The sequence below is a fragment of the Puntigrus tetrazona genome, chromosome 5 (genome assembly GCF_018831695.1).
Source record: "Puntigrus tetrazona isolate hp1 chromosome 5, ASM1883169v1, whole genome shotgun sequence".
Classification (NCBI taxonomy): Eukaryota; Metazoa; Chordata; class Actinopteri; order Cypriniformes; family Cyprinidae; genus Puntigrus; species Puntigrus tetrazona.
In genome coordinates this window covers 2233265-2299118 of record NC_056703.1, presented here as the reverse complement: position 1 = coordinate 2299118, position 65854 = coordinate 2233265, and the positions used below count along the sequence as shown (strand labels likewise).

The following is a 65854-nucleotide window of genomic DNA, read 5'->3' as shown; positions in this document are numbered from 1 at the left end:
ATGCGGGCACTGTTGCCATGCTATAAATTCCGCTAGGTATATTGAATGCTCGATTAGCTAATATACTGGGCTCTTCTTTGTGTGACTCGATGGCTTTAAGAGATGTTGTCGTGGTGCTGAAGTGGTAACGATCTGGTCTGAGGGCTTTCCATGCAACGTTTGACTCGCATTATTTGCTCTGTGCTTTTGGTTGTGAATTCGGTTCACGACGACAAGCGGTTTCGCGACGTGAACAGACGACATTTAATGGCTGGAGACACAAAGAATGCGCACTTCCTCCGGCGATCTAGTGATAACGAAAAAACGAAAAACGAGCAAACGCATGAGCTACAAATGGTCGAGAAGCGAAGAGAAAATGAGTGGTCATGCTGCTCTTGCAGGCTTTGTACAGCTTTCGGTGTTATGTAACCTGTATTTAATATAAAATCGAACTGAAGGCGATAATTCACCGCAGTAAATCTAACTTTGGACGTTACAGTGATGGTACCGGTCCTTCGATTCCTGCAGCACCAATAGGCCGTTTTGGTCGATTATATACCAATTTTCTGAAATTACCAGTTTGCAGAGCTGGAGCAAATGTGTTTAAAGGCCAGAATTAGAACCGTATGAAAGAGATAAGAAAACAATGAATGATTTTAGTCACGCGCCCGTGGCCAGGGTGAGTTGAGCAGACCAGTGCACAGCACTGTGGGAAAAAGAATTACAATTTACAGCTGTAATGGCCTCTGATGGTTTAATGACAGAACACGGGGCTGTGTTTACTGGTAAGGATACGAGATAAGTGAAGAAAGAGGAAAGCAAATGAAACTGTTCAATACAAGAGAGTCCAACGCTGTAAAAATAAAAAGCAGGAGTTACTGCCTTATGACTCGAACGTGCATTTGGGTTTGCTTTGTTGAAGTTATAAATAAAAGAAAAAATGCTTTTATTAATATTATTATTTAGTTATATTTTTAACTGGACGATATGAGGGCAGTCAAACCATCCTTAATTTTCCTTAATGTTATTACACTTTTAGTTAGTATACATAGGGCCCATCTTTATTTATATTCAGTATGTACGAATTTGTTTTCATTGAGTTTCTCCACGATTTTAAAGAACAGTTAGAAATGGTAAAAACACCCAAACAATCGTACGCATGCATCAAAACATTCTTCTTATAATGAGGTTTAACTTAATTGGCATTTTCAGAAAAACTGCCTTTTTGGATAAGGTTCTAGAGGGTTTCCATCAGTTCAGCAGTCTGATGAACCCCCTCAAAACGTCTTTCCTGAATAATTTCATACTCAACAGATCAGACTGAGTCAAAAGAATGTGAAGTAATGGCAAAACAATGGCAAAAACACGTTCACTCACACACACACACACACACACACACACTAACATAGAGATCACACGTCACCTTGGCTGCCTCTCCGCAGAGTGACTCGGTCAAACACCATGCTATTGACTTGCATGATCTGGTCTCAGCTCTAGGCCCCTCTCTCTCGACGGATGATCCCGGCTCCACCAAAGACATAGATGCCAACTCCATGCTCTGACCCACCGTATGCTGAATCCCAGGCCATGGCTCTTGCTCCTTTCAGCGTAACCCGGCGAATTTCATCAGGCGCTTCCTGCATCAGCGCTGGCGCTGTCCCCTCAGCCGCGGTGCACGAGCGGGCCACCTGCCGCACGGGTCCGTGACCAGGACCGGCCTGCTCGGACTCGTGCAGAAAGTGCGCGGAGGATGCTCCGGCGTGAGCGTTCATTGGCTTCCGTGATCATCCGAGCACTCGATGTGACACCGGCCATAACGAATCCGTCTTCAGATAAAAAAGCCCTTCCGATGTGTACTGGTCGAACAGCAGCTGGTCGGAGCGGGGGTATGACCGAAGCGAAGCATGGGTAAGGTTGGCGCTTGTTGGGTGTGTTGAGAATGACTTTGAGAGTCTGCACACGAGATCAAAGAGAACATTGCGTTTGGCGTAGTATACGTTGAGACGGTGGATGAACTGCTCCCTTTCAGGAAGTCGTTGAGCAGCACGTTGAGCGCGTTGTGCAACTTCTTGACGTTAACGGAAGCGCGCGACCACTGGAGCCCAGGGAGTTCGCGCCCGACTTGAGAGAAGCGCGCTCCGATTCGTGCTCATTCTCCGAGACACCTCAAAACCCACAGGGGGTTTCATCAGGCATCAGGAACAAGAGCGCGATCACTGCCTCTCGCTTAAAAACAGAAGCGCGGCGCGGTTCGTGCGTGCATTGACCTGTGAGTGAGACCAGCCATGCCGAGTTAAGTCTTCAAAATAACAACGCGGAACCGCTGGCGCGGTTACCAGTTTGGAAGCTTTTGATTAATACTTTGAAATCGGTTAAATAAATCACTTTGAAGAAGAGAGTGGAAAAACTACAGTCTTCTTTCAAAAAGGCAAACAACAAACCCGAGGTAAGTCCCGCGAGATTTGGCGTCCGTTATAGTGACTTTAATCCTTTTGGTAAGACTTGTACTGCGCGTTGAGGAACCGGTGGCAGAGACGCGTCCCACTCCGAAAAAGAAACGAAACACAGCACGAAGGTTTTGAAGTTTGGCTGCTGAGCTCTGAAAGAACAGCGCGTCTGGTCAGTGCGGCTCGCTCGGATTTCTTATTGTCGCTACTACCGAGTCCGTAGTGAGATACCGACACTGCGCTCTGGAGGAAATGACGCACGCGCGGGCACCTCCTGTTGCTTAGGAACAAACAACTGTGAGGAACGCATTTGGACAAACTAAACTTCTTTTTTTGCTGTGCGTGAGCTGTTACTAATTTTCAAGGCCACCGGGCACAATGACGTTGATCAATTGAAAAATAAGTCGTTTCCAAAAGAGCATTGCGCACTTAACGTAAAAGAAGTTCTCAAAAGGAAACACTGGAGAAACCACAGTCACCTGATTTTAACTTAACACGTATGTGCCACTGACAAGATCCTCTAAATGTTATTTATTTATCTTTGGAAAAGCAACAACTCGTTGTTCAGAATGTCAGCTAACATTTTGTCAAGGTTCTCTAATGTGATCATTCTTGTTGTGCTGTTAATATAATGTTAATTCAGAGTTAACTGGTCTTTAATAAAGTTCTTGCTTTAGCCCAAAATTTATATTTCTATTATTTGCATTGTTGACTCAAAGTTTCTCTGAAACATTTTATTTGGACGTTCATGATTTGGATGATTAAGAGAACATTCAACATAAGCATTTCAATAATTTCTGTAAAAGTCCCATAACGCTCCCACTTAAGCAAGATAAACTGAAAATGTTTTGAAAAAAATTCAGAGAACATTTCATAATTTTTCAGGTATGTTAGCAAGACATTTTAGAACAAAATTTGTTTTAGCTTCAGAAGACAAATGCTGGTACATCATATGATTTAATATTGAGATCTTAAATTATCAAATCTCCCAAGAAACATAAAAAATTGTACCAGTATGGCAATGTTGGAACATCAATTTAAAGATCAAAAATATTTGACCTAACAAAGCCACAGCTGACCAATCAAAATGAAGTGTTTCGAGGAGCCATCAAATGCAGAAAAACTTTCAGAATAGTAGTGACCTAAATACATTTTTCAGTAATGACCAATGAAAAGCCAAATCCGATTATGATTGACATCTCCCTTTGGAACATTTTAAAAAGAAATGTCTCAGTGCAGATGAAAAAGGCCCTTACATTTCAATCTTACAGCTGATTTCTCTTTTTAAAGATTAAGGCGGGTCAGTGAAAGCTGTTTTGATCAGATTTACAAAACGAGGGCAGTGTTTGGGCGCATTTATGTGTGTGTGCTTTATTTGAGAGTGCTCCATTTATACCTGAAGCTCTAATCCCTGTGTGTCTGCCTGGGCAAAGACAGTAATATTACATCTAAAACGCAGCTCTGCTCAAATCAGGCTGGTGTTGTGAGAACCCAACTCTCACAGAGGCTGTGTATAATACTGCATCTGCAGGAAGAAAGAGCTGCATAATCCATTCGTGCACATTCATGGCAGCCACGTGAATTGTTTTAAACAATAATAATTATCAGCATTATGTAGGCGTGTCTGATGTGCTTAAAGACAAGCCTGCAAAGGTTTTTAGTCCAGTCTGTGCATTTCAGCTGCTGGGAAGCTCAGTTGGCGGCTTAGCGGCGGCATGCGTGTCATCCTCTAAGCTCATAAGAGGAATTAGAAAGGCCTGTCAGCGAACATCCACAACCTACGGCACATCAATAGTCTCCCTGAGGTTAATAGTAAACTCACATAGACAGACTGTTGCTTTCTTAAGGAGCTGTATTTAACCTGCATTTGTTTTTTGCCAGGAGAGTGCATCGGTGCTAAATAAAATGATAAAATACGAATGAAATAAACCAGAGTGCAGTATAATACAATAAATGTGAGCATGTAATTAACATTAAAGTAAGCAACAACAGCCTCAGTTGTTAAATGCTTGATTTAAAATGATAACAGAACCTCTCAACTTGAACTTTCTTCATTCTTTGAATTGTCACATACCTTCTAAGATGGTGACATTGCAGCAAAAGAGTCAAATTCATTGCTAATTTGCAATTACCATCTCTTGGCATAGGCGCACGGTGGCATAAATTAATGAACAATTAATGGGCCTAAATGAGACAATAGAGATGCCCATTGATCTTTATGCACTGTAGAAGTGAATACACTTCAGCTGTAAGAATCACGTATCCACTATGAGCTCTCACTCACCAAAAAAAAAAAAGCACACACACGCACACACTCAAAACTGCTCCAAAATGTACGACAGAAATTCAATTAAGTGCTAAAATACCTAATATCTTCCCTTGTCCTTTCCTATCTCCCCTATATGTGTGTTTGTAAGAGTGATTTAATGAAGCCGCGTGTTTGGGTTGGTTTAACCTAATTTGAGTAATTCCTGTTCTCTTGGCTTAAATTGAGACTCCAGATTTCCCCTGCACCATCATAGTGGGCTGTTTTCTGCTTTCTTGATAAAAAGTCCCAAGTCCTCTTTTGAGTACAGAGCAAGTGATGTAAAGAATAAACATCTAACTTTTATGGCGGGTTGCGCAGTCAAGACCATTAAATCGCAGCCGTTGGCTGTACTTTACCTAAAGACAAATACAGTTCAGTTACGACTGACAGAAGCTTGTTTGACGCGAAACATGTTAAATTGTCTAACTCCCGACACTTATACAACACCGTTTACAGCAGCTCATAAACACGACGCTAAATTTTACTGTTTGAAAAAAAAAAAATCCCGGGACGGAAGGTAGGAAGGGAAGAACTGATCAGTAAGCGTTGGGTCAGAATGCAGTGCGGCTTTGATTAATAGCAGAATGTTTAATGGGAATTGAGGAAATGTGCGTCACGCTGGGCTCTGCCAACCCTATAATTACGGCAATATAAAGAGCAGAGGATCGTATGCTGCAGTGCCATGCCCCAGTGCCCAGTCTGACAGAGCACACCACGCCATTAAACACTGCATTACGGATACCTCACTGAGGTGTATTCAGCTCTCACTACAGGACAGGGGTGATTTAAAAGCCATTTATGACATCTGACCAAGTCGGAAATAAAATCTGCCAGGGTGTGTATTGTATGGGCGTGATGCGAGGTAAATCATCTCTTTTTGCTGCACTGCTGTGCACTTTGTAAATGATAGATACCATGTCAGCTGCAGGTTAAGAAGAGGTGGGTGGCAATGATGTAAACTAAAGCTGGCATCCCATTGAGCACTATTTAAAACCTTGCATTTGGCCTCTAGCCGCTTGATTCGTGACTTCAAAAAGTACCTGAAATTCTCCGTTTTCTATTAATATTAAATGAACCCACTCTGTAAAGCAGGCCAGGATTTTCCAGTCGGCATCTAATTTAAACAGAATTTAAAAGTTCAGATACCATTCGTAATATAATTTATGACATCTTAAATTCCAGAATGATACTATTTTCCAGTTAGAAAGCACTTAAAGACTGCTGCTAAGTAAATTGAAAGATAAATAAAGGAAAATGTTATTATGGACAATTCACCTTTGAAAAGGAAAAAGTATGAGAGCAGTAATTATTCTGATTTCATGTTTTTCAAGTGTATGCTAAAAACTTAGTAAATACTGAGATTTTTAACAGATGGACCCCTCAAGACTGTCGCTGCACATGAAAGTTCTTATTCACTGAAGGCTAATACAGCCACTGTTGATGTTTAGAGGCTGTGTCAATCTGTTGAATTCCCACAGTGCTGTCTGTATCCTGATGAGCAAAACTTTGAGGGAAGATGCCAATATTTCCAGCGGCGTGTCCTTCTAACCACTCATCGTTCACTGGAAAGCGGAAAAAACACGATAACACTTTAAAACAGGAACACTCGTTCACTATTAACTACAGCTTTTACCTCAGTAAATTATTAATTTGTTGCTAATAATTAGGAAGGTAGTTGTTAAGTTTGAGTATCGGGTAGGATTGAGTAAGGTCATGTAGAATAAGGCATTAATATGTGTAATTACTAATAATAAATAGCTTATATTTTAGTAATATGCATGCTAAAAAGCAGCCAGTTAAGAGACCTAAAATAAGGTGTTAACAAAAATACTCACATGTGTGTAACGTTAATAATAAAATCAATAACAAAAAGATAGCCCACTGTTTATGTACCTTTACTGAGAATGTCAATTGTGTCTTAGCCTTCACTGAATTCCAAATCCTCCGGGCCTTGTGCATTGTAGTCGTACAGTGCCACCATCTGATAGAGAATAGTCCTGTTGGCCAGAGGGTCCTCGTTCTTTGGACAAGATGGAAAAAAACAGGAATATATTAAAATATTAAAAATTGCTCAAAATATTTTTATGAAAGAACAAAATTCATGGAGATCGTTTGCCTTTTTTTGTCCCTCATAATTAAAAGAATTGGTTAAGTATTTACAGGTTGATTTCCTCAAACGGTGTAAACACGGTGAGTGAGTGCTGCTATCAAAACAAGCAGCACTGGCAGACATTTACAGCAAGATAAGCTAACCAAACTAGAATTTTGCAATTCTGTTTGGTATCGATAGTGGTACAATTTATTAAAGATGTAGTAGATCATTTACTCACCCTTGTTTCGTTTCCAAACCTGTATGAGGTTCGATGTTGCATAAAAAGGTATTTTAAAGAATGCTGGTGATCAAACAGTCAGCGGTCCTCATTGACTTCCATACTATTTTGTTACCATACCATCAAATCAATGGGACCAACAACTGTTAGGTTCTTTAGAATATCTTCTTTTGTGTTCAACATAAGAAATGAACTTATACAGGTTTGGAATGAGTAAATGATGACAATTTTCTTTTTTTTGAGCGAACTCTATCTTTAAGTCACTGATAGCTGTCAATCAAAATTAGCAATTAGTTTACCTGACACCAAATTTGGGCACGACCGCATTCAGCCCACACCCTCCAGGCTATCCAGCCTATCATCACCATTCAGTGGTGTTAGGGCTCTGGTGCCATTCGTTCTGTGTCTGTGAGAGGAAGCAGTAGTAAGTGTTAGAAATGTTGTGGGGGTTTGTACAACGGAAAAATGTGACCAGAGTTCTAACATACTTTAAAGCTGGGAATTTATGGTAACTAAAAGCGGGTCAAGCAGACTGCAGGTCTGTGATATTACCTGAGGCGAACGTTCATTGCTGGCTGTCCCTAATTTCTCAGCGATTTTGTCTTGCAGATCCCGGAAAGAAGTTTCTGAAGGACTCTCAGAGCCATGGTGTATGTATAGCGCACCTTCACTATGACTGATCCAGACTCCTGAGGTGAAGTTTGGGCCTGAGAAATTGGCGTCGGGGAGCACATCTGAGGTTCTGACTGAGATAACTGAAACCTACATATGACCAGTTCACTGGGATTTACATAACAATAACTTGATTTTTTTTTAAATATTTACCCCAAATACCTCTTTTGACCATTGCAAAGTTTGCACAAGGTATTTGCATATTCATATATAAGTTTTGTCACAAGGTAATCAGGTTTCTCTGCCAGAGAGTGGCCTCAAATAGTCCCCTTTTCAAAATTTTAGCAGTTTTCCTTTGCTCCCTTGGGTGTATTTCTGACTGAATCAGGCCAAATCAAAGGCCTGCTGCTTCAACACTCCACTTCATGTCTGAGTCACAAAACTCATTCAAAAGATCTCATCTCACACAAAGATCAACCATGGCGGCCACTGCATTAATCATGCTCTGCTTCTATTTCCATCTACAGTATATGATATTGTCAGCAATGCTGTCTTTCAGGCTTGACAAATTGGACAGGAAGATAAAACATACACATATGTGTGTGTGTGTGTGTATATATATATGTATGTATGTATATATATATATATATATATATATATATATATATATATATATATATATATATATATATATATATATATATATATATATATACACATACATATATACACACACATATATATATATACATATATATACACACATTTTATGTATTTATTTATTTTTATAAATAATGTACTTTACACAATTATTAAACTGAACTGAATCAAAACTGAAGCTAAATAATGCTGTTTTACCTTACGTCACTAATTCCTTATTCTGTTACTTCCCGTTTAATACTGTGCAGCTGCTTTGAAACAATCTTAACTGCATTAAGGGCTGTGTAAATAAAAGTAAACTGACTTAAACCTTTTAATTAATGGTGAAAAATCCCTAACGGTAAAGAAACCACTGCTTTTGTCCTGCCACAAGGTCAGGAGTCTTTCATCATATCCAAGTGTGTTTGGTTACTCACCTGCTGTGTGGGGGCGCGGGTGGAGCTGCCGGTTGTAGGAGGAGTTGTGTGGGTAGCATCGGCACAGGAGGGCTGCAGCTCTGCAGGAGAGAAAAACCTACTTTCTTCAGAATACCGGTACAGTCATTTTTGCTTTTATTTTTAGGACAGTTAAAGGAGAGACAGGAAGTGATAACTGCAACATCTATTATATATATAGAGTTTAGAGATTAAATTTCCTTTTATTTTTTTCATAATAATATGTATTAATGAAAATAAAACACATACCACTTTAACAAATTTAGTCAACCGTTTCAGTTTGAATGCTCTGTTTTATCTAAAATTCATTTCTGTACCTAATGAACGTTGAGATGGAGCTTGGGGGTCGGTTTGGAGGTTTTAGGGCTGGTGGATGCGGGATGCCATTGGCGAGTTCCTTCAAAAAAATGTAGAAAATTACTAAATATGCTACTTTAGTTCAGACACTGAATGCTTATACACTATGCCAAGCGAGAAATGTAGATCTTCTTTTGCTCAATTAATCATCACATATCTGGCAGAAGTGGTAACAAGAGGCTATAAACTTCTTAAACCTTTTTTTATTTTTTTATGACTGCTTTTCTCTTCCCTTACAATGAGGCTAAAAGTAACGGTGTGCTGAGGCGGCGTGGTCTTTGCCAAATTTCTGTAGTTTTGCAAAGTGTGTAAGCACATTTTAGACTAAATTAAAAAGCTTTTAAAGCTGTCTGCATTCATAAAGCTCGACGTACTGTATCTAAGAGAAAAGCTGGCTAAGACTTGGCAAATTACAAGACATTTAAAACATTAAATAACACTCTGTTGGAAATGAAAAGAAGTCATACAGGAAGTTAACAAATGAATAAAGGGACACTTACGATTAAGCTTGTTTTTCCCTTGTTTTTGATGCCCATCAGTTCAAGAAGAAATTGGGGACCAGACCTCTCTATTTTTAAAGTAGGAAAAGAGAAGTTTTATAATCGTTATTCTATAATCTGTCATTCTGTTTAATATCATATTAATGATGGCATTTCAGCGGCTTTGCTTGACGTCAGAAAGCGTAGGTTATAAAGGCGAAAAACAATTAATGTGCCTCAAATCTAAACAAAGCCTCTGTAGTCCATCAAATTCTAGAAATGGTGAGTATCCCACCTTCCCATCATAAATAATGACCGCCAGTCCGTCTTTGTCATCATCACTGTACAAAAAACACTTCTGCTCCTCTGCACGGGCACCGTGAGCTCCCCTGCCCCCTTTGCCACATATGCACTCTTCATTTTCATGTAGCTTGAGATTCCCTATGCCGGAATAACATATTTATCTTAATTAGAAGTGCTTTTTGTGCTTAAGTTGACACAAAACTAGTACAATATATTATTATATCTACGTATTAGGCTGGTCTTGATATTTGAAGTGAATACTGAATACATACTGGCCATCTTCTACCTTGGCTCATAGTAGCCTGGTTTCTGCAGAGAGATATACATAGTCAGTAAAGTCTAGTTAGAAACCAAAAGTTTGTAAAAAAATAAATAAATAATAAAAAATTAACAGGTGCAGTATAACAGGTTGTAATTGTACCTGTGGCCTGAGAGGATCAAAACCTCTAAAGTCATCATTGGGAATCAAAGAAGTGATGACCTGAAAGAAAAGAGTTTAATTTCAGCATAAATATTTCTCAAGTAATAGTGTGCATGTACTTAAAATATGCTTTTGTCCAGTTCTTTTGTGTTTAAATATCATACAATTTACATTTATTGAAGTTTGCATCTTATAGTTAGTTTCCAAACAGCTTTCAAAGGCGCTGTACTGTGTGAAGATACAAGTTACCTTAGCTTCGCCCAGAAGAAGTCCCTTGGTTTAACCTGGTCTACATCCCGTTTCCTGGGATGGAACACTTCACCTCAGGAACCAACAGAGGCTCCAAAACCTCTCTCCTCTGGGAATAAAATAGGCATTTCATGATTACAATGTTTAGTGGAGTGTTGTCAGCTTAACAGACTGCTGGAAATCATCACAACCTATACTGCACTCGATAATGCTTTACCACTAAAAGATCAATCATAATGTAGAGAGGATCTCTTGCAACTATGAGGAAAAAACTTTTTCAGTTTCCTCTTAGCATTTTCTTGATAAAATGTCACATAGGTCTTACAGAAATAGCCTCTAGAGCTATGTCTATCAAGTTGCTTCAGCCCGCTCCTCTCTCCTGTGAGGCGATGTCAAAATTTCTCTGGCTTTGTCCCATTGCTGCAGTCTAGAGTGGACCCGGCTGCTGCATTATAAAGGACCTATGAGTGAAAAAGAAATCCTACATAAGTTCATTCTAGATTATACACTGTTGTTGGGGTCAAGTTTAGTTTAATTTGAAATACATTTTACTTTTATTCAGCAAATATGCATACAATTGATCAAAAAGGTAGTAAATACATTTATAAAGTTATTAAAGATTTTTATTTTACTCTGTTCGCTGAGCAATCCTTTAAAATGATCATGTTCTCCAAAATGTTAAGCATCACAGCTGTTTTTAACTGTGAAAATCAGAACATTTCACATTACCGATTTCACTATATATATATACATAAAGTATCATTATATTTTTACTTCACTTAGGAAACTGTAAAGTAATTCATTCCCTTTCTAGCACACAGTGAGTAATGAGGCTGCGTCTTGATTATTCTACCAGGAAATTACATAAACCATGCCCATAGTACACATTCCTGATGACAAACAGTGGATTAGTGGGGCACATTTTTGCTCTTTGTCTCTGAGAAACTTCTAGAAAGCAAACGTTTCTCTTTTTCATCCAACAGGCATTTGAGGAATAGAAATGTTGTTTCGTCAGTTCAGGCTAACCTGAGCTTAACCTGACAACTAAGGAATGCTGGCTATGTCTTATCTTATTTCTTTGTTGGCATTTGACATTGCATAATCGTGGAGCTTTTTCACTCGGCCCTCAAAGAGGCCTTGTGATGGATATCTGAACAGGTGAACTCAACCAATGTTCATGTTTAATGGCGGAGTTGACACAAGGCTAGACAGAAATTGTAAACAGTTTCCCACTTGTCAATAAAACAAATTCAAACAATCATACCGTTATACATGGTTTTGGTTAAACTTTTTTTGAGCATACAAAGAGAAATATGCTTATGTTCCGACCTGCCAGCTGTACATTTTATAGCGAAGGCCCAGCTGTTTGTAGTCAATAACAGGGTTTTCCCTCATATATTTCTGAGCCCATATACAGTCAGCCAATGCCTCCTCCAGCCTGGTGTTAGGAAAAAGACAGACACAGACAGAAGGGAAGAGAATGAAACAGAGAGCGAGCAAAGAGAACAAAGAGGCAGTGTCAGATGATGGCGAATCAGCCGCCCAGAACATCAACTTTAAACAAAAGAGGTCAATGTTTAAGATGTTTTTGTTGCGTCACTCTGTAGCGTAGACTAGTCTGCTTGTTCACAGAGAGCTACAGTATCCTCACCTGTTTGCCATCATATGAACGGCAGACCTCTGGAAAAATCCCACAGCAAGACCACGATCCTTTGCGATTACCTGGTCAGAGAGCCTAAAAACAGCATTTGACATTGTCAGAGACTCTCAAACCACATCTCCTTTTTATCTAGCAATTGCAGTTTGTATTTCCAGATTATATTTTTAACTACCTTAAAATAACAAAATTATGAACTAAGCAAAGGGTTTTCAAATTGGGGGCCACAAGGAAGCACTGGGAACCATGGAAAAAAAAAAAAAAAAAAAAAAATAAAATAATAAAAATAATAAAAATATAAATATATATATATATATATATATATATATATATATATATATATATATATATATATATATATATATATATAACAGAAAAATCTTCTAAAATACATCTAGATATTTATATATTTATATAACTTTATATAACTCCTCAACAACTTTTAACATAAGTATGATTTCTAAATAACTTATAATACATTAATTTGATTCAAATAGAAAAACATTAATTTATATGACAACATTAGAGTTAGAATACTATTGTAAGCAAAAATAAGTAACAAATTAATAATAAAAACTAAATAGTTTCCAAATAATAGTCTATACATTTGTAATAATCATATTAAGTGTAAATAATGACATACAACACACAAACACACAGCTGCCTGTATAGTCATATTTTGTGGCATCTAAAAAACAAAAACCCCTAAAAGTAAAGTATAGACATAGACAATGATAATTGTATTGAATTATTGAAAGAGATATCCTACATTTACCACACTTGTAATTGTACCTTGATGGCGAGTCCATGACCCAGGGCAATGTGTGTCGAAGCAACCACAAACATAGTCACGACAGTTGTGTTCTGTGATCTGGTTGAGTTTAGTGAGAGCACACTGCCAGTCCCGGCCGTCTATCGCTCTCACGGCCTCATCCCACAGCTTGATCAACTCTATATACAGCATGGCCTCTACAACAAAATACAAAATAATCAACTGATATTTCAGAATTACTCTATACTAAGCTGTACTGAGAAAACACAATATTTTTGCATCTAATATCACTAAGAACAAAAGAGTGAGCGTGGCAAATACAGGCGAGACTATGAGCTGTATGCAGGTTCTTAAAAAGAAAATAAAACCATAACCTAATACTAGTACAACTGGGACACTTACCACTGCTTAGAAACTGACAGAGACAAGTCAGGAACCCGAACTGCTTTCTAGAAGCGAAAGATCAAGAATATGAGCGTGGCTCCTGAACAGGTGTAAGTCAGAGTTCTCAGTGAACTCACAGGAAGTGATTTTTGTATTGTGACACACAGCTGTGGTTCCTCCCACCATGCTTTCAGGAAGTACCACATTCCCGGCAGAGACAGACAGAGGCTTGTTGAGGAGCAGGTGGAGCACGTACACAATGGCTCAATTAAACAAAAGCTGATGCATAAGAAACCGAAGACAATGTGCACACCTACACAATAATATATACAGCACACTAAAAAGTAACTATAAAGGTTGTCTGGCCAAGAGTTACACTACCAGGGAGCACTTAGTCATTGCCTGACATTTATTTTAATAGGAAGAGAGTCAAGAAAAAGACTGGAGAGAGGAATCCCGGCATTGCTATATTACCATGTTTATATAGCAAGTTTACAGCTTTAGATTTTTTTGGGGGTTAAAATTATCTTTAATTTTACATGATCTCAAAAAGAAACAGGCAAAAAAAGGATGTGTTTTGACACATTTGTAGCGCATTTGTCCACATGTAGATATGTTAAGATACATGCGAAGAACATATTAAACTATGTGGGATAGAAGTGAAACATCCAGGAGAGCAGACGTACTCTAATTTAACCTTAGATGGCGCTACAGATGTTTGGTAAACAATCCCACAAGGGTTCTATGGTTTGTAATCTAAAACACAATTTAAGACAATTAAAAAAAAAAGTGCAAATTACTTGTACGTCTAAAAAATTTATTGCTTTGTTGATGTACAGTTTTGTTGTATTACTAATATATATATATATATATATATATATATATATATATATATATATATATATATATATATATATATACTACCAAACACAAATACTACAAAAACCTATCATTGTGGTTTATTGGCCATTGACACCTTATATGAGTATGCTGAGTGTTAGATGCTAAACACTTCCAAATTCTTTTTTTAAATACTGACAATCTGAGTGATCCAAAGACTAACTCACAAAAAAGACACACAGCACACAAAAGGCACTAGTCGCCACCATCTGGTAAGTAACGACGTAAAATGCAAACATTTTTAATGCAGAAATAGTCACTGAAGCACAAATCCTAACCCCCATTATTAAAAATTCCCACCATTACAATCAAATTCAGGATTAGATTCTTCACGTTGTTATTGAACTCTATCTTTGGTTTAAATTTAACAGTTTCACGTGCTTGTGTAAATCAAATTAAAATCATGTTTTTGCATCGTGAATAATGCAGCCTTTTTGGAGGGATATAGGGAGTTTGAGACTGTGAAAATAATTTAGGTATTTTCTTGGAACATGTTTTTTGATACTTGAAATATATATATATTTTTTTACATAGGCCTTCCATTTAGAATGAAGTTAAACAAATTATTGAGTATATCGTAGAAATGTATTATTTATTCATTTTAGATTAATGTATTGATTTATTTATATTTATAAACATACACTTACGTACATAATATCATGTCACGTATTTTAAAGCATGAAGACTTTTACTTTGAAATTGTTTTTTGACTTTTATTCTGAAACTGTTGGGGTACTTTTTATGTCATACGCCGAAGCGCAGCTTCAAGTCGAACACACCTATTGAGACGGAGGTCTCTGCACAACAAAAGTAGGCGTTTCTAGATTTCGGGAGTTTTCAAATATATGGGTGTTTCACAATCATGCCGTTAAAATTATCCCTCTGATCTAACCCCACCCCTAAACCGACGCTCACTACGACGTCAGCCAATCAGGTAACACAGTTTAAAAACGCCCTGATGTGGTAACTCCCATTAGCGAGACCTATACTTGAAATTATTATTAACCTGCCAAGCTGCTGTGTTGATTGCTTTAACAACCCTCAAGATAACGGTGTGGATCACATGCCGTACTTTTGACCCAACAGAGATAATCGCTCGTCTGCAACGTTTATAGACGACTTGTAAACATGACACAAATCACATGACAGCTGACATGATCACGCGACAGTCAGTAGCCCTGTGTTGATTTTGGGAACTTTGCTGGGTTCCAGGCTTGTTGTGTGGGGTCTCTGTGAGAATGGCTGCACGTTGGCTTTTCCTTGGATTCGTGCTGCTGATCTTCGGTGGAAAAACTGAGACGCGTTCATCTGTGGCAAGTTTTCATATAATTGTTTGTTGATTCGTGACATTTTATTGCTGACGAAGATCCTCAGTTCTCTCTCCGTTCGTTTTTCAAACGTTTCTTCAGTCCGTTTTTGAATTCTCCTCTTCAGGATTTTCTGTTTTAGAAGGAAAAGCTCAATAAGGAGGTCATCCCATCTCACAGAGACCTTGCTCCTGATTTCAAGGAAAAGTATTTTAAACAAGTTTTAGACCACTTCAATTACAACAGTCTCGGCAATGGCACATACGACCAGCGCTACCTTATTACAGGTAATAATAATCTGCCAAAACTTTTATTAAACTTTTATATTATATCCACACTGAGTGAGTGTATTGTGTGTTTGCTGTAGATCAGTACTGGAAGAAAGGCAGTGGACCTGTTTTCTTTTATGCTGGCAACGAAGGGGACGTATGGGAGTTTGCACGAAATTCAGGGTTTATCACAGAGCTGGCATCTGTGCAGGGAGCCCTGGTGATATTCGCTGAGCATGTAAGATTTTCATGTAACTTGAGTCGTACGATCAGTCTTTATTTGATGTCAGGTTTATGCAGTCATACAGTTTGCAACTGTCTACTAATCTTTAAGTTTTACTTTAAACTCTAGAGGTACTATGGAAAATCTCTTCCATTTGGGAAAGAGTCCTTTAATATCCCCAATGTGGGGCTTTTGATGGTGGAACAGGCCCTGGCTGACTATGCGGTCATGATCACGGCGCTGAAGAAGGAACTGGGAGCTCAGAAATGTCCTGTCATCGTCTTTGGTGGAAGGTGAGGATTCAGTGAGCTCATACCTTCTGACAGACATACTGTGTGTGTGTGTGTCTATGTGTCTATATATATATATATATATATATATATATATATATATATATATATATATATATATATATATATATATATATATATATATATATATATATATATATATATATATACACACACACACACACACACACACACACACACACACACATAACCATTAGTTACATGATATTGATTCATTATTAAGTTAAACATAGAATAACAACAAATACTTTCAGTCCTGTACATTGCCAGTCAAAAGTTTGAAATGAAATGCATTTGTAATGTTTTAGACTTTTTCTCACCAAGGTGAGATATTATTATTATTAATATTATTATTGTGAGATATTGCTACAATTTACTTCTTAATTTTTTTTATTATTATTCCTGTGATGGCAAAGCTAAAATTTCAGCAGCCATTACTCCAGTCTGTCACATCATTGTAATATTTTCATTGGATGCTTAGTTTTTATAGTTCATATTAATAATGTTATTTTATGTATTAATTTAAATTTTTATGGACATCATGATGCATTCATTGATAATTACAAAGTTCAAAAGAACAGCATTTATTGGAAATGAAATCTATTAATTCTTTCTTTGGATCAGTGTAATGCATTTTACAATGTTTCAGTGGTGGCGTACCATGGTTTCTAGAGAAGCAAAAACCTTTAATATTGATAATAAGAAATGTTCCTAGAGCAACATTTCAGCATGTTAGACTGATTTCTGATGGATCACGTGACACTTTTTAAATTATCGTTACTGTATTGTGACCAGTAGTATATGTTATGTCTGTTTTTCAGCTATGGAGGAATGTTAAGTGTTTACATGAGAATAAGGTACCCTAATATTGTGACTGGAGCGTTAGCCGCTAGTGCTCCCATCCTGTCCACCGCAGGTCTTGGAGACTCTAGACAGTTTTTCCGGGACGTTACCGCTGTAAGTTCATATTTAATCACTGTAACTTCCTCCAGCACACACATAGACACTAGCGGTTCTCCCGCTACAGGTTTTTTTCAAGGATTTTCTCCAAAATCCACCGTGAAAACTAAACAAGTATTTACAATAAAATAAAGACATCATATTAACAACCATACTAACATTTTATAGACCAGATAAAACAAGCACTAATAAACTAATCAAACAAAAACTAAATACCTCGTTTGCTGCATGCTATGAGAAAGAGAAACAGTCTTACAGTCTTTGTCTTCTTTGTTCAAGTCCTTTTTGACGAGAGCAAACTTTTAGCAGAGTACACACGATATATATAAACTTGCCGCTAGCAAGTGGAAGGAAAAGTCTCGCACCTGCGTGAGCATTTGCGCATGTGCTAGAAACAAGATGTCAAAATAAAAGTCTCATAACATTACAATAAAAGTACACATAATGAACAGAAAGAATTCTAAATTATGAAAGTGACCAAATATAAACTAATTACCCAAATTATATAAACCATAAAATGACAGCATTTACAATCCCTTTCTTTTGTTTTAAAACACGCTTTTACAATATAATACGTTTTGTACATAAAAGTGTTTAAGATTTTGTATTAGCGTAATGCTAATGTGTTCCGTTTGCTCACTCAGGATTTTGAGAAGTTTAAGCCTGCCTGCAGAGATGCAGTTCAAGGAGCTTTCCAGAAGCTCAACACTTTGGCACAACAGAAAGGTATGGTTAACCTTGTTCAATTTGTGCTTGCTTTTGTTTTCAAAATGGATTTCATTCTTCATGTATACCAATTATACTTACTTACATAGACTACAGACACATCCAGTCTGCCTTCTCCCTGTGTAAAACTCCCTCCACCCCAAAGGACATTCATCAGCTGAACGGACTCTTACGTAACGCCTTCACCATGATGGCCATGCTGGATTATCCTTACAGCACTCATTTCATGGGCAGCATGCCAGCCTTCCCTGTGAAGGTATTGGACCTTTCACTGTCATGAATTTTCAGACAATCCCATCACCAGAAGGGAAGGGGATAGCATAAAAAAACTAAATGCTTGCCACTGAAATACCTCAGTGCATAACGCAATACCTAATGGTGTTAATCAGATGTTTTCCTGATGCATGTAGCAAATGAAACCATTCCAACTTGCTTAGCAGTGCGGTTCCGCTGAACCGCTGTGATTGTGTGTCCTAAAGATAAATCCCAGTGCTTTTTACTTTTACAGGTGGCGTGTGAAACCATGCTGAATGGCACTGATCTTATGTCAGCACTCCGAGATACTGTCGGTAAATGACTGCAGATTTGCACAGATTTCATTTTGTGTTTCTTTTTTAAATCCCTCTGCTACTGGCATGGCTCAAAAGGCCGCCATTAATTTTGTGCCTCCCCACAGGCATCGTGTATAATTCCACTGGCCAGCTCGCATGTTATGACCTCTACAGTCTCTATGTGGAGTGCGCTGACCCCACCGGCTGTGGACTTGGCTTTAACAGTTATGCATGGGATTACCAGGTACCTTGATTAGTTCTCTCTAAACCCTGAATATTGGATTTTAACGCAAATCTCTAGTAAAACAGATTTATATGGACACTACAGAATGCTGTAGAGATGACGTCATTTAGTAGGCCAACCCAGAAGTCTGCATCGCCTTCGTTCCAATAGGATTTTTTCATTGGCTTTTGGATTATTGCGGTGGAAAAAAATCCAACAAAAGTTTGATTCTTACATAACTTGTTCATCAACATTTATGAATTCTGAAGCCTAAACAGGATAAATGTCGTCTGTAAACAATGATTCCAGTTGGAATGGCATGTGACAACGTATTTGTCTGAAAACCTCTTGGCCAATTGTTAGAAACCACCTTTTCCGAAACATGTAAAAGCTTTAATACTGTATTCTACAGTTAACCACATTACCAATGACAATTAACCAAAAGCCCATTCCAAAAAGATCATTGACTTCTGGATGATGGAATCAAAAGTCGTAAATCGTCCAAATACTTTGCTTAAATGTCCTAATTGAACTATAACCTAATCATGGCTAAGCCCTGCCTATTAAACCAGGCCTATAATTTGTAGAAATTGGTTATATAACCTCTGTAAAGTAGTAAGTTTGATCTAATGTATTGGAGTTGTTATAGTATAAATAGGCTTTCATTTCACTTGTAATTGTATATAAATGTTTTATTATTAGGCCTGCACAGAGATCGAGATGTGCTATGAGAGTAACAATGTGACGGATATGTTCCCGCCTATGCCATTCACCGAGCAGCAGAGAGAACAGTATTGCTTAAAGAGATGGGGAGTAGTGCCGCGTCCAGGCTGGCTGAAGACACAGTTCTGGGGCGATGGTAAGCTGAAACTAACAAACAGTGTCTTTCGGATTTACCTCATGATTATACATCAGGTTCTGCTTGCCTTTGGTCCTTTTAATATTCATTGGATGTTTACAATGAAATGGGAGCTCAGTGTTGCATCCATTTGAATTTTCTCCTCTAGATCTCTCCACCGCAAGCAATATCATATTTTCCAACGGTGATCTCGATCCTTGGGCTAATGGAGGGGTAAGAAAGTATAAACTTTCAAACTTTTTAAAAAGGGCTACACTTTTTTTGCCTGTTTTTTTCCGCCCCTCTCTACAAATGATGATCTGAATAATTCAATTTATTAATTGTGTAGACCTCAACAGCGACCAATAACAAAATGTTTTGTTGTGCTTCTCTGTGAAACGATGATGGAATTCTAATCAACTGTAGATCAGGAAGTCACTCAGTCCATCGCTGATTGCAATCAACATACCAGAGGGCTCATCATCTGGATTTAAGGTGCATACTCTTTGAAAATAAGACAATAAAATGCACATTTGACTGTCATCTGATCATTCTTGGGTTTTTCCTTTTCTTCTTAGGGAGTCCAACCCTAATGATCCCGAGTCTGTGATTGTGGCTCGGAAGAAGGAGTCTGAAATCATTGCTCAATGGGTGAAGGCAGCAATGAAGGAGTCATCATGAGTTCATTATGTGCAATTTATTTCAACATTGTAAACTCGTAAGATATTAACTCAATTTATTTTCCACAAAAAATGGACATTAAAAAGATACAATCAAGAAATAATTTTTTTCAATAAAAAGAAGAACATATGTACAAACTCACTCTATTTTGTGCCAAGGAATATGTACAGCTTTATCACATATTGTCATCACTCCTGTTGTACACATTTTTTCTGAAGTTCATGTCATATCTTTGGTGTACGAATGATTCAAAAATATGCTGATTCGTCAATGTGCGTGATGCATCTGATTTTGAGACACTTGCACAAACGAGAGCGAAGCATGAAAAGCCCTTCATTTTTCATAAAGCTCAATTGAGTCTAGCTATCTCTAGTTTCTCACAAAATAAGAGAAAAAAAAAAGTACAGATAGCAAGTTATTTTAACACTTCCACGCTGTATTATAAATAAATCACAAAAGTTGTAGATAGCTTCACAACAGGAATGAGATGTTTAAAATAGGTTGAAATCTTGTAAAAACGTGATTCTCTGGCTTGAAAATAGACAACATTTGTCATTGCTCTGAATATAAAGGCACACGCGGAACAGAACACCTCACCACAGCACAAATAACGAGAAAACGGTAAATGATCAGCCCTTGATGAACATCTCCAATGGTTTTAATGTACATACTAGCTAAAATGGATGTTAATGTAAGATTCTCCACAGTGAAATATACCCCTTGTTTCACAGACAAATCTTATGCCTTGTTTCAGATTTAATGTAAATCTTTTCTATTTCAACGGAAAGAAACTTGCACTGACTGATCTAAAATGCAAGTTAAAATTACTTAAGTGTCCTAAGTGAACTATGACCCAATCCTGTCTATAAAACCAGGCCGTAATTTTCAATCACAATTTTTAAATACAATGCACGTAGTACATCTGTAAACAGTAGGAATATTATATGATGGTCAAAAATATTTTTTCTATTCTATTTAAGCTCAGGACCACAAACTGTTTAGCAACAAGTAGCAAAATGAATAGCAAACATTTCACTGTTCTTCCTGCAAGAAAACATTCGAATTTTAAAGTTGTAAGAAATCCACCCCAAGAAAACAAAATCCAATTTTTCATATTTTACAAAACAATCTACTAATACCATAAAGTTCTTCATACACAAATACTACACAATCACATCTGATCTAGGTCCCCTGAAAGACTGAAAACTGCCATAATATATGCCCTTAAAAACATTGTGCTTGATTAACGCTCTATTCTGACTACAATCACGAGTGGGACCAAATTGGACAAAAAAAAATAATGGTTCACCTGCTAGTGAGTTTCAACATCAAAAGAAGACATATTTAATATATAAAAATAATAATGAAGCCTCTAACTAACACCAAGGTCAAAAAAACCCAAAACTATTTCTCCTATTCACAGGAATGACATTTTAAAAATCCCTCAGCACGTTTGGGGTTTTAGCTCAAAATGATTAAATAATTAATAAAAACAAACATCTCCCCTTGCGTGTGCTTGATCGCAAGATAAAATCATACAGTGCTGCCTGATAACAATGCGAATGTTTCAATGGATATTAGCTCTGGAAAACAACAAACTTATGATTTAAAGAAAATTTCTACAAAGCTAAACAGACCATCAGATGATGGCGAAACACTCCCTAAACAACAGCAATTCTTTCATAATAAGAAAAAAAGCACACACACTAAAACCTCAAAACACACCATAAAGTGCTTGCAGTCCCCATACGGTTTCACAGTATGAACATTTTTGTCCGTGTGCTTGGGCTAAAAGACTGCACATAATGATTCAATAGCTGATCGACAGCATCACGATAGCATAAATAGAGTAAAAAATTCAGAAACTCTATTAATAGAAACATACAGATAACTAGTACAATCAGAAACTACACATCTACAAACAGTTTCTGTCATGGCTATTTTAACTTTTTTTTCACCAGTTAGTTACTTTCGATTACAAAGAGTTCATAGTGTAGAAAAACATGGCAGTTTGGATATCAAATGTGTTCATGGCCCTGAGAGAGGTGTGTTTGGTTATGCACGTGCGCTCGCGGGTGCTTCACTCTGCTTGTGGCCATATTGGCAGAGGATGGGCTTCAGTGTTGAAGATGTACTTGTCTAAGCTGATAAGGTCTGAGTCATTGGAAAACAGCAGGTAGAAGTACTTGAGTGTCTCACCCAGGAAGAAGCTCTCCATCTTGTCTCGAGGATTGGGATTGGCTGGGTCACGAACGTTGTTTATAGACGTATAACCTCCGGTGGGAACCTGTGGGGAGAGGAAGACACTGAAGGGTGTTTGGAAACATTCTTGTAAACTGTTGATATGAACAGAAGACTAAATGTAAGGTTCAGAAAAGCACAGAGAGAAAGTGCAAGTACAGTTGGAAATGGAGCGAGGCAATGTTTGAATAAACCAAGAAATATGAGAAGTCATGTAGCAACATGACGTTTAGATGTGAGCCAATGATATCAAGAGTCTTGTTCTGACAAAGCACCAATATTTGGATTTGGGCCAGAATTTTTTTTACAATATGACAGCATTCAATTTCACATTTTCTGACCAATGGATAAGGATTTTTATTTCATTTTACTTTTAACTAACTTTAGAGACCATTAGAGGTTTTTTTGCGAATTCTCCTTTCCCATGTACTTTTAATATTTTTCATTTTAAAGAATGTTTCATCCCTGAAATAAGAAAAATTGATACAATTTTTCTTATGCTCACCAATGTGCGTTTATTTGGCTACATTTATTTAATCAGTACAGTAAAAACTGTAATATTTTGGCATTTTATTAACATTTAAAATCTGTTCTTTATTTTACTTGTATAATGTAACTTATTCCTGTGATTAAGTGAAGTCATTACTCCAGTAATAAGTGTCACATGATCCTTCAGAAATCACTCTATAATGCCGATTTGTACTTTCATGCTATTATAAATAAAAAAAAGGTTCAAGAGAACAGTATGCATTTAAAATACCTTTTGTAACATATGCATTTACTGTTACTTTTGATTAATTTCATAAATTTTTGCTAAATATAAAGTAAATGTAAATTTAACTAAATGTAAATTTAAAAAAAGGAAAAAAAATACTGATCTTAAAACTTTTAAATAGTCGTAACTATCTCGCATATCATTTAGAATAGAAAACATGTAAATTTGGACGCAGTGCAGAACAACATGTACCTTCCACAGTTTTGCATGTCCTAAAACATTTCAAAGTGACAGTGGATCCGTTTCATCACTCTCTCACATACCCTTGTGTACTTATTGAAGTTCTGAAGGATCTCCCAGCCCCACTGCTGGTACTTCTTATCCTTAGTGAACCTGTACATGTAGAAGAGGCTCTCTACAGTCTCTGGCACTTGAAGGTTGTGTCGGTCTGCAATCTGTAGGACATTATGAGATCACAAAGATGATTACATTTCACATACTCAAAAAACTGTTTCACAGCTGCCAACTAAAAGCTCTTCCTGAGCTCACCTTTACATCTACATCCTGTGTGCTGCTCTCATGCATGTTGAAATGAGCTATCTCCGGGCTCAGACCCGTCTCCATCTGGGCGTACATCTGGTAGCAAGTCTCTATCAGCTGTTTTGCCAGCTCCATGTGATCAGCAGGAAGGCCGTAATGTGCCCCAAGTGCAAGTGTGCCAGGCAGGAAACAAACCAAGTGGTCCTGAAAGAAACAAGAAAGGAGGGGAAAAAGGGGCTACATGAGCCATTTGATTCTAATGGGCCTGATGGCTTGTTTTTCTTTGAGAAGATCACAAAGATGATTACATTTCATATCAAGAACAAGTATACCATTTTGGGACTGAAGTGGCCATGGGACAGTTCTCCTACAAATGTAAGGCCAGAAGGAGTGGACTTTTTCAGGAGGTTTTTCTTCACACCTTCCACAGCCAGGAGGTAGTCATCCAGCAATCTAAAAAAGGGAGCACAAAATCTCTGAACCTGGAGCTGTATATGTGATCCTGGACCACAAATCCAGTCTCAAGTGTCAATTTTTCATTCATCTGGAAGATGAATAAATAAGCTTTCCATTGATTCATGTTAGGATAGGAAAATATGTGGCTGAGATGCAAACCAAAAATCTAAATATTGAGAAAAATCGTGTCCAAAATGATGTTCTTAGCAATGTATATTACTCAAATAATAATCAAATAATACGTTTTGATATATTTACAGTAATAAATTTAGAAAATATCTTAATGGAACATGATCTTTAATTAATATACTAATGATTTTTTGATAATTGTGACCCATACAATGTATTTCTGGCTATTGCTACAAATATAGTGACTTAATACAGGTTTTGACTGAAATCAAGACTCTACCCACTCATTCTCAGTCTCGCCTCCTTGTATCCACTGCTTCAGTAGGTACTCGTAGTAGCTGTCAGCCCTGGCGCCCAATGTGTAAGTGCCCTGATGCGTGAACAGCCCGTTGTTGGTATTGATAAACATCGGCACTAACCCATCTTGCTTTCCATCCAAATTATGCACCTGCTTCATCACCTCCATTACAGCCAGCTACGGAAAGAAACGGAAGTAACCACCTGTTGCTATGAGAACAGAATTGCTTAAATGAGTGTTCAGGTCTTAACTGAGAAAGACTGTCCATTGTCTTGACCTTGTATTTGGGGTCTCCGGTAAGTCGACTGAGCTCTCTGAATTCTAGCTGAATGCTGGTGACCTCAGCTACGGTACTGTCTGAAGTCCACTGCGGTGGATGAGCCGTCCCCTTGCCTATATTCACATCCGAATAGGGGATTTTTGAGGCAGTGGTAAAGGCGGGCATCAGTCTGGAGCCAATATCTTTCTGAAATCACCAGAACACAGTAACAGGATAAAGAAAAACTTTGAAGACTCCAGCCCTTTCATTAGCACGTCTTCTTTACTCACAGCTTTTTCCAGGAACAAGGAGTCTCCGGTGAGATGGTAAGTACTCAGAAGGCCACCCAGTATACGAATGGTGCTCTCAAACAGATTAACATCCACGTTCTTATCGAAGGAGAGCTCTTTGGCCACCCACTCCCTGGCCTCTGCAAACTCTGTCAACAAGATTTATGTAAATCAAGTAAAAGCACATTACACACCATAAAAAGCTCAGTAAACATAAAAAAATTGCATTTTCGTAATATGAAGACTCATTACTATTATTAAGTATTTTGTTGGTTGATTTCCCACAAATGTGTAAAAATGGTGGTTCTGTGCTGCTAGAATTGGTTTGTTTCTTTGAACTTCTTAACCAGCCTGACACAGTAAGGTGGGTTTAACCAAGGCTGTAAGTTTAGGGCTGATCTGTTTTGTCCACCAATGGACAAATATATTAACTATACATATATTACACTTAAAAAAACTAATAAAATTTAGAAGTGTAATAAATAAGTTTTTAATTTCTTGTGACTTGGACTGGAATATTTTCCCAACAAGAGCTTGGGAGACGGACAAAAACCCCAACTTGGGTCTATGTTGGACTCTGTAACGTATTTTTTCTTCTTCTTGCAAACTAAATTACCCTCTTTGAGACCCAAGATCCACATGGTGTCCAGAGCATCAATTAGGGTCAGCCCAAGTCCAAACCACTCTCCATATGATTTAGAGATTGGTTTTAGCTCATCGTGACCCCAAGCAAAGTTCTTGTAACCCTTCCAGGCATGTCTTAAGGCTTCCCTTACAGTCTCCAATCTGCTCTCAGCTGAAAGAAACAGAAACACAGGAAACAGCTGCTTCAGTGCAATCCGTAAAAAGAAACAAATGAATTCGGCAGATCAGCTGCATAAAATGGGTTTATATTTAGAAAGTATTAATAGATCGAGCAACTGGCTCTTTTCCTGTTCTATATCAAAAGGAGTGTAGCTGACAAAATAACAAACCAAGTGCTAATGAAGCTGCGTCGTCTTGGATTTCTGTGTCTTTGGTGTCAGTATCAGATGCCTGTTCTTCTTCTATCACAGCTCCACGCCAACTACACACATGTGAGAAAACAATAAAAAACAATAAACAAAACATACAATTATGAACTCCTTCACACTAGCCAAGCTCATCAATCATGCAAAATGCACATGCTTTTGTAATCATAAGGTTTTTAAGTACAGCTGACATTAAACATCAAACCTAATGATTGGCTTTCCTCCTTCAGATCCTTTATCTGCATTCTTCAGGTCCAGTTCCTGATTTTCTACTCCCAACAGACTCGAAACATTTGTTTTGGTTTGAAAACGGTTCTGAAAGACAGGAGGTCCACGTCTACGGTAGTCCTTTTTCTATTTTTCAGAACCAAACATGTTACTGCCATGAAAAAGCCCAGCCTGTAACCTTGAGTTATCAGGTTACTCATAAAAAGAGGCCATCCAAAAAGAAAGCAAGAAACAAATAGGTCAGGCTAACCTCAGAGGGTGGCTCGTGAAGAATGGACTTGTACTCATTTTTCAGGTTGACGACAAATGGCTGTTTTCCATCATTCTCGTTCTCCGCTACCACACCATCTGAGAAACAAACACAGAGAAAGTTTAATGAGTCTGATGGCATGAGTACGTTTATTTTGACCTTGTAACTTTATTTTTGAGTGAAACTACGTATTTCTCTCTGCTTTAATTTAATAAAAGCTCACATTTAGACCTGCTTCATTTCGATTGGATATGCATACTTCATCTCTACTTTTGGTACAACCCTACTCTAGAAGAGGCATGTTCCAATTTTGCTTGCACTTTATTTTACAGCACACGTATAGTATGTACATAAGGAACAGAAATGTAAAATAAAGCGCTACCGTGACTTTATGTATTACTCTCATTCAAAGTCAATTTGAAAGCTCGTTTTCAATTGCATTACAGCATCTCACCTCTCCAGTGCCCTATAAGAGTGGGAGATGTGGCAATTCCACAAACCAACAACAGCATGAGTGTAAACAGGATCAGGCTGCGCTGCAATCTGGACAGCTGTTTCCATTTCTGGAGACAAAGCCAAGATGATTATGTCACGTTTTGTAATCAAATATTGGGCAAAGCAATCAGATTACCCAACAGATGAGCCTTGAAACTACAATGTTGACAAACAAATGATTGTTGAATATTAACTCACTCTCCAGCACGACTGCCGCCGCCATTGCTTGCTGTTGGTGTAGCTGCCACTTTCGCTGAGAGTCAGAGATACAAAATCCCTTCTTGACGGAGGCAGCATGATTCCCTGTCTCTCTCCAGGCTGCTCATAAACTCAGTGGCCAGGTTTCTGTGTGTACAGAGACAGAGAGAGAGAGAGAGAGAGAGAGAGAGAGAGAGAGAGAGAAACAGAGAGACAGAGACAGAGAGAGAGAGAGAGAGAGAGAGAGAGAGAGAGAGAGACAGAGAGAGAGAGAGAGAGAGAGAGAGAGAGAGAGAGATAGAGAACTTTGTCTAAAAACGTACAGCGCTGCCTACCTGTACAACATTTCTGGGTTGACCATGATATTCAAAAGTGCTGTCTATTAAGGCAGTACACTAGGCGTTAAGACACCGTCAGTCCTGCGTGGGCTGCTGACTGGCACATACAGTACTGACAACACAGATGTAGACAAACCGTTTTTTTATGTTTACGCTTTAAAAACGTCGACGGCATAAAGACATTATCGTGTAAGTTTAATTCACAAAGCAAGTCTAAGTACCAGATGAGGCACTGTTATTAAAAGAGAGAATTCATGCTAAAAAATTCGGAACAAACAGTTTCGAATGTTTTGATTCATTCAAAAGAACCGATTCATACGAGTCGCGCGTTCCCATTTCAGCACGTGAATATTTCGCTCAGAAAACAAAGTCAAGAGTATTTTTGTACGGTGTCCCTCTACAGCGGCAGAGAAAACGAAGATGAAGAAAACAAACTGACTTCGGTATATAGTACAAACTGAATCAAAGAATTGTTTGTAGTCATGAGAACTGGTTCTCGATTGCGAAGCCGTTCGACCAATTTAAGTGTCAACTGTCAGACAACGCTTGCTCGCTAACAAAATAAATACAGAAAATTATTTATTTACATTATCAAAGAACCATCAAACCTATATATTTTTATTTAGTATAAATAAGTTTCTTCATTTAGCACATAATAAAACTCTCACCGGGTTACTTTTCTCTGCCGTTTATGTTCACGCAGGATTAAGCTCAAAGATCGGACATCAATAAGTCATTCACCTCTCTTCCTGGAGTACGCGGAGTATCCAGCTCTGTAAAGCGGAGCTCTGATCGGCTCAGGATCTCACGACGGTCCGAGGCATCACTGAAGGGCCTAGAGCTCGCCAGCGATCACTCACACTCACAAAAATCCCATTCGACTCTTCAACTGTGGCGAACACCATGCGACTTTCCGAGCGGCGCGTCTGAAAATCCTCGAGGGTTAAACGCAGCATATTGCAGCCATTTTGCTCGGAACAGGTTTCAACTGATTTCCTGGAGACGAAGACAAACCAGCTGTAAGGAGGAGTGTTGTACAGTACACTAGCAACTTGTGGCTTTTCCAAATAATCCTCCAGAGGGCGCCAGGCACGCCGCGAACTGGGACCAATCAGGAGGAGAAACCTAAAACACCCTAAAACTCATTGTTTGGTCCATGTGTTCTTCACCATATAAGCCTACAGGTTCTTACTACACAGTCCTGCACCGAAATGGTAATTGGAGTAATTGATTGACAAAAACGCGAATATTAGATTTTTTATTTTTTTGTAAAATAAATGAATACTTTTATACTGCATAGATGGATTAAATTGATCAGTTGATGAAAATTGAGTTTTATATGCTGTAGTTGCATTGTTTATGGCAATAATTCGCAAAACGGTTATCTACGGTTATCTCTAATATCTATAATATTGAGCGGCGCAACATCAACACTGATAATAAATATTTTTCTTGAGCACCAAAAGGCATAGCAAAAATAATTTCTGAAAAATTCTGAAAACTTAAAATTCAGCTTTGCCATCACTGTAAAAAAGTACATCTTAAGTATTTTATGTTAATAAAATGTCATATTTTTAGTACCATTAAGAGACTTCTTTCAAAGCCATTTTAAATAAAAAATTTTACAGATCAAGTTTTGAACAGTAGAGTATATAATTAAACCACATTGTTAGATTTGTCCATTTAGATATTTATCCGTGCTTTATTTTTTATCAGTTTTTCCCTTGACAAAGTCACATTTACAATACTTAACAGCGTTCTGATTCCTGCAGATATTAACTTGCGCTTCCCAAATTAAAAAAAAATCTTTGCAGTTATTAAAATTCACGCTGAAGGCATTTTAATTTCATACAGTAACCTGAAAGAACACAAACCCTTGAGGATTTATTTTGGTTTCCTTTGATTTTTACTTAGGCAACCATAACATACCCAACAATAAAAACACACTCTTTTGAATAAAATCAGTTTGCTATTAAAACAGATTGCAATGAGCTACTTTTACAACGAGCTAAATTGTCATTATTTTTAAATGGGACTCTTTTTGCAATTCGCACAAAAGAACAACAATTGATTATGCGTTATTCAGAAACGGTCATATAATTTGTTACGTAACGTACTGTAAATTCCATTGGTTCCACCGTAAACAATGGCCCAACGGCAACGGTCTGACCAAAATATTCTCATTCGTGTTATTAGTCTTCACAAGCAGTACCTCATACATATTGTATGCTTGAGGTACATTGTTTAAACAATATCAGATTTGAGTGCCACATACACCACATGGCCAAACGTGACAGCAAATCTCTGGAAAGGTTTAAAAGCCTTCCAACAAGAGCAGAAGCCGTTACAGCAGTGCAGAGTGGATGAACTACCTATCAATGCCAAAGGTTTTCAAATTAAACGTGCATGAAGCGCTTATGGTGTTAAAGTGCTCAGACACTTTTGGCCATGTAGTGTATATCACAGTGCTCTTTGTCATAAGGTGCAACAAAACCTGAATCAAAGGGAAATCATTGTGAAATATGACGAGTAACAACATCCCGACGTTACATAAATAATCAGTTATTTGACAGGAAACAAGCGTTGTAAACAATATATTACATCTCCTCGTGAGAAGCTGCGCACCGGATTGCCGTTGCCACTAGACAACAAATCAGTTTAAAATTGTACACTGAAGGTACACTGTAAACCGAAGGTGAAAACTTCATTAGGAACCTCCATTCCCACAGCAGATGGAGAACAGTAGAGTAAAGAAAGTCCTGATATTTGCTTATCGTTCTCGGCTCTGCTTCTCGTCTCGGCAGAGAAGGGCTCTGCACAAGAGTTGAGCGAGTCCTCAAATGTGTTTGCGTTTTAGCTGAAGCAGACTTGTCCCACAGTAAACTGAAACTGTTCCGTCGTGTCACTGTGGCCAAATAAAGCCAGATCTCTGACTGGTAAAAGCTCCAGGTCTTCAGTCTCTAACTGGAACACAGACTCCCGAGGGCCTGGATCCGGTGACCCGACAGGCTAAACGCAGACAGAAAGAGGACATAATCAAATTAAGCCAACGACAATGCAATCCATTATCATTTAGATACAGTTATCTCACTTCGCAATCCAGTAATGTTCCCAAGAAGCTCTGTCTCCTTGAATCTGCGAGGAACTTAATGTCTCTTTCGTTGGAGCCCTGGTGGCTGTTTGGCTGGCATGAAAATGTGATGTTCTGCTTCACAAACTTGCTGTTGAGTCGCAGGAATCTCATTTGCACCACACCCGTTTCCATGTAGTCGAACTATAAAGACACAAAGATTTTCTCAAGTGGGAAATGCACGATGGCAGGAGTTAGTGCTTCTGAGCAAACGGCATACCTGAAAGCCGCCATCTATAGTGCTCAACCATGTAAATGAGTCTGGCATGGCGTCTCTGAGCCAGGATTTCATGGGGATCTGAAGCAGAGATTATCAGGTTATTATTTACTAAACACAAATCTTAAATTTGGAGTCAGTAAGTATTTATTTATTATTATTATTATTATTATTATTATCTTTTTTTATTTTTTTTTTTACAAATTTATGTTTTTAAATCTACAATGATTAAAAAAAATGTGAGTGAACACAGTACAGGTTTTTTATTTTAAATGAACACTTTTCTTCTGAGCTTTTTATTCATCAATAGATTCTTAAAAAAGGAATCATGGTTTCCACAAAAATATTAGGCAGCAAAACATTAATGATTAAAATTCAGCTTTTCCATCACAAAAATACATTTTATATATAGTGCTGTTGAATGATTAATTGTTTTTTTGCATCTAAAAGAAAGGTTTTTGTTTACATAATATATGTGTGTGTGTGTGTGTATTGTGTATATTTATTATGAATATAGAAATACACACACATATATATATATATATATATATATATATATATATATATATATATATATATATATATATATATATATATATATATATATATATATATATATATATATATATATCTAGAGAGAGAGAGAGAGAGAGAGAGATCTATATACTTTTGTATATTCAACTATATATTCAACAATATATAACTACATTTAATATATAAACTTTTAATATAAATTTCTTTTAATATATACAATCATGTACTTGTATTTATATATACATAAAAATATACACAGTATACACAAATATATTATGTAATTTCTTCATTTTGTATGCAATTAATGACAATTAATTTGATAGCAATAATATATAATAAAATAGAAAACACCTATTTAAAACTTTAATTATATTTTACAATATTACTGTTTATATTACATCTTTGATGAAGAAAATGCAGTCTGAAGGCGCATAAGATTTTCCTTTCAAATATTTCCTGTCACTTACTTCAGACGTTTAAACAGTAGTTTCAAATTTCAGTATGAATTTAAGGTATTTTATCACATCGTTTTTTTACGGCCCCATCAAATGCTAAGGAAAAATGTACTTACCTGTGGCTGCAGGGATGGCAAACATGTTTGTCCTCCTGCACCGAAGTTACAATAGACCAGCAAAGCATCAGCAGGACTGCCCTGATTTGGGTCGATATAATACATTCCTGAGACAAGAATAGTTTAGTTAAATAAAAATCAGTAAGAGCAAGTATAAGTATTCACACAGGCCATAATAATACATTTAATTACCAATTAACCAATGAACAATAACATTCATAAGATTGACTCTGACCACTGGTTAAGTTAGAATGACTGAGCATCAACTCCAAGCAGGTGGTGGCTGGATGTTCTTTAGTGCCATCTGGAGGATCTATAAAGAATCGCAGGTCTTCCTGTAGGGAGCTTAGCAAGGTCTTAATAAGCGGATAGTTGGACTTGTCGGAGAGGTACATGATGTCCTAATTTGTGCAGAAAATCAAAAAGCACTGTCACTTGAACCAACAGTTGATGTGTTAAAATGTGTTATTCGTACAATGAATGGATTCCCAAATCCCTTATTAGGTGCTTACTTTTAGCTGAGTCATTGTTATGTTCAGAGATAAGCCCGGTGGACCTGGAAGACCCGGTGGACCCTAAAATAAAGACAGTTACAGTCAGCACGTTAATGTCACCATTCATGGTCTACATTTATCATATTTAGGTGTCTGTCAGTACGGTCAAACTCACAGGAGGACCTCTCTTTCCTTTTGGACCAGTAAGTCCTGCATATCCTTTTAAACCCTGAATAAATCACATTTCATTATCAACAAATGTTAACTACGAAAGTAAAACTAGATAAGAGAACAATGTGTATTTAAGCCTGTATTTAAATATTGGTTCCAAACCTTTTCTCCAAACAGGCCCTGTGGAGTGAAGAAATGAACAAAGTGAATAGTTCACTTGAGAATCATTTGTAAATAAAAGTGTCTAATGCTACCAACCTCAATGTGATTTTATTTTTATTGAAACTGATCACTTAATATTCATTTTTAAGTATTTGTCTTATGTATATCCTAAATATACACTGCTGTTTAAAAGTTTGCCATCCTTTTGTTTTTTTAATTAATGCTTACTTTCAGCAAGGACACAATAAATTGATTTTGGTTTTATATATATATATATATATATATATATATATAGTTACTTTTTTTAATTAAAGCTGTTCTTCTGAAGGATTTATGAAGTAAATATTCTGAAAAACAGCATCATGGTTTTCATAAAAATATCAAGCAGCACAACTGCTTTCAGTGCTGATAACATTAAGAAGAAATGTTTCATGAGCAACAAATCAGCATGTTAGAATAACTCTTGAAGTTTATGTGACTCATAAGATGAGAGCAATTTACAGAATTTATGATGAAATAAGACAGTTTTCTTTCAAAAATATTAATATAAAAATATTCTTACTGACGCCAAAGTTTACAAATATGACATTTTAAATTACCAATACAAATAAAATAAAAATTAATTGCTTAGAAACCTAGAAAAAAAACGGGCAAAATAATACATTTTGGATTTAGTTTTCCATCTAACGCAGCGTGGCAATAACTTACAGGCATTCCTGGAAGACCTGGGGTCCCTCTTTGACCTGTTGGGCCAATATCCCCCTAAAAGAGGCAGAAATGATTCTATATACACTACATGCCAACAGTATTATTACATGCATATCTAAATACTGTATATCACCTGCTCTCCCTTCAGCCCATATTTTCCTTTTTCCCCAATTAGGCCCTGCTCCCCCTGAAGTGAACCAACAGATAGAAGTCAGACAAAACAACTTTCAGTATTCATGCACACAATACACTAACAGGTGCCTTGAGTCTTTTCAGTTTCTTCTAGCACTTGATTAAGACGAATAAAGTTACCTTCAGCCCATCTCCCCCTGGAGGTCCAAGCGGCCCAAGTTCCCCCTTCTCTCCCTACAGACAGAAAGAAGAGTAAGCCTCAAGGTTCTCAGTTTGTCAGTTCTAATATGACATTTCCATTAAACTCCCAAACCTCAAATCCTTTTTTACCGCTCTCTCCTTTCTCGCCTCGAATTCCTGGTAAACCCTGATACAATGATTGTACACCACTGATGAATACTCTCATCGTCTTACATATATATCTTACGTACATTAACCATATATATTAATTTACATATTGTCCTGCTCTGCCAAGAGGTCCAGCCTTTCCCATTGCTCCTTGTTGGCCCTGTTAAGAATTAAACAAAAGCTGCTTATACAGTAATTTGCGGTGATCAGTTAAAAATGACTAAATAATAAATGAGTACCTTCTCCCCTCTAGGTCCTCTAAGACCCCTCTGACCAGCTTTTCCCTTTTTCCCCTAACAGTCAAAGAAAAATTTATATTGTTCTGTTACTGCTAGAAATGTTTCCCACAAAGATGTAAAAACCAAACTCTGTACTTACTCTCTTCCCAGCATGCCCAGGTTTTCCAGGAGGTCCATCCAGACCATCATTTCCCTAAATATATATAAATATATATATATACAGTTATATATATTGTTACAGTAGTGAGTCATAATATTTTCATAAATTAACAGAGCAATTAGAGAAGGAAAAAGCAAATGTTATAATATCAGTTTGCAAATTCAATATTCAATTACTAACATACGATGGATTAAGAGATTTGGATTTACTCTGACCTTCTGACCTTTCGGTCCATGCCTTCCCTGAGGCCCAGATTTGCCAATTAGACCCTAAAACATTAATAATAATTAATAAAACAGAAATAATACATAATTATCAGTTTCCAGGTGATGAAATAATATCACCATTTAGTTGCTGATTCATTGCAGAATCTTCCCTGAAATTAAATCAAACAAATACTGACTTGTGGCCCTGGTGGGAATCGACAGGGCCATCAGGTCCCATTTCTCCTGGAAGTCCCTAGAAATTACAGCGCAATGCAATTAAATGAATCAACACATGAATTTCGATCATATGCACAGAATATTAAAATGATGCTATTTAACATGACTAAATATGAAAAATATTTGGACAATATTATGTTAAAATTCTACCTCATTTCCTGGTAATGCAGAAGGTCCTTCAGTACCAGGAGGGCCAGGTGGTCCCTATACAAGAGACAATCATCAGCTGACATTAAGTAGATTGTAGATACTTGTTATAAAAATACTTTAATTTAGAGTCTCACCGTCTGCCCTGGAGGTCCTTGCCTTCCTGGTTCACCTTTAGGTCCCTCTTGTCCCGGCACACCCTTTGGACCCAATAAGCCCTCGGGGCCTCTGGGACCCAAGGCTCCCTGCAATATCAGTATTATTCATCCGCTGAAAATCTAGTACTGTAACCGGGATTTACCTTGAAATGGTTAGCCATACTAACCTGAGGTCCTGCCTTCCCCATAACCCCTTTTAAGCCTCTCTGCCCAGCTATTCCCTGTAGATGAAACAAAAACATAATGACTTTAATTTGACATTGAGAGGTTCGCCTTGGTTCCTGTAATCTTATATAGCAGCCAATATATATGCAAAAAAGGGCATCTCTCGTCTTGTTCCCTGTCGACAATTCAAATGTTATTTTACCCAAACCGTTGTATCATGGAAAACAGTCATTGATTTTACCCGATTGCCTTGATCTCCAGGATGGCCAGGTGCCCCAGGTGATCCAGTTTCCCCCTTATGAAACAAAGAGCAGGTCTGTTACATTAACAAGTGCATAAGAGTAATCCTGATCTATTACAAGGAAACTTGATGAAAGAAACTTGAGGAAGAAAAGGGAGCAATACCTTTGGGCCTGGAGAACCATTTGCTCCTGGTGGTCCCCGAAGGCCCATCAAACCCTGCGTTGAAAGCCAACCTATAAACTCAACCAACAGACTCCAAAAACTACAATCATTTAAGCTGATTTAAGTGTATCTTTTATAAAAATCATACCTCTAGACCCATCAAACCCGATGGACCAGACTTCCCCATCAATCCATTCTGACCCTGATGAAGAGACCATCATTATTCAACTATGTATTAACAGTGCATACTGTAATAGGTTGGTCTGTCCAACAGGAATGGAATTTTATTCAGTAGGATCACTAACAAGTGGTCCAGTGTAGCCTTTATTCCCCTTCAGTCCTCTCTCTCCTCTGTCCCCCAAAAATCCAGATGGGCCTTGTCGTCCAGAGAATCCTCGAAGTCCAGGGCCACCCTGTTTGAATAAGAATATAGTTCCTTAACTTTGTGTAAAAACTGGTCAAAGTACCTTTACAGCTCATATAATGATATATTACTTAGTACTGTGCAATTATTTTACCTTTTGTCCTTTAGGCCCAGGGTCACCAATATCACCTGGAGGTCCAATACCTCCCTGTAAATAAGAAACATCATATTCATTATAATTTATTGCAATGCATTTTAATAGAACAAGGATGTTTAAAATATATATATATATACACTACTGTTTGGGGTTGGTAATATGTTTTATTTAAAAAACAACAACAACAACAACAAAAAAACACTCATGTTCACCAGGAAAGTATTCATTTGATTTAAAAAATCTAATAAAAACAATAATATTGTGAAATATTATTACAATTTAAAAATGACTGTTTTCTATTTCCATCCATTTAAAAATCTGATTTATTGTTTTGATAGTAAAGCTATTGTTTTAGCAGCCATTACTCCTGTCTTCATTTAAAAAGTTGTGCTGCTTAATATTTTGGGGAAATGGACATGTTTTATATTTTGTCACATTGCACATTATATGCCTTTTCTATAACTTTTGAAGTCTTTGTTAAATAAAATAATTTGTTTCTTTGAAAAAACTCTTAAATGACTACAAATGCAGCGTAATGAGGTTTAATAACGAGACTTGAAGTTTCATGCAATCACTGTCACTGACCTCTTTTCCACGCGGTCCTGGTGTGCCCCGTATTCCCTGAGAGCCCTGAGGTCCCTGTTCTCCCGGAAAGCCATTTTGACCAGGCTTCCCAGTAGGTCCAGCTGATCCCTAAAATCAAACATTCTAGTTAATTCTGACAGATTCTGTGCTTTTTATTTATGCATTAAATCTGTATCAACACCTACATGTTCTCCTTTTGGCCCTGTTGGCCCCTCAAAACCGGCTGGACCAGGATGGCCCTACAACAGAAAGAGAGAATAAACTGTTTGCTAATTTTACTAAAACAAGTTACACACTTTATCACACTTTAACAAAAATCCCTATAACTTATGCAATGTTCGCTATATCAAAATATTCACATGCCTTTGTTAAAAATACTAAACCAGAGATTAAGTTGCTTTCATTTTTGGTAAGCTGCCCAAGAAAAGAAGACGCTGATTTAAGGAAATCAAACAGGATGCCTCCTAATAGCAGTTAATACTGCATATATTGAAATGAACCAACCTGTGGACCATTCAATCCAACAGATCCAGGGTCACCTGAAGGTCCTGGCAATCCCTATAGAAGAGCATTATAAATCAAATGCTTAATCCTGTGTTATGTAACATGATTTAATAAAACTGAAATGCTTACAATACCTGCCCTCCTTTTTCTCCTGCTTGACCAACCATTCCACTTGTTCCCGGTGAACCCTGAAAAGCAGAATATAATCAGAATCTCATATCGTAACAATTCTGTTACAACTACCCTAAAAATTCAATTATCATGAAAATTGAGGGGTACCCACTCACTGGCAATCCAATCGCTCCTTGTTTTCCCTGTGGTCCCCGAGGCCCCTGGCTTCCTTGGGGGCCTTGCTTTCCAGCTACTCCTTCAACCCCTGGGAATCCCGAGGGCCCCTGAATTGACAAAAAGACACAAATACTAATAAATAATGTTATAATCAGCATTAGGCTATAAGGTTCCTTCACTATTAATATAAAAATTTATATATGTGTAATTCAATACAAAATACTATTTCAAATTACATATTATATAATATGCATGCAGTACATGGTGTATTACATATAAACAAAAAAGCTACTATACTTTAAAATAAGCTACTATACTTTAATTACGTTGTATTCTTTTTTTATGCTTTTAAAAAATCAAAATGTATAGTGAGGACAACGTACAGGCAATCCTCGCAAGCCAGCGGGTCCTGTTACCCCTTGGTGACCCTAAAAGTTTTTTGAAAATATTATTTATAAATTCTCTGTAAATAAAATTATTTGGCTCTATGAGTGGAGATGCTACTTCACCGGTGGTCCACGTGAGCCCCTCTCACCAGCCGGACCTGGTAAACCCTTAAAAGTTTAACAAGGTAACAATTACAGATATGACCAAAACATTAATGAAACTTAATAGATAACATTCAAATCAACTTACAGGTAGCCCTCTTTGCCCTGGTGGACCCAGAGGACCCCTGATGCCAGGTTCACCCTGCAGATGCACATTCACAAATTATGTAATAATACGACATCCAAAAAAAATCATAGCAAAAATGTGCAGTAAAATGTCTATAGCGGAAAGCCCTAACCCTCTCTCCAATGTGACCTGGCTGCCCACGAAGGCCTGTGGCTCCTGGATAACCCTGAGAGCATAAAAACAGAATGAAATCGCTGCTACAAGCTGATTTTTCATGTCTGTCTGGACTGTTTTGCGCAGGATAGAGCCACTTACATACATGCCTACAGGCCCTTGAGCACCTGCAATGCCTGGTTTACCAGTGAAGCCCTGATAACAAACACACAGTAATAAAACACGTGAGCGCTATGCATTATTACAGCAATACAATGCTTTGAGAGGCTTACCTTCTCACCAGGAGGACCCCGAGTGCCATCTTGGCCTGGTTGTCCAGGTTGGCCCTAATACGAGGAGAAACCGTGAACTGATGATGAACAGTTTTCAGTAGATGTTAATGAACAAGAATAAAAAACGCTGTTACTGGATTAAGTGTTAGAAGATATTAATCAGACAGTCTACTAATAGCTCGTCCTGTTGTTACGCTCACCTGTGAGCCAGGAGGGCCTTGTTTTCCTGCTTCTCCAGTCACGCCCTTCAGGCCCTTTAGATGACAAATATTTCTGAATTTATATGATACATATCATGGAAAAGTAAAAGATAAAAAAAAAAATCTGTTTGATGTAAAAGGAATACAAATATTTAGGATTCGTAACTATTTCTAGGCTACTATTCTACTTAGTGACGCTGATCCTGTTAACTCCCTTTAGATTTACTTTCTTCCATTGAAGCACATGATTTAGATCACACCATTGGTAGGTTTTATGCACACTTATGCAGCTCATGTGACGCTGTCAATAAAGCAAAAATTAAAAAAAAAAAAAAAAGGACTAAGACATTCTGAAATTCATTTACTGAAATTATACTTATAACTGAATTCATGAAGTTCTACGAAGATATAAAACAAGCACAAGATACAGATATATGATTCAGTCTACCAGTTTACTCTTACGAAACACATTTCAGGCTTTTGCTGTCATGCTGAAACAGAGATCATTCCACCATGAAAGAAGCACCAACCCAACAGGACGTTTAAGACCTTGTTAAGTTTACTAGTCTCTGATCTTTCTGACCTCGACATGTCTGTATCTTCTGAGACCTTCTTCTATGTTGGTAATAGCTCTTTTAAAGAATCAACTGCCATTATCACTGATCAGTCTTAACACCAAGCTTTTATTATAGCAGCAGTCTGCTCCCAACTGACTAACATATTTCATAGAATATTGTGGTTGATTATGAGAAACATACATCAGGTCCTTTATCCCCCGGGCTTCCAACAGAACCAGAAACACCCTGCAAGACAGATACATAAAATCAACACAATTTTGATTGATTTCTTTGGTGTAATGGCAAAGCAAAGATTCATATGATAAATCACTATGACTGATCTAAAAAAAAAAATCAAACAAAAAAAAACTTGAAATTAAATGTATGAAATGGGAACCTGTGTACCAGGCTTTCCTTCTGGTCCCTCGGCACCAACTGGGCCTCGTAAACCCTGCAAAAACAGCAAAGTAAATCTGACCAATCCAATAACATGTGAACTAAATAAATCTTGACTCAAATTCAATTTCCCTACCACTATTCCAGGTACACCAGGGGAACCATGTTGGCCTGCTCGACCCTGAGCATACAGAAACAGCGTGAGTGAACGTGATCAAACGATGCAGGAAAGCTTACATTTACACTTACAATACACAATGTTAAATATATATAGATTATTCATGAAACAAACCTTATGAATAAACCAAAAAAATCTAAAGATTTGAAAACTAATTTAAAACTGTGCATTTAAGTAATAAATATTTCTCAAATCAATGTGATTCATCTGACTTTTTCCATTATTGATTTCCATTTTTTCTTCAAACTGTTACAATATAATTTTTAGATTACGGACTTTACATTTGCAAGTTAATGCGTTTTCACTGGTGGTTTCACTTTTATATGAAACAAATAGCAAATTTACCCTGGATCCTCTGAGTCCTGTTCTTCCTTTAACACCAGGTTCACCCCTGCTGCCCTTTGTTTAAAAAAAAAAAATTGATTTAGGTGCATATATTTGTAGGACACCGTTAAAGAGCCTTTGGGCAGCAGCATTTTTTAAAAGAAGCAATCACATGGGGATTGATGTAAAATGGTGAGCTACAAGAATGCCTTTGGTGTGATCGTTCCACCTGAAAGTCATAAAGCACTCTGACCTTTTGACCCTCTTTTCCAAGCGTTCCCTGAGGACCCACTTCACCATCTACACCCTGTTGGGAAAAAGGGTCAGAGAAGAACAAATGTATTGTGCTAACAAATCTTATTCTAATTCTCAGTTCTTAAAGATTATGCCAATAATGCATATAAAGAATGACATTTCATAGAGAATCCTCTGTGCGACTGTATACCTGAATACCTGGAGTACCTGGGTGACCTTTGACACCAGGTAAACCAGGAGGCCTGACTGGCCCCTTTTTCGCCCTGTGGACCCATGATCCCTAGTGCTCCTTTTGGTCCCTAAAACATACAGTATATTCATAAATAGTCAATTTACTCAATATTATAATTATGAATTTAAAGCTATAGAATTTCTGAATATATTGCGTGCTGGTAAATACCTTTTTCCCCTTTGGTCCTCTGTCACCCATCTCTCCATCTGGTCCCCTACTGCCCTGAATTTAGAAGCATTCATTATTGAGGTAATACATGATAAAGGACATCAATTTACAAATATTGTCTAAAATGTCAAATAAACATACGGTGAATCAGATATCTTACTGTGACACCTGGAATGCCTTTTGGACCTGGATATCCAGTTGTACCCTGAATGAACGAATGAATGAATGACTGCTGTGTACGTTTCTAGGAAATTGTATCATCCTCTACACACACACACACACACACACACACATACATATATCTATATATATATATATATATATATATATATATATATATATATATATATATATATATATATATATATATATATATATATATATATATATTGACAAACAGACTCACCATGGGCCCTTCAATGCCTTGTAGCCCTCTGTTACCTGCTGGACCCTCTGGCCCCTGTCCACAAACAAAAATATCTATCTATATCTATCTTAAAAATATTTTATAAACATATAACTTATGTAACTGCATATTTTCTACATGTACACAGAAAAGGTTTTAAACTTACTATGTCACCTTTGAGACCCTGTGGACCCGCCTGACCTTGAAGACCCTGTGGGTAAAAAAAACTAACATCTGTGACAAAGCTTACACATTTTTTTAATTTCACAACAGACACATATTTGTCTATTACTTCATATGATGAAATGTACCTGGGATCCAGGATCACCAGGTGGGCCTCTGTCTCCCTCGATCCCTCTAGGCCCCTAGGAGGAACAATCAGGACAGGTTTTTACTATTTCAGCTTCTGATAATACAGATTTCATGAAGAAATGACACAAAACAGTGTTGCATACCTGAGGGCCTTTCCGCCCCACAGGGCCAGCAGGTCCAGCATCCCCCTTTAACAGAAAAAGTGTTTTGGTTTATAACCAAGTAAAGTCTTTCTCTGATAATGTATAATATTTATTTAATAATATTTCAAAGAATGTTTGTAAAAACACCCCAGATTGGATCCCATTGCTTTCCTTTGTGTGGGCAACAAATACAGTGGAAATCAAAGGAACCCAAATGGTTTGACTACAAACAGTCTTCAAAACATCTCCTTTAATGTTCAACAGCAGAGCATCTTTTTTGGTTTGGAAAAACATGAGGGCTTACATAATATAACAATTTTCATTTTTGGTAGACTATCCTTTTAAATAACAAAACTGACACTTGCTTACTGAAATTGTAGTAAGCAATAACTTACTTCTGAGCCATTAACACCTTGTGCCCCAACCAATCCTGTAGCACCTGGTGCTCCCTGGAAAGACACCCACAAATAACTGAGCATTATTAAGCAATATCCATAAACACCTGAATAAGGATGATTTCTCTGTTAATAAGAAGTAATCACCATCCCCAATTTAGTATTCCCAAATGGATTTCCTTTTTGGCTATAACAGATATCCACTTTATATAGTTAGTAACTTACAAGAAATAAAGTTTGAAAAACTTTTTTTTTTTGCACTAGCGTCACATGCATGATTTATGACTAAAGATTTACGACTCACCACTGTCCCTGGAGGACCACGTTTTCCATCATTTCCTGGATCCCCCTATGAAAAAAAAATCCTTATACTGTCAAGTTCAATGTAAAAATAACTACCCGAAAATAAATGCACAAAAATAAGTTTAATTAAATCAAATCACCTTAGGACCAGGTGGTCCACGAATCCCTTGAACACCTTGTAAACCAACCGGTCCCTTAAGGAAAGAAAACCATTAATAAAATATTATATAATAATACAATATACTAATATTAACTACAATATAAAAAGGATACTAACACCAGTTACTAGTAATAATGTTAAGAACTAGCAGTTTAAGAATATGAAGGGATTTACTCACTGAAGGGCCAGAAAAGCCAGTAAACCCAATATCTCCTTTTGAGCCCTATTTTTTTAAAAATAACAGAGGCATAACCATTAATCACAACTATGGAAGATTATACTTTTTTATGGTAGTATACTCTCCTGGTTCACTAGGGGGCAGTATAGATGTTGAATTTCTATATATAAACAGCACACACCAATTATCACAAAAACTTTAGATAAAGGCTTTCTTTACCTTCTGGCCAGTCTGTCCTTTGTCTCCTCTGATTCCAGGGGCACCAGGAAAACCCTGCTCATAGAGGTAGAAAAACTGCTTTATACTATATTATGTATATTATGATCCTGTATGAGGCAGTTACAGGGTCATGCATCAGAAGATTATGTATCCTCACACTGTACCTCATCTCCTTTCTCACCAGGGGGCGCTGTGTCACCTTTATAACCGCGAGGACCCTTGAGCCACAACCAGGAACATAAAACATATTGTTTTCTGCAACTTAGGTTTATATGAAGAGTTCAGATGCAGAAGCCTCTAAGTATGACTGGAGTTTTTCTTTAAAATGATTGTTTCTTTTTGGCTACTATGTATAGGTGTCTATCTAAGTACTGGTATTTCTGAATGGGTTGAGGGATACTTGATGGGTTGAAAATACTTGATGAACATATGCTACATGTGGAAAGCATTCGCTCAGTACCGTTATCTCATTTTTGACCAAGACTGCTTTTAGATGTTTTTGCATTGGACCTCCACAGCTACTATACATAGCTTTACCATTAAAACATTATCATATTGACACTAGTGTCCCAACTTGAACTTCTACAACTACTTAAAGCTAGCGTAGACATCCCATGCCCTTACTCTCACCTGTAAGCCAGGAACCCCTGGAGATCCTGTCACCCCATCCGGACCTTTCTCTCCATCTCTTCCTTGAGTTCCTGCTCTGCCGCGAACACCCTTTGGTCCAATGCCACCCTATTATAAAGTGTTTGCTGGTAACTAAATCCTTTAGGCACTTTGCATAAATCTGCACCAGTGTTTAAAGGTTTGGAGTCAGTAAGATTTTCTTCTGAAATAAATTTAAACTTTTATCCATAAAAGAAAAGTTAAACTGATTAGAAGTAAATATTTTTACATTGTTACAGTTTTGAGCTCTCTATGCATCAAATGATTTTGTAAAAAAGGAAAAGCATCATGGTTTCCACAAAATCAGTATATTAGAATTAAAATTTCGATTTAAAGATCATGTGACACTGAAGACTGGAGTAATGGATGCTGAAAACAGGAAATAATTACAATTTAACATTAAACAGAAAACTGTTACATTAAATTACATTAGTAATCCATAATATTACAAATTTTATTTCAGCAAATAATTGCAGCCTTGGTTAGCATCAGAGACTTTCAAAAGTATTTTTAAAAATCGCATTGACCCCAAAGTTTGGAACACTAGTGTATTCATCACTTATGGTAACATTTTATTGAAGATATACCATTGAACTCTCATTGCTATTATGACCACACACCCACACACAAAACCAGATATTATAATGAATAGGTACCATTTCGCCTCTTATGCCTGGTGGTCCCATCTGACCAGGATCTCCAGGAAACCCCTTCAGGAATAAAACAAGTATTCACAGTACTGTATATACCAAATCAAAGACACTCAGATCTAATATTTGTAACCATATCATCAATCATCATATTACGGTAAACCACACTAGTCTAATATCCACAATGCTAGTCTAATATCCACTTAATGCCTGTATGTTTCAATACAATTGGTGGTCAGTGCAAAATTCTGTCATACTCAAAACACGTTCTCTAACAATTCAGTCTGATTTAATTTTGTTTACTCTCTGTGTTTGATTGTGTACTCACAGGTAAACCAGGTCTCCCTGTGTCACCCATTGGTCCAGGGTGTCCTGCCTGTCTCTGTAGGACATCAGCGAAAAACGGTTTAGTGAGAGACCACATGCATATGTTATAATGGCGTTTTGCTAATTTATTCTAGTTTCAAATACTTACAGGCCATCCAGCTGCGAGCAATTGGTAATAAGATGTTCTCTACAAAAACAAAAAAAAATTATTAAAAAAAAAAAAAAGAAATATTGCAAAATGTTAAGTACTAAAATCAGTATAATAAAAAAATAATACATTCAAAGATACCAATATCAAAATTGTTTATTTTTAAAAACATTTGTACATGCATTTATATATTTCATTGTTTTGTGACTGTTTAGGGTTTAGGTTGTCTCAACTGACACATTTACTCCCACATGTGGCATTCACCATGTAATGAATATTAAATGAGCAAACAATCAAGTGGTTTTGGACTCAGCATACGCATGAATTCATAAATACAATTCAGACCATAAGCGAGAGATCATGGGAAGCTCTGTGCCTCACTGGCTTTAATAGGAAAAAAACTAATCCTCAACAACAAATCCTCAATCTAAACTCTTGTAACACTTAATGCCTGTATGTTTCAATTCCTCTCTATAAGAAACACAAACTAGGGAGTGTTGAAAGGCATGTCTCCTGTTCAAATAGAGGAGAAGAACTGAGAGACAGTGTACGCTGTCTCTGCAGTGTGGCCTGGAAAAGCTGAGGCCTCGAACCCACATAGACACACAGTCTCTGTCACATTGATATTAAATCACCCAGTCCGCCTCCGCTTTATACAACATTTGTCTTGGCACATGCTCAATTTGGCAACAGGGCAGAGTTCGGCTCACTGCTGGTCCAGTGAAGGTGAGTTTAAGAGAAGTTGGGGAATCGGACCTCCCAGTGCACTTGCCTTCTACATGTCCCAGTGAAACAGAGGGATCTAAACATCTGTCAAAACCTCCTCACAACACTGTAACCATTTTACAGAGCGCAACCTGGGTAAACAGCAAAGCACCATCAGCACAAACAATGTTTGTAAGGGTTCAGTTTAGAATATATTTTAAATGACAAATCATCCCTAATCATCACTGAATACACAGAGAATCAGCTCCATGTAGCCACATCCATCTAAACTTGACAAATTATATTAATCACTGAGATGAAACAGATTTTTCCTAAGTCTTTTTATCATTTATCACATCAAGAAAATGTGAGGAAAAAGCTACAAAAATTCTACAGTCATTTATTTAATAAAAGTGACATCATGTAGTAAAGATTTACGTACATTGAAAATTGGGATAATCATTTTTTCCAAAAATACATACAACTGACTTCATTTTCCTTAATAATAGCCAACTCATACATTACACCATATGAAATTTGAACTTCCATATTGAAGCACTTAAATAACTTCCACAATGATCTGTGCTAAAATAAAATGCAATGCAGTAATGACTTTTAATATAAATAACCAAATTAAATATAATTAAATCATCCCTGAAGTCAAGGTACGTCAAATTGTGAAACCTGAAACGTCTTGGACAGCACAAAAAAGATGAAAGAAATATTAAAACCCTGAAACAAATCACAAAAAAAACGTTTTTGAATGTACTCCCTCACCTACCACCCATGGCTCAATATACACACACATGAGGACTAAACTCATCCATCATGTTTGAGGATTCTGCCAAACGATGATGAAAAAACAACATTTAGATATTCTCCACACACACATTAAATAATGCCAAGTTCCAGCTGCACAATCATAATAAGCAGATATTCGCAACAGTTTTGGGTTCTAAAGATCTACAGGGAGGTCAAATCTGAGGTTTTACAATTATACTTAAATATATGCTCAAAAATAGAGAGTCACAAATAGATAGAATACAAGGACTGGCAGGAACATAGAAAGGCTGTGCCATCCAGCAGTTTGAGAGACACAGGGCGGTGGCTCACTGCTATATATTCATGTTTGGTAAGGATGGGCAGGATGATTGCCTAATTTATCTCGATTCATCTGATTTATGCCAATTTAGATCATTTAAACTGTGGCACATGATTTCCGAGGCTAGTCAGACTACAAAGTGAAGCCCTGTGGTAACCATAAGTGCCATTTCTATATTGCCTAAAATATCCAGGTTTTGGCTGTTTGCGCTTCACATACTGATCTATGATATAAGATATGTGCAATAAAGACCAGCCGGCTCCTTGTGCTTTCTCACAGTACTTTGATGTCATACACTGATCAGTCTGCGCAGTGCTGCTTCATGTCAAATTAACAAATTAACAATTTTAATGTGCATTGCTTTGACTGCTCTCAGTATAGAATCCACCTTTAACGTTTGATCATGGTTGCACATTACTGGTCACACTTGGCCAGGACATGTGCCATAAAATTCCATGTATAGCTAACCAAGTGAAGCCTAAACTGTAAGTATGAGTTTCAACAGATAAATGGTCTTCCATAATATGGCATTTTAAGGCCTACCTTAAACGTAGCCCAATCCTCCTCTGTGTTCCTCCAAAGGTAGAGGACTGGAAGTCCTGGTGGACCTGGTGGTCCTGGTATACCTCTTGGTCCATCGGCTCCTTGGTCTCCTTTAGAACCCTAGAATGACATACAGGTACAAATAAGGGTGTGATCCCATAATCACCAAATAATATAATGTAATGTAAATTCCTTACCTTATCACCCTTGTATCCAATATAGCCCCTTTTGCCTGCGCACCCCTGTGTAAACAAGAAAAGCAATCTTAAAACCGACGGCCCAGTATATGAAGTATCTTCATGAGACTTTGGCATTCATAAAAAGCATTTAACCACAGCAAAGTGCAAAGCTACTGTCATCAACCATCAAACTTAGTTTATAGAAGATTGCTTTCCATGTTCAAATATAAGCATGGAAATCACGACACAGTAGACGACTTTGAATCTCGAGTCAATTAATATTTATAGGTCCTTTTAATCTTATGTATGTTACGTGAATGTGACACTCTTAAACACGCCAATATGAAGAGTGCTGCCAAACCTCTAACCTTCTGCAAAGCGCACATTTAGCACTACCTTATATTTGAGCTTCACAGTGGAAGGCTATCATTCAGAAAAGGGCAGACGTAGTAATGTTTGGTTATAGATGTAAGGCATATTTAAAGGAATTCTCCATTAAGATTAAAAGATTACATAACATTCAGCTTTTTTATAACGTATTTTCAAAGACCAAAATAAGTAGTGAGATTAAGAATTATTTTCAGACCAGCAATTTAACGTGATTTCAGTTCAGTATTCTGTTTCTAGCTCAAACAACAAGTACACGCCTGTTTTGCAAACTGAAAAGTGGGCACGTTTTCAGTTCCAACAGACAGGAGGAGGGGGGAAAACACAGCTACTGTAAATCACAAAAGACATGAAAATTTTTTTATTTGCACTAGCATCATAGTAGCTACTTGTTTACTTTTCTTAAGACTGAATAGCTGAAGTTTTCCATTCCGGAATACTTGATTCTGATTGGTCATTTCACAGCATTTAGTGGCTAGATATTTCCTACAAAATATTCCATTGGTGAAGAGTGAAACTTTTCCCCACACAGATTTTGTATATGGTTCAAGTTTTTCATGCAAATTTACCATGTTGACCAACGGAATGAACCTTGGTTTCAAAGTGACTTCTATGTGAGCAGAGCTTTGTGCATCACTAAACTATTGACAGTAGGCCATTTTTTACTACTGACAAAAATTTTACTACTGTGACTATGTCTTCAGTCTGCTCCCAACTGAAAATGACTTCTACTGTTTCAAACAAATGCAACTATGTCCCAGTCATCACAGGCAGAGCAAACAGCTTCAGTATTGATGGGATTTTTACTGGAATTTTGTTGCTATGTTCATCTTATTGCTAGGCCAATATTTTGTACATTCAAATGAATTTTTTTTAAGAATATAAAAAAAGTCATAAAACTTTCAGATTAACTGAATTAACCTGATTAACCTGAAAAGAGGTGCACCACAATAACTAACTAAAATATATGTCCTCACAACCAATGTGTTTATTTTATGAGGTGGCTAATTTGTACAAATTCGCACAACCTCACTTGTACAATTTTGTACAATTTGTCTAAACTCCAGTGAAGGGGTTTTTGCCATTCGTACATATACTTGTTTTTTATGACATGTACAGAAATGATACCATGCATATACATTTTTATTTTTTCAAGTGTTTTGATTCAGATTCAAATTTGGCACATATTCTGGACAAAAATGATGGAAGAGCATGTGATTTTATCAGGATTTAATTGTGGTAACTCACAGTTCTCCCTGGTGGCCCAACAGGCCCTGGAGATCCACTGAGGAGCCGGTATCTCCTTCCATCCATGCCTAATATAACATCACCATGTTTAAATGCAACTCTTTTCTTGCTTGAGTGCTTGTAGTCAGCTTGTCCTTTGCCTACAAGCGATTCCATTTCCTTTTTGCGTGAACGCTGGCCAAAGGCTTTCCGACTACTTCAAAGCTCTTTGAAGGAAGTAAAAAACCTTCTTCAGTCAGCTGGTTTAACTCGGGATGGACTGTCGGCCTGACCAGATCCTTCTGCCTGGCTGATGTCTTCACATTCAAAATAGAATCCAGGTCAGCAATGTCCCCAGAGGGCTTCAAAGGGAGCCGCTCAAGACGGCCTCCACCCAAATCTGCTTTCAGTTTTTGAGAGGTGAAGTTCTCCTCTGATGATTTGAAGGTGGTGGACTGGATCTTTTTGTCACTGGTGTCCTTATACCTGCTATGTGTGCTGCTGACGGCAGGAGATGTGAGAAGGTCAGACTCATCCACCACTGCAAAGCCACGAACCGAATGCTTTGAAGTTCTGTTCAGATAAGAAGACATATCCCATTCACTACGAAGATCTTCATTCCTAGAAGAGACACTGGAGTTCTGGAAGCGAACAAAAAGACTTAGCACAGCAATTTTTGCACAGCAAACAAGATACATTAACAAAATGCTAAAGGATAATCCATTAAATATTTTATTAAAAATCCTGCTTAACTGTTGCACTGAGGGTATTTAAATCATTTTATTGTTATCCATTTCAAAACTTTTTGTGACCTCTTGTCTCTACAGTCAGGGCTGCTTAGCTGGTACATATTGTGTACATTTTTTATTGATCTTCACAGCAGTTATTCATCTAATTATGAAGCATCCAAAACATCCAGACAGGATAGAGTTGAGTACCTTTTTGCATTTTCAGTTTAAACCAAAAACAACTGCCAGACATCACCAAATCAGGCACCGTAAAAATTAAGTGTACATTGCACAAAGCAGAAAAACGATCAATTGCGATAAGGCAAGGGCCTACACGTGATTCTGAGCTCAGAGACCCAGAGGCTCCATCCTACTGTCCTCTTCTCTTTCTCTAACAATAAGCTACAGAGAAAGAGCAGTCAGGCACTTAACACTGTAAGGCGGCTGCCTCAGATGAGAGGGACACTTGATCCTCTCTAGGGTGACACAGCTCCCCAAATAATTGTTTTACCCTCCTCAGTGCTACAGGTTACATCTTTGGCTGGAACTGTACCGAACACTGGAACAACTCCTGTGAGAGAAGCTGGAGCAGAACCAGATGCTACAAGACACAATTACACTTTGTTCAGAAGATCAGTCACTAGGACGTTTGAGAGGAAGTGAGTAGATACTCTGCATATTCCACGTTAAAGGTTTCAGTTGCTATAGTTTCAAAAATAAACTCTAAAAATGCTATGCCTTTTTACTTGTACACTAATGTTTAAAAGTTTATTTATCTTCAGTTAAAGATTTAAATTGATGAGATATATATATATATATATATATATATATATATATATATATATATATATATATATATATATATATATATATATATATATATATTTGTTGTTAACAGCATAACAACAGATATATTCATTAAAAGCTATCTTTATAGGGCAGTCATTTTTGTGGTTTTACCCTAATGTGATAAACAGTAAAAAAAAAAATTCCAATTTAAGATCAGATTAATGAGGACAAAGATCAGTCACTTCCATAAAGAAATAGAAAGACCCACCCTAACAAAAGAAAACAAAGACTCCAAAGAGTCCAATATTTAGTTATATGGTATAACAATTCGCAAGAGGCTTTGCAGGCTGGTATTTTTTTGACCAGGAAAAGTTCAAAATTAAAGCAATTATCAAAGTAAAATCAGCAGGTTTTTTTGCAATGCAATAACATTAACTATAATTTTCAGGAAATATAATCAAAATGATGAGAAACCACATGAAGGTTGAGTAAAACATTTAACAAAAATATGTTTGCAAGACTGTAGAGAGATAAAGGGTTCTTTCCCTGGTTGTCAAACTGCAATGAAATACATCTTTAAGCAGGTGTGAACTACAACATCTGTGTGAACCCCAGGGAAACTATTGTAACTTCATACATTTACTGAAATGACCCAGAGTCACAAAGATTACTCTTAAAGCTAGTTCTGGGAAAAGCTTTAGTATCGTTTGCAGATGTCACTTTTTTTTTACATTTAAAAGTATGCCCATGCACTTTCTGAGGCCATTGGCCATGTGCACTACACTGTCATTTGTGGTTTACCATCATTTATTCATATCCTATCTAACAATGACACTTCTGGTTAGATGCAGTTTCATTGGCTTCATTACAGTACCGATAAATCTGAATCAAACTGAAAGTCTATAATGCTAAAGATCTAAAACTGAAAGTGAATGAGATATCAGATAAAGCATCGACCAGTAAGAACATCATAATTGCTAACTCAGTTTAGAGGTTTGTAGATATAAACAAATGTTTCACAGAGACTGGAAAATGATGAAGCACGATGTCAGAGTTTGGAACTCAAGGCTGCAGGGCAAAATATTATCAGTGTTCATCACAGCTGACCCAACAGTAAATAATGAAGACAGACGCCATAAATCACGGTTAAGACACAGGTATGAGGGAAATCCTTGCAGGTCATTTGTTGAGGAACCCAGCTGGGTATATCTGACACTCCCATCAGGAAAGTCACCTGAAACATTTTTGTGGATCACCAAAAAGGAAATCAGGGTGCAACTGTTAAAGACGAAGAAAACTAGACAGTATTGTGTTTAGTGGGCCACCAATGAATCTCCATATGATCTCCATAACCTCCATTCAAACTGCAGCTTCCAGCCCATTTACCCTTTATTTCATTCTTGTTCAGCAAGTGAACATGTTCATGGGAAGATCTCTATTACTTATTTATTAACCTTTCTGAAAGTTTAGACATGTCAGTTAATACAAGAGCCGCCTAAACTCAATACAATGTGATATACCTTTGCACTTTTGCCTTTGGAATACATAAGCAGATACGATACAACCAGATTATAAAACAACTTTTAACATTTATTTTAAAAATAATTTTCACCTTTTTTTTACACTAATCCTGTGTTAAACATCCAAACAAAATCTAACCATCTAATAGCGAAAAATGAATTGAAGCACAGCTAAAAGGAAAGACGTGTATTCGTTTCCTACCATGGCTTTCCTTTGCCCTCCACATGCATTCCAAGCAGGAGCAGATCTAGTACAAGGTAACATCCCATACAGACACAGCACACCATGATTGCTGGAGATACACACTGCACCACAGTCTCTGTATCCCAGCTAAAGATCCCAGACAGTGCAAGCTTTCTCCAAGTGCCCTCCCAGAGAGAACCTCCCAGACACAGGAGCTGTGCCCAGGCTTCACACACTCTAGCCAACTAAGCCTTTCGGACAGCCATTAAGGTGAAAAGCACCCACGTAAAATGCGCAACAGCCACTTGTCCGATTTGTTTCCCATTTGAATTGTGTCTGCAGAACAAAACGTGATATTATGCCAACCAAATTTTATGCACCAGAAGATCAAAATCAGATATTTTTAAAGATTTATTTTTAACTTATTTAATCATTATGAAACAAATCCATTATTTTCACCAATGCTGCATTTATTAAAAAATACAGTTAAGAATATCACAATGTATTTAAATTGTGATATTAAAATTGTGTTTATGGCTTTAAAATATTTTCATATTTAATTTATTCCTGTGATGCAAACAGGCATATTCAAGTCTTCTGTCAAGATGTAACATTACAAATGTCTATATCCTTGCTAAATAAAAGTTGTTGTTGTTGTTGTTGTTGTTTTATCCTCCTGACCAAACTTTTTGAATGGTAGCTTGTGTACTTTGTTATCTTGGCCTTAATTTAGGAAATGGGGTGAAACCAATGTCTTTTAAGTTGTGAGCGCTGAAAGCTACTGAAAGTGTTTTATCCAAGAACAAATGTTCTCTTATCATTTACTCACCACCATGTCTTTCCTTAAGACTTCCTTTCCTCAGTGGAACACAAATGAAAATGTTCATCAGAATGCTCATTTTGCCATTTTCCAAACAACAAAAGCCAATGCTGAGCAAAGGTACACTGAGAAAAATGACTGTGGTTTTAACGGTAAAAAAATCTAGGGTAAAAACCTGTTAAATGGTTACTGGTAAATTCCTGTAAAATTTACAGGGAAATGTACTAAATATTCTACCTGCGACTAACAGAAAACTAAAACACCCACCACTGCAGCTATGGAATCTCATTTGGACTATTCTGAATCTGAAAATTGGTTATGAGACACATGAACCACTGACATACAGCGTTACTGAAGTCAAATCTGACATGCTATATTATCTGTGATAATGTGAACATGAATGGCATTTAAAAACTACAGATAGCCAATGGATAAATTTCTGTTTTTCCACAAACATAGAGCCTGCTTTCAAAAAGACTTGGAATATAGCACATGAGTCATATAGGCTGCTTTTCACGAGTTTAATAAGTTGATAGATAAGAGGACACATGCTTGGAAACTTCATATCACACAATGTCAGTTTTAGAACCAAATTAGAAGCTTTAGATTTTACATAAACATAAAGGTTTTCTCCATCACTGCTGAACCGTGAAAAATAGAAAACACATTCAGACAACTAAAGCACGCTGGGACTGACACACACACACACAAAAGCAGCAGTGAAGAGACAGATTTATGAAAGCACTGGTGAACCATCAATTAGAAATGACAATTTGTTCCAGAAATAAACTTGATGAGGTTGGTTTAATTCAAAGCAAGTTTTTAAGCAGACCTCCAGCTCTCAGAATCAAAGCAGTGGGATGCTGCGTGACCACGAGGTCATTAAAACAGAGAGGATTAGTGGTAATGGCTGCCATAGTAACAGAGGTAACTCAAGAAGATCAATCACAGATGAAGACTCTCTTGCCTGACTTTCCTGTGGGACCCTGACTCTGAGGTTTTCACAATTTTTCACTGGTGGTGGGTGTTGAAACCATGATTCCACATAGCCTAATTAATCAAGCAGCAGAAACCACAAGAAATGATGGGAGATGGTCTTTTCATCTGACATATTTTGTGCACGTATCTACCGTGGGGTTAGTCCAAATTAAAATCTTTTTCGCACAAATTTCAAAAATTTCTGTTTATAAAGCCACGAGAATATCCGAGGTTGAATATTAAATCAAGCTTCACACTTTACCAAAGTTTATATTTGCATTATGACTTATTTTAGCTTCAGAAGGCTGCACTAAATTACAGTGCAAAGATCATAATTGCATGCCAACCTTTATGAGGCCAGAATAAATGGATGACAGACAAACATTTCCACGCTAGCTGGTAGACATGCGTAAAACACCCACACTTGCTCATTTACATATGTTCGCTATAAACAAATAATTAAGAGTTAAAACAAAAGTAAATCTAAGATTGTATCTGCCACATTTCAGAACTTTACCTAGAGGTGGGTACTGTGTTAAGTCTGGCAGCACCGTCCTCCAGTAGTTTGTCAAACCCTGGTTAGCTGATAACAGACAACATTATGTAAGGTCAGCCTCAATTATGCCTTAAACGAAACCATATCCAGATGCAGGGGTGAGCTCTGCGCCATCTTTGATAGATGGGAATAGTTCCCCCATGATGGAATTCCCCCATGTAAAATGCCACCTCCTGGGGGAACATGTGTAACACAGACTTGGCTTGATCTTTAACCTTAAAGCTGTTCTCTGCTAAATAATACAACTGTCTTTGTGTCATTAAAGTGTGTAAAACCATAAAATAAAACTGTTGGGCCAAATGAGCTTGGCTTTGTGTGCTTTTACATTTACATTTACATTTACATTTAGTCATTTTGCAGACGCTTTTATCCAAAGCGACTTACAATTGAGAGTACAACAGCGATTCATTTTTTTAGAGAGACAAACAGACAGTGTAAGTGCTTATAACACCCAGTCACAGGGAGTGTTCAAATTAGTACATGCCAGAAGGGAAGGAATAAACAAGGGGGATAAGAAGAGAGACAGAGACAGTGAGAGTGAGTATTTTTTTTTTTTTTTTTATGATGAGGTCAGGTATTGCTGAAAGATGTGAGTTTTCAGCAGTTTCTTAAAGATTGACAGAGATCCAGCATTCGGATATGTGACGGGAAGATCGCTCCACCAGCCAGGAACAGAGAAGCAGAAAGTTCTGGAGAGTGATTTGAGCCTCTTTGAGATGGTACCATGAGGCGTCGCTCGCTAGCAGATCTCAGACTTCTAGAGGGTGTGTAGATTTGTAATAGTGAGGGAAGTAGACCGGTGCCGAGTCTGTGGTTGTTCTATATGCAAGCATCAGTGCCTTGAACTTGATGCGAGCTGCAATCGGTAGCCAATGTAAGGAGATAAAGAGAGGTGTAACATGGGTTCTCTTGGGCTCATTGAATACCAGCCGTGCCGCTGCATTCTGAATCATTTGTAGAGGTTTTATTGTGTTCGGTGGAAGTCCAGCCAGAAGAGCATTGCAGTAGTCCAGTCTAGAAATGACAAGGGCCTGGACAAGTAGCTGTGCAGCTTTCTCTGTTAGAAAGGGCCTGATCTTTCTGATGTTGTGTAGTGCAAACCTGCAGGATCGAGCAGTCTTTGCAATGTGATCTTTGAAGGTAAGTTGGTCATCGAGGATTACACCAAGATTTCTGACTGAGGATGATGGGGTAATTGACGAAGAACCTAGCTGGATGGTGAAGTCATGCTGTGTAGTTGGAGTGGCAGGAATACAAGCAGCTCAGTCTTTGTCAGGTTGAGCTGTAGATGGTACTCTTGCATCCATGTCGAGATGTCCGCCAGGCAACCCGAGATCCAGTAGCTACCGTTGGATCGCCTGGATGAAAAGAGAGGTAGAGCTGTGTGTCATCGGCGTAGCAGTGGTAGGAGAAGCCGTGAGCCTGTAATGATGGGGCCTAGTGATGTAGTGTAAATGGAGAAGAGGAGGGGGACCAAGAACCGATCCCTGAGGAACCCCAGTGACCAGTTGATGTGCTGTGGATACATCTCTCCCAGGCCACCCCAAAAACCTACCAGTGAGATAGGATTCGAACCAACGCAGAGTGGGATCCCAGAGATGCCCAGTGATGAGAGGGTAGACAGCAGGATCTGATGATTCACAGTGTCAAAAAGCAGCGGATAGATCCAGCAGAATGAGAACTGATGATTTGGATTGAGCTCTTGCAGTCCGCAGGGCTTCCGTGACTGAGAGCAGCGCAGTCTCAGTTGAATGGCCGCACCTGAAACCTGATTGGTTATGGTCCAGTTTGTTGTTTTTCGAAAGAAACAGTGATACCTGGTTGAAAACCACTCTTTCCAAGTGTTTTCGCTATGAATGGAAGAAGAGAGACTGGCCTGTAGTTATCAATAAGAGAAGTGTTTAAAGCGGGCTTTTGAGCAGTGGGGTTACCCGAGCCTGCTTAAATGCTGTGGGGAAGGTACCTGTGAGGAGAGATGTGTTGATGATGTGCGTGAGTGCCGGCAAGACAGTGGGGAGATTGCTTGCAGGAGATGAGAGGGTATGGGGTCTAGCGGACATGTTGTTGGATGGCTGGAGAGGAGAAGTTTGGATACTTCTGTCTCCAGTGAGGGAGCAGAAGGAGAAAGTGGAGAATCGGTAGTCGATGCGGTTGGTTGAGGGTTGTGCGTTAGGGGCTGAGAACTGGCTGCTGATCGCTTTTGTTTTGTTTGTAAAAATGTGGCAAAATCGTCAGGTGATATTGAGGTGGTGGGAGGTGGTGGAGGGGATAGAGCAGGGAGTTAAATGATCTGAAGAGCTTACGTGTGTCTGAAGTGTTGTTGATCTTGTTTTGGAAATATGATGATTTGGCAGTGCGGATTTCGGCAGAGAAGGAAGAAAGCAAAGTCTGATACCTGCTCAGGTCTGTCAGATCTTTTAGATTTGCGCCACTTTTCTCTCCGCTGCCCTGAGTTTGACCCGATGCTCACGGAGAACATCAGACAACCAGGGCTAGAGGTGGCAGTCCGTGCTGGCCTGGAGAGAGAGGGCAGATGTCGTCTAGACAGGAGGTTAGAGCACTGAACAAGGTATCTGTAGCTGTATTCACATCCAAAGAAGAGAAATGGGTAGGTGAGGGAAGGGAGGAGGACACAGCAGAGGAGAGATGGGAGGGAGAAAGGGAACGAAGGTTACGCGGAAAGTAACCGGTATAGGGGTTGGTTGCACAGAGATAGGAAAATGCAGTTGAAATGTAAGAAGGAAATGGTCAGAGACGTGAAGCGGTTGTACTGAAATGGTGTCTGCAGTACAACTGCGTGTGTAAATTAAATCAAGCTGGTTGCCTGATTTGTGGGTGCTTGTCGTGGATGAGGCGTTTGAGGTCAAATGAAGCTAGAAGGGAATGGAAGTGCGTAGCGTAAGGTTTGTCAAGATGAATGTTGAAGTCCCGAAGAGTAGGAGTGGAGTGCCTTCGTCTGTAAAAGATGACAATAATCCATCCAGCTCCTCTAGGAAGGTGTCTAGAATATGTCCAGGGGCGGTAGATTACCACTATGTGGAATTTTGTCGGAGTAGTAACTGTGATAGCATGAAATTCAAAAGAGATGTAATGACATACAAGTGAGTTGGTTGAATATTTCCAATTGTTTGGGATGAGCAGACCAGTGCCACCACCCCCAACCTGACGAGGTGTGTGAGAAAGAGTGATTGTTGGCTAGAGCTGCTGGGGTTGCTGAGTCTTCTGGGACGAATCCAGGTCTCCAATCAATCCCAGAATGTGGAGTGAAGAATGTAAAAGAAAAAGCAGAAATGAAGTCAGCTTTGTTGACCGCTGACTGGCAATTCCACAGACCAACAGAGAAAGATAGGGGTGTGTAGTAGAGGATGTAGGGACAGAGCGTAGGTTAGTAGGAGTGCATTGTCGCTCTCGTGTGTTGTTAGGGCGCGGACGAGAGACAACCGGAATGAGTTGGAGACACATGATAGAGGTAGAAAGAGGAAGTGAAGATGTGTAAGAGAATGAAGGAAAATGTACTTAAGTGCGTTGCTCAGTTAAAGTCGCGCAGTAAAAGTCGTATGTCTTTACTCGTAGTCTTCACACGAGGAGTCTGAACGCGAGCACTGGACGCTTCGCTGACGCTTCGCGCCAGCGCACACTCAACAAATAAATACAAAGTGTATGCAGTGGAAACAGCGAAAAGCTAGTTCTAATTTGCCCAGGCAGTAGCCAATCAGGAGGTCGCTCAGGAAAAACGAAACTAACGCCTTCACACTTAAGTGCTCTTAATAGCCCGGAGGCAAACAATTTACAACCACTTAAAGTACAGCACAACTAAACTACACACTACAAATAAGTAGGGAAACGCAAATATTCTCTCCAAACAGCAAGAAATAATTTGAACAACACACAGCAATAGGTATAATAGACTTACACGCTGGTGTCCGTCTCTTCTAGCCTGAAATCGCTTCTCTGCGTTTTATTTCTATCTTGTTTGCCTCTATTCACCCTACAGAGCCCTTTGTCGTCCTCAGCTAGCTCAACATCACACAGACATTTCCCATCAAATCCCTCTACTGGCAAAGATGAGACTGCCAATATGCATTCAGATCCAGGGCTCCGGCCTTTTTGGAGACTGTAATCATGATATGTGATGATATGTAAATGTAATAAAATTTAAACTGATAGAAAGAAAATAAATTAACTACACATCACTTTAAAATGTGTTCTGATAAGAGTGAACGCTGAATATTAATTTATTAATTTAATCTCTTAATTGTTCTAAAGGACTTTTCACAAATGTTCTACACAAAGTGTATTTTTTTCAGTTAACATCTATTTTAATAAAAACTAACAAATGTAATATTTCGTCTTTTATGCCTTAGATTTTAATGAGTCAAACCCTTCTTGAATATTTCCATTAGGAACCCAACCCTTGTTATCTATTAACTACAATAAACACCAACAAATCAAAAATGCTGCATTGTATGATTTGCCATGGAGAATTGTATGCTACATTGTACATCCATGCTTTCCATGAAACACCCAACCAGATTACTGTGGATGAATCTACACCTACACACAACTATGCAGACAGCGTCTAGTAAAACACTGTGTGTGCAATCATAAGCACAATCCATTAACAATCAATTCATAATACATGTAAAAAAATCTGCACTTCAGAAACTTCTAAAATTATACCCTGCAGTGCACAGAGCTCACTTAAAGTGCAAAGCAATATAGGTGTCTAATGACTTTCCAGACGATTTGCAAGCTTTGGAGCTGTTCCTGGAGTATACCAGCAAACTCTCAGGCTGCCCGGACTTACTCTCCCAGACGGGGTGTTTATCAAACCGTCTCAGCACAGCTCCTCTCTGTTACAGCACCGTGCTGAAACGAGACAGTTCCCATGATGATAATTTATCATCGCCCTCCCCCATGTAGGAAAATACAGCAACAGCTTTATGAGGACAAATGAGAAGTCTGAGTGATCCCTACTTTGCCATTTATTAAATTTCCTGACTCTCCGAAGACACTCCAGCTCTCTTCTCCAGCTGAGCTTCATCATTGTATTCAGGCTTTGTCCATTCATAACTGCATAATTACTCACCCTGGCTGTATCTTAGCTTTTATGCTGTAATTCATATACTTGTAAACTGTCTTTTGGGTCTGTAATTAACACTGGGATGTTTCTTGGTGTCTCTTACCAAACCATGTGTTATTCGGGTTCAGGCCGAGCCCTGGATCTGAATGCATATTGGCAGTCTCATCTTTGCCAGTAGAGGATTTGATGGGAAATGTCTGTGTGATGTTGAGCTAGCTGAGGACGACAAAGGGCTCTGTAGGGGTGAATAGAGGCAAAACAAGATAGAAATAAAACGCATTACCTAGTGTGCTGAAAGATTTTAATGAAATGGTAAGTGTGTATTTTCTGTGCAAATTACATCACAAAAATCAATCGCAAAAAAAATAATATCCTAAACACTTACGTCACAGGTTTAGCCAATATTGTTGTGTCTAGAGCAATAATAGCTCAGAGTCACATTTTACACACTTTTCAGGCAATAAAATTATATCTGGATAGGAGTTTTGCCCATTTAAGATTTTTCATTAATTTTAATCAATTTTATTCAAATTAAAATGTCACCTCATTTAAGATTTTTTTTGCACAACTACACCAAAACAAACATTCAAATATTTTATATAGCTCTAATACAATTGATTAATCATTTAAAAATATAATCATTTAAAAAAAAAAGTGCATTGTTAATAACTTGTTTTTGTTTGGTGTTTTAGTCTTTAGTTATGTTTTAAAATCATTACTTTGCTCAAAATGCACATGTTTTGGCTCTTCGTTGAAGAAATAAATGTAAAATTTATTACCAATGGACATTTTGGTAATTTGACCAGATTAGGACCCTTAGTGTCCCTAAAAGATCTAGAAAAAGAACTGCTTTCAATTCTACCTCAGCCTCAGCGCTATCTTCTGTCTTGAGAAAGCCACGTTCTTTCACAGGTTCACACATATGCTGATGAAGAGCACAGTGATCCTTGGCAGCATTTGCATCTCCCATTATGAAGGTCATCTGTCTCAGCTCTCCTATGAAAACAGACATAGACGTCAAAGACAAATCTGAGCTTATGACATCAGCCACATAATAATTTCACAAGAGCATTGGTCAAATGTTCGCCCATATGCCTCATCGATTTGAATGGTGTGAATGGTGAACATGATACCACAGTCGCCACGATAAAACCCATTGTAGGCATTAAGCGTCATTCAAACTCCTGGCGTGCTGTTTTGTGACCATTCATTTTAAGTGTAAGTCACTGAGTTGATGGTTTTCACGGCTGAAAAGCAAATTGGTGTGGCAGCAATACATGCATTTCCCATGACTTAAAGCCAGTGCTGCTTTAGCAGGAAAACTCTAGTTTCTTTAAGAAACATTCTTATGCACCACTGTGTTGTAGTAAGACATATTCAAAGTGTTTAATTAATGACTTTAGGAAAGGCTGGTTGACCGAGTTTGATGGATTCTTGACCATGACTACAGTTATGTGTCTTTCCATACCATATAACAAATGAAGAATACCTTAAAGGGTGTTTCAAAGCCCTCCAGGATTCCCCACCATAAGCAGGCCATCTGTAGTGATGCCCATGTACGGGTACATCCAGCTCACTTTCTCCACCAGCACACAGTCCACATACACAGCCAGCCATTCAAATGCAACCCCAACTGAGATCCAGTGCCACTGCGAGTCAGACAGCCCTGACACTGAAAACCTGAAACCAGAGTTTTAAATACACTACTATACGAACAACGTTATTTGTATAGTTTAGTGCTTAGTGGCATGTAGTAAATGTTGTTTGTACTCATAGTCGCGCTGCTGTGTGGTGATAAAGGTGATGCTGTGTGGGCCTATACTGGATCTGGAGTAAAATGTGATTATAGAAGTTCAGCAAAGTCAACACACTCCGGTCCTCTTCTTGTGAGCTCTGCAGCTGAATCAGCAGACTGAATTCATCTGCAAAGCTGTGAACACACAGACAATGTGCTAAGTATCAAAGAAACAATTTCATTAGAAACGAGAGAACATAAATACAAACTCTACCATTTAAAACTACCGTCTAATGCCCCAAGGCTGAATAAATTTGATTAAAAATAGACAGATTGTGAAAAATTATTACAAAATTAAAATAAATGTAAATTTTAATACATTTTAATTACATATTTTAAAATGTAATATTTTTCTGTGATGAGAAAGAAGAATTTTCAGGATCCATTAATCTAGTCTTAAGAATCATGATTTTTCAGAAATCAATTTAATGGTGCTCAATAAACATTTCTTATTATCAAAGTTGACAATAAACATTTTTGAAGGAATTAATACATTTTAAAAAAATGAACAGCACTTATTAGGGAAGACATCTTTTGTAACAATGTTTGATCAATTTAATTAAAGTTTAAAAGATCAATTTGTTGAATGAAAGTATTTAGTATCTATCTATCTATCTATCTACACACATATATATATATATATATATATATATATATATATATATATATATATATATATATATATATATATATATATATATATAATTTAACCTCAAACCCCAAACATTTTTGCAACAGTGTAAAAAAAAAAATATGGTAATTTTAATAAATTTATAATGAAAAGAAGGGGAAAAAACTGTCAAATAAAGAAAACAAAAACAAATAAAGAAATAAATTAAATGTCAAACCTTGATCCAAATGCTTCCTGGGAGGGCATAGTGAGTGTGGAATACAGGCCAATGTCCAGCACTGACAGCCCTTGACCTCCTCATAAAGGGTCACGTTACTGCTGGTTGGTACTAAGCCTGAGAGCTGCTCAAGTAAATCCACTCTTTGTGTAAAGATATTCAGATATGTGTTGAACCCCTCTATAAAACATGGAAAAAAAACAATTTATCAGTTCAGCAAGTGACCTGCCACTTAAATCAAGCGACACTTCATTTAATTCCTTGCAGGATACAGCATTTATTAGTGTAAAAATATTATATTATAATAGTATATTACGGACGAATAGCGGGACACTGAGATGTTCTATTTATACATTTTGACTTCATTCTGTTTCAGCCTACTGTGTGAAAATGGGCAAGTCTCAAAACTGTCCAAATCTCAGGGGCTAATGTAAAGTAGCTTCCAAGTACTATGCACAGATGACCCTACCCTATTGTGCACAAATAGTCAGGGCTATTACTGATGGATGATTCTGGGGTGAAGCATTCCCATGGAAGACTGCATTTTTCCCACCTGATCTCCATAGGACATTAAGGGTGGAGAGAGCAAGCCACTGATTAACTTTCCTTCCTTTGCCTTGCACAGCATGGCCAAGTAAACCCTACAAAAGTCCCTGTCTTCATTTTCCCCTTCCCTTTCAATTAAATTAATAATCAAAGGCCATCCTTTCAACCCCACCCTACCCCCCAAAAAGTCTTAAATGTACAGATAAATAAAACCCACATCAACGATTAAAGAAAGATGGCAATTATATGATGCAATCTTTCCATTTTCATTGACTTCAGCCTCACAGTTGTTCCTGCTATTCAATGAGAAGGAAATAAAAGAAGAATAAAAAAAGGAAACAGGCACGGCTCATTTACAGGGATGTAAAAAAAGAATAACTCTGTATATATAACCTCTGCATAAACCCAAATCCCAAATGGCCATATATGGAAAAAGCAAAGAACTGTATGATTGGTTCTTCACAAAACTGACTTCAAGACATGATACATGGATCTTACAACCGGATTAGAGATTTGAGTTAAGAGTAATTCCTCTTGTGGCTGATCTCTTGTTTCATTCATTGTGGTGAAAAGGGCTTTTTACGCTCACTGCATTCAGGCATCAGTCGTCACTCACAGTCCTGTAAGCAGCATGACCACGAGTAGCAGACTCCGGTCACCCATGAGCTCTCGCTGATAACCTGATGAAAGGTGCACATGCCACCATTTTCTACATACCACATTAAGCTAGAGTACATGTCTTAAAAGATAATAAACAGAACATACACTGACATGTATTTCACAGAAAGACAGCACAACACATTTTTGACACAAAAAAAAAGGAACAAATTTCACAAATCTGTTACATTAAAACGACCAAAGAATAGACAAATAATAGAAAAAATATTTGTACACTGTACCAAATGTTAGTGGAATACAGTAAATGTAATGAGCTACACCGGAGTAAACTGACTTCATATTGCACATTTAATAAAATAGCCTGGGTAAATGAAACTAAATGACTCTGAAAAGTGAGTTAGCTCCGATAAAAAGTCTTTTTGATTTAGATTTTGAATTATTTTCATATGCCACTAATTTCCCAATACTGTATAAATCACAAGGACACATAATGTTTAATGCCAGAACAAAAGCTGAATAAAGACATAAATGAGGTCAGAAATTGTTATGAAATACATTTTTTTCAAACATTAGATTATTATTATAGAAACATAAATGGGAGATTTTTTTATAATAATATCAAAAATACCACAATATAACATATAACCTAAATGGTAATCAAAATGTAAAATGGTAAATTTTTAAGGTATTAATATCTGATTCTGAATCAGGTAACTGTGTGTGTGTGTGTGTGTGTGTGTGTGTGTGCACGCTGTTAGGACAGCTGTTTGGCTATAAAATATGAATCGATAGTACTGATATGAAGAAAATTGTAGTTTACAAGTTAATTAAAATGAAAACAAACAGCATGTATTACAAAGTATTACACAGGGCTTTAAAGAGGTATGTGCAACGCCCTATAACATGCAGACCACATGGCTGTAACACAAGACTTTAAACAGCTCAATATGATGTCTACGGGGTTAGAGCAGAGCCAGATCTGAAGAGTGCATCACTGTCAAAGAAAATGGAGTGACTTCAACAGGTTAAAGGGAGGAATGATTTAACATCTTGAGACCATGTGCAAAACTGACATTCCCTTTCCCACCTTGGCTTGAAGTAATTGTGTCTTGAAAGTATTCATTGCCCACATGCTGATCTATAACTAACTCGACACAAACCATGTCCCAACTTTGAGAATGTTTAAAAAAGCCACAAAATGGTCTATGATCAAGACTGGGAAGGGTCAGTGGGTACTCGTGCCTCCTCCTAGAGCACAGCTGAACAAGCATTCATCAGACAAGGTCATTAATATCCATGTACAGTATCATAATAACACAAAGGAAGAAACGTGACATTCTGTGGGATTGGGACATGCCTTATCAAGGTATTTTGTAAAGATATAAATATAGCTTTAAAGTATTTATTGCCATTTGTACAGTCACTGTATTACAGCATTTAGCTCACATTTATTACACAGGCTCTGCTAGTTAAAATCCCATAAAATGATTAAATGCAACAGATTTCACTAATTATATGAGTATTATCCAAGATGCAAAAATGTTTTCAAGACACCCCAAAAGTGAAAATTCTTTACTGATATAAAGTATAAAAGCCTCTAGAATTGACACACAAACACTAAAAATAACATGCAGTCTGAATCACTCCTCATATTTCACATTGTATGACAACAAAAACATGAGAACTGTATAAGGCAGCAAAATGTTATTGTCACATGGCCTGCTGAAATTATCTGTACACTGTAAAAAAAAATCAGAAAAATTTACGATAAAAAAAAAAAAAAAAAAAGGCAAAATTTGAAATGCAATGCAGGGAATTCTTGGAATGTCATTTACCATTTTTACAGAAAAAAAAAAAAAAAAAAAAAAAAAAAAAAAAAATCACAGCCATTTTTTAAAGTGTATTTGCATTAAACTTTAATATATAAGTAAATCCGCACTATTTTTTATTATTCTTTTTGTTCCTTCTCCATTTACCTGCCTGTAGTTTCTACAGGGACTGGATGTTGAATGCCAGTATGTAATTTCCATTCATCTAGCATGCAGCCAGATTCAG

The 65854-nt window shown here is 37.5% G+C and overlaps 2 protein-coding genes and 2 pseudogenes across 4 annotated transcripts; 1 reads left to right on the top strand and 3 right to left on the bottom strand.

Moving 5' to 3' along the window:
• Positions 1–6156: 6156 nt before the first annotated feature.
• Positions 6157–13200, bottom strand: LOC122346087 (annotated as a pseudogene).
• Positions 13201–15489: 2289 nt separating this feature from the next.
• Positions 15490–20522, top strand: LOC122345420 (annotated as a pseudogene).
• Positions 20523–22084: 1562 nt separating this feature from the next.
• On the bottom strand, positions 22085–28906 carry LOC122345419 (endoplasmic reticulum mannosyl-oligosaccharide 1,2-alpha-mannosidase-like). Of its 3 annotated transcripts, none has more exons than XM_043239536.1 (14): positions 28570–28906; positions 27491–27637; positions 27252–27360; positions 26798–26895; positions 26525–26673; positions 26284–26375; positions 25926–26105; positions 25310–25458; positions 25038–25226; positions 24747–24937; positions 24210–24330; positions 23887–24081; positions 23661–23792; positions 22085–22668 (listed from the first exon to the last, which is right to left on the bottom strand). In XM_043239536.1, exons 2-14 carry the CDS (start codon positions 27587–27589, stop codon positions 22462–22464), a joined length of 1911 nt encoding a protein of 636 aa, XP_043095471.1. In that variant the 5' UTR covers positions 27590–27637; positions 28570–28906; the 3' UTR covers positions 22085–22461. The 3 variants fall into 3 exon arrangements, with proteins under 3 accessions (XP_043095471.1, XP_043095473.1, XP_043095472.1); XM_043239538.1 differs by having other exon boundaries at positions 26525–26634; XM_043239537.1 differs by having other exon boundaries at positions 28497–28633.
• Positions 28907–34533: 5627 nt separating this feature from the next.
• LOC122346086 (collagen alpha-1(I) chain-like) lies at positions 34534–49461 on the bottom strand. Its single transcript, XM_043240758.1, has 49 exons — positions 49356–49461; positions 47739–47783; positions 47542–47661; positions 45192–45230; positions 45045–45098; positions 44723–44776; positions 44028–44135; positions 43562–43615; positions 43398–43451; positions 43179–43223; positions 42981–43034; positions 42842–42886; positions 42538–42591; positions 42143–42187; positions 41999–42052; positions 41854–41898; positions 41688–41741; positions 41442–41486; positions 41282–41335; positions 41072–41161; positions 40880–40933; positions 40648–40701; positions 40261–40305; positions 40126–40179; positions 39930–39974; positions 39172–39225; positions 38972–39025; positions 38841–38894; positions 38698–38751; positions 38547–38600; positions 38420–38464; positions 38294–38338; positions 37910–38017; positions 37757–37810; positions 37623–37676; positions 37304–37357; positions 37119–37226; positions 36531–36584; positions 36318–36425; positions 36161–36214; positions 36013–36066; positions 35849–35902; positions 35610–35663; positions 35422–35529; positions 35288–35341; positions 35098–35153; positions 34910–34963; positions 34674–34727; positions 34534–34588 (listed from the first exon to the last, which is right to left on the bottom strand). Exons 1-47 carry the CDS (start codon positions 49419–49421, stop codon positions 34957–34959), a joined length of 2772 nt encoding a protein of 923 aa, XP_043096693.1. The 5' UTR covers positions 49422–49461; the 3' UTR covers positions 34534–34588; positions 34674–34727; positions 34910–34956.
• Between the last annotated feature and the right edge of the window lie 16393 nt (positions 49462–65854).

Coding starts and splice junctions, on each gene's coding strand:
- LOC122346086 (XM_043240758.1), bottom strand. CDS start 49,421: ATGGATGGAAGGAGATACCGGCTCCTCAGTGGATCTCCAGGGCCTGTT. Junction 44,136..44,722: donor CAGGCATAAGAGGCGAAATG/GTACCTATTCAT, acceptor ACTTTATAATAG/GGTGGCATTGGACCAAAGGG. Junction 37,811..37,909: donor AAGGAGCGATTGGATTGCCA/GTGAGTGGGTAC, acceptor TCTGCTTTTCAG/GGTTCACCGGGAACAAGTGG.
- LOC122345419 (XM_043239536.1), bottom strand. CDS start 27,589: ATGCTGCCTCCGTCAAGAAGGGATTTTGTATCTCTGACTCTCAGCGAA. Junction 24,082..24,209: donor GCCACTTCAGTCCCAAAATG/GTATACTTGTTC, acceptor TGTTTCTTTCAG/GACCACTTGGTTTGTTTCCT. Junction 22,669..23,660: donor ACTTCAATAAGTACACAAGG/GTATGTGAGAGA, acceptor CTCTCCCCACAG/GTTCCCACCGGAGGTTATAC.